This window comes from Saccostrea cucullata, unplaced genomic scaffold, assembly GCF_032062105.1.
Source record: "Saccostrea cucullata isolate Sc308-1 unplaced genomic scaffold, CSIRO_AGI_Scuc_v1 ctg841, whole genome shotgun sequence".
In the NCBI taxonomy this organism is placed as follows: Eukaryota; Metazoa; Mollusca; class Bivalvia; order Ostreida; family Ostreidae; genus Saccostrea; species Saccostrea cuccullata.
Window position 1 is genome coordinate 28,358 of NW_026929628.1, and position 72,089 is coordinate 100,446.

Consider the following 72,089-nt stretch of genomic DNA (forward strand, 5'->3'; position numbering starts at 1 on the left):
TTAATTAAAGATTTGGCATTTTTGTGTAAAATGGGACAAACTCCAAGGTAAAGGTCAAAAGGTCAAATTTGGTGGTACCCAAAGTAAGGTCTTGTCACAAGGAATGTACACATATTAAATATGAAAGACATAGCTACAATAAATGAAAAGTTATGGTAAAGGTTAAAGTTTTTGCGGAGAAACAGACCGCCAGATAGACAGACAGACATACAGACTGACGCGATAAAACTATATACCCCCGAATCTTCGATTACAGGGACATAAAAAGAAATGGTCTTCAATTAATTTTTCATATTATGATACAGTATAAAGAAGAGGTTACAAAAATGAAAATGTTTGTTCTGATTTTCATATTAAATTCTCTGAAAAATATACTCAGAACTAGGTAAAATCGTGGAGTAAAACAAGAATTAAGAAATGTAATGAATACTGTGTGCTAAATCAAAAAGTTATGTCCACTTGTATAGTTTTTGCATTAGAATGTGAATTTTATACCAGCCCATAGCTTCACAGATGATATTTTTAGGTGTTATACCCACCCCACCCCCTTACTTATTAAGGAGGAAGTTGATTATCAACAAAAGCAACAAAAAACTACCCTACCTTTATTTTTCTAGAAGGAGGAACTAAAAATAAGCTTAAATTAATCTACTATTCTACTAATTTTCAACTGTTACTCTGCCAAAATACTTTCAAGTATATCCCCACCAACATTTAAAGTATGCTTTCATCATGGCGAAGTGAATTATGATATGATAGAACTTGTGTTTAGGCCTAACTTCTTTCAATATTTTATCTAAGGCCTTTTTCAGTATTATTGAACGGTAATTAGTTTTATTTATATTTTTGCTTTTCATTTATTTTTTGTTTGTTTTGATATAACGTATTTTTTTTGGGGGGGGGGATAAATTTCCTCCACTTTCATTGTCAAATAGGATTTGCCAAACTTATACAAGCTAAAAGTTGAAATGAAGGAAAAATTAATTTTTATCTTAAAGAGTATTGGAACCTAATTGTTGCATGGTTTGATTTATAAAAACAAGTGGAATATCATTCTTTTAGCAAACACTATAAGGAGGAATATTAAAAAGAAATTTTATTTACTTGACAATTAAAGAATCTCTTTTCACTTTAAAGGGGGTCATTTTTCAATGGGGGTCAATTTTTGATAGGACTAACATATAAAATAATGACCCCTAGGACACTTTTTCTACAAAAAATGACTTTTTTCTACGGGTAGGGGGTCATTTTTTGTCGTTGAAAAATGACCCCGGTCATTATTCGATAGGGGTCATTATTCGTCTTTACACCGGCCGTAACGTCATCAATCGTCACCATTTTTCGTGTGTTGTGTTTACCACTTTCCCATTTCGAATGTTCAGGAAACTGCCAAAAATTCACCAAATGCCTTGAAATTTTTAAAACGACTACAAATTTAATTGTGGAATCAAATAAGAATAATTTTTAGCCTGATCTTTTCTACTGAAATCTTTTATGTCAGATCAATACTCATGTATTCTCTTATAAAACCTTCTTTTTTGACCGTGCGCTGTAGGACCTTACCCTGTGCTCAGTCAAGCATTATAAAATCTTTATTTTTGTTTATATTTTATCCAAAATATTATAATGCACTTAAATATGAAAAATAAACATTCACTGAAAATTTCAGCTCATTACGTCCATTATATTTCGAGAAAAACGCTTTATTCACGATTTTACCGGACAACCCTCGTATTTCTATGTAAAACTTTGATTCCCTATTGTAGCCCCCGGGGGTCATGATTTGAACAATTTAGAATCTACACTTCCCCAGGATGCTTCCACATAAGTTTCAGTATACAATATTTTAAGCATAAATATGTGTACTGTTCGGACAAAAAAACTTGCAGCATGTTGAAATTGTCATCACAGATAGGAATCATCTCACATTCACTGTATTTAGCTTTGTTTTACTATAGTACAGGGAGATATAATGAAGCACTGTATATAACTAACCAAACTAAACGAAGACTTTACGTGCCCCATGTTATGTATAATGGTATTTGAGACAGTTATAGATATATGGAATATGTGAGTGTTCTGTCTTTGTCTAGGAGACCAGAAGTCTCCATAATGATGTACAATCTAAACAAATTTATATAATGTTCGGTCTACCTAATAATGAACGTTATAAGGAAATCCCTGGTCTCAAAATTTATGATCTCTGGTCTCCCTATTAATGTACAATATAAGGTGATCCCTGGTCCCGATTTTAATGTTTTGTCAGGTGACTAGTGGTCCTCCTTTCGATATTTAATATACAGCTCATCAAACTTTTTAAGCTCACATGGGTTTTCACACACATTTAGGTCACATTGTTGTAATAAAAATTACCATTTTCAAACTGCAGTATGACATAACCCTTCGTTATATTACATACATAATGTCAATCATAAATGTCTTTTAAAATTATCATCTTAAGTTTCCAAAGTGGATGCTTTAAAGGAAAATTTATAAATAAATGGTAGGATGTTTCGACTAAAGGATTCAATCATAGATTTTTACAAATTGTAAAAAAACGAGCTTTCCTTGATCCCATGTAGTTGAAATTTTTTAAATTTTCTTCTTAAAGGTAAGTATTTTTAAAAATCCTTTGCCCATTTACCATACTCCTCTTGGTTTTGTCGAAATGTGGCGCCGAAAAGGGATAATATCGCAAAAGGAAACAACACTAAAGGGTAGGATAATGAATTATTGTTTATTTTTTTTAATAGTAAATTCCTTCTATGAAAAGGAAAATTCTTCTGCATTTACGGTTTGAAACGTTGAAATTTTGCAGTGGGATGAATCTTTCATGGTTCTATATTTTAGAAGTTGACTCTTAAAACCCCCACCTTATTAACATAGAAAGCAATCAAACAGATGAAAAATACTATTACCACTCCGAGTTAAAGAGTCAAAATGTACAGAAAATACAAGTTACAGTAGCTGTACTGTATCCATGTCTACATTTCTGCCAAGAGCTATTGCTTTCAAAAGAATGCATAAAATGACAGCTACAATTGGCAAGAAACTACAAAAATTCAAATGAGAATAATTGTTAGTTTTCAGCCATGAATATATCAAAGTTCTACCAGTTGATTTGTGTGAATTGTGTTTCAGTAAATGAAAGAAAACTCAAATTATGTTAACAAATACTTTTGAAATGTATTTTGTTCTCGATACACAAAATTATATCATAACAATGTGACCTTAATTTGTGCGAAAAACCATGTGAGCTTAAAAAGTTTGTTGAGCTGTAAGGTGTCGTCTGATCTTTCTAGTGATGTTCAATATAAGGTGATCTCTGGTCCACCTAATGATTATACGAGTTAACTTTAAGTGCCAATAATATCTATAACACTTTCTGGAGCGTCTGGATATCCCTCGACAACCATTTCCTGGACTATTTCTGCGAATTCCTCAACTGGTTTATATTCCTGTTTTATATCCTGTAGTTTTTTCTTTACAGTCAACAGTAATTCTTTTTTTACCGAATCTAGACTTGAATTTCTTGCATAGGTCTTTGTAGTTATTTTGGACTGGTTTGGCATAGGTTCAATAGATTTTAAGTGCTTTGTCTCTTAAGGACTCAATAAGTCTCTCCAAGCTATTTATATCTCTCTTAAAATCTATCCAACTGGGTTTTGATTGGGCACCATAAGCCAAGACACCATGAAGAGAAACACAACTTGCTACTCCCCCACTGGCTTCAGCTCCTCGAGTATTTGATTCCAGCTTTAAACTTTTCTGGCTAACATCTTTGATACCATAGATACCATGTGGTGCTAGTTTATCAACAATTTCTCCAGAGACTAATGATTCTGACTTTTTTTCCGAAAGTTTTTACCTAGTTCTCCCAATTTAGTCATTCTGTTCATCTCTTCTCCATAATTTCTCTGCATGGTTCTAAAGTGCGCATGAACTTGATCGAGTTTCATGTTAAACTCCTTTGCCATATTGTCCAATGCCTTTTTATGTTCTTCATTTTGTCTCCTTTATATAGAGTCCACAAGGTAGGTGGGATTTCAAAAGAGATTTGTTCTGCATACAACAACTTCTATATTGTGGATGCTGTGTTATGCAGGTTTCCTCAAATATCATTCATGGTAATATAACTTTTTTTAATCTCTTAGTTTAATGATAGCTGTTGTTCGTTGGGCAACAATGTCCTCCAGGGTTATGAGCTCATTTATGGAGGCAGTATATATGTTCATCATATTTGTAATTTGGTTCCACAAAGGTTGACAGAGAGTCTAACTCTTCTTCTGGCACAATAATGTCTAAAACATTTTCATCTAGAGTCTTGAAACAGTTCAAATTAATGTCATCTGTTAAATGTTTTGACAGATAAAGCTAAATCTGTGTCTTTATTTATTCCGTATAAATCAATAGCAGATGTCAAGTCCCAGTCGTTATGGGTTACATGTATCAAAAAAGCCGGATTTTTGAAAATGACAAAGCTATTGGCCAATCGTAGATAAAATTTTTAAACAATTTTGCTATAAAAGTACAATCAGTCAAGGTAGGCAAATCATTGTAGAAAATGTATACAAACCTTCATGAATTTTCCATAAGTTTAAAATTTTCTTTTAGTTAATTAAATTTCAATCAGAAACACATGCATATGGCATTCGTTTTTTAAAGGACAGCAACTTGCTAGTAACATTATTTACCAAAGCACTGAAAATATACTTGTACTTAGAACATTAACTTCAAAGGATCGGTCTTGATCGGGAGGCCCGGGTTCGATTCTCGTTCGTGGCGCCGCGTCAAACCTAAGACGTAAAAATCGGTAGTGATTGTTCCTTCGCCAAGTGCTCGGCACCAGAAATGAAAGTCACAGATCTTTCGGATATGACCTTAAAAACGTAGGTTCCGTGTCACGGTAGGCGCTGGCACGATAAGGCACTGCTCAAATGGCCCTGAGTGCCGAATACAGGTCTACATTTTTGAATAGACGCAAACTTGAAAACGCTCAAGACGTTGGAAGTGGGAATTTGTAGAGTGGAAGGATCGGTATTTCGTGATCTATAACTTGCATAGTCATTAATCTTTGTCAACTTTTTAAGAAAAAAAAACAGAATATGAAGAAGGAAGACTATATAGGATCGATCTACTTCATAACTGGTGAGTGACAAAAAATGGAGACAATCACTGAGTCTCTGTTACTGACAATCACTGTTACTGTATATTTGTAAAATAAATTAATATGTCTTTTTTAATGAAAGTTTTGTCTAACTTTGCTTTGAGTTGGGATCCAACCATATAACATATATTAATTATAGACTGAGACTCAAACCATTTATAGGCCTGATTGATCTACAAAATGGCGGTCTAAGTAAATAGGCTTAAATTCCACTCAAGATGTTTTAATTTGGAAGTGCCTCTGATGCAAAATTAAATGAAACTAAAATGCAAGAAAATACAAAAAAGTCTTAAGTTTTACACTCATGGGTATTTTCAGAAAATGTTTCTTCTTGAAGTAGAAAAAGACGCAGTTCACAAATGTTGATGAGCAGAAGACAAGAAACTCTGGCTGCAAAAAAATCTGAGCTCCTGAAAAAGAAAGAAAAAATGAAATGAAATTTATGTGATATTCAATCAAAGGATCCAAATGATGAAATTCTGGAAATTCCACATGGAAAGACAATAAGGATTTTTGAATTGACCATCTCTGCTCGAAATGCTTGAAAGCCCTTAAAGTTGTTGCCCTGGTGCTGAACAAACTTTTCTCCTAGACTGGAATTAAAACTGTTCAATTTCTGGCATTTAAACATGTACACTTTAAAACATGCTGAGGAAGGACCTTCCTCTCCTCATGACAAAGTAAGGTTAAATATTCTGCAAAGAGTTGCGTTTGAATTGAAATTTTTCATACTTTTACCAGTAATGAACTACATTATTCATTTACTATGGTTTAATATGTCAGAATTGTCTATTTTAAGTTTTTTAAAAAAGAAATTTGTTGCCATGGTTGGAAAACAAACAACAATTCTGTGAAATCTTTCAAAATTATAAAACCTCTACTGTTACTGTTTTAGCATGACTTTATGCATTTTCATGAACAAACATGGATAATAATATTGCATTTTTTGTTTACAAATAAGCAAGAATATTCATGAATGCTAATGGTTCATGAATTTTATTCATTCATGAGCATTCCTGAAAAAAATCATCAAATTATATGAACAGCTCATGAAGATCCAATGAACTTATTTTTGGACATTCTTGAAATGATGAATCTTCATGAATATGACTCTTCATGAATTATTCATGAAAAATATATTCATGAATATTCATCAATTTTCTTTCATGAATAAAAATTCATGATTTGAAAATGTCCAATAATAAGTTCATAGGATCTTCATGAACATTTCGTGAACATTTCATGAATAAAATTCATGAAAAATTCAAGGAAATTCATGAATTATTCATGATCGTCTCGCAGGGGTAAGCATTGGACGAACGGGTTACTTGCTGACTAAAGGGGTTAAAGGTTATCAATACTGACAGCAAAACATGGGCGAATCACTCAATCGAGTTAAAATTTCTTTGACGAGTAAAGGACAAGATAGGGTAAGTCCAGTATTTGGCTCCCGATTTTGGGTGTCTTTCAAAATGATCCAACAGTTTATCCATGAAAACCTGTTTTCACCCCAGCCACAGTATGAGTATTGGTTCTAAGATTTTGAATAAACACAGGTCACAATGAGGTCAAGAAATAGGTCAATTTTCGAATTCTCTCATTTTTATGCAAATTTTCATCAATTTTAGAGCACATTTTGTTTCGGAAAACATAGAGCAAAAGCTTGCCTATCTACCAAATATATATATTTTATACACTAATATCAGATGCAGTTTATGTGTAAAAATCTCATAGGCAAGCTTGTGCTCTATGTTTTTCGAAGAGAAAAGTATCTCAAATATAATGAAATTCCACCAGAATTGAGGAAATTCTGGAAAATGTCCTACTTCTGCACCTTCTAGTGGTCCCATGTATGCTTTGAATCTAAATTAATGCTTGTTCTAAAGTAAGCATCATTTTAACTTCATAACTACAAACTATCAAAATTTACCAGTGTTCTTATTTTTACATCAAATAAGGGGCCATATTCGGCCGTTACCCTATCTTGTCCTTTCCCCGAAGTGTATAGACATACCTTTTATAAGTTTCATAATATATTTTTAAAAACTGTTATATAAACACTGAATATATTTGAAGTATCTGTAAGTTGTACAGTTTTGAAACTTTTTTAATGAAAACAATAGGATTACTTTTGTTTTCTTCTCTTTTTTCTCTCTTATTAAATGCACAGCTCCCAGGGGTGCATTCTGTAATCAGTCTTTGATAATATAGTACAAACAATCATATACCACCATATACTTTTATTTTTGATAAAAAATAATGGGAAATTGAAACAAGAGGCCCATGGGCCACATCGCTCACCTGACAAGCATTAACCGTGCTATTTTAAACGGCAGATTTCCCCCTTGTAATATCTATTGTGACCCCATCGTACCCAACAGTTTATAATTTGGACAATCTAAAATCTACACTACCCCAGGATACTTCCATATAGGTTTTAGCTTTTCTTACCAAGTAGTTCTTGAGAACAAGATTTTAAAAGTTTTTTAACTATATATTCCTATGTAAAACTTGGATTGTCATGATTTAACAATTTAGAATCAACACTACCTCAGGATGCTTGCATATAAGTTTCAGATTTTCTGGCCCAATGGTTTTTGAGAAGAAAATTTTTATTGATTTTTCCTATATATTTCTATGGAAAACTTTGATTCCCTATTGTGGCCCCGCCCAACACCCCGGAGTCATAATTTGAACAATTTGTAATCTACACTAGTTTCATTTTTTCTACATCAGTGGTTCTTGAGAAGAAGATTTTTCCTATAAATTTCTATGTAAAACTTTGATTCTCTATTGTGGCCCCACCCAACCCTCAGGGGTCATGATTTAAACAATTAAGAATCTAGCTTTTCTGGCCCAGTGGTTCTTTGGAAGAAGATTTTAAAAATTTTCCCTATATCTATCTATATAAAACTTATTTATACACCCGACCCCGGGGTCATGATTTGTATTAATTAGAATATACAATACCCAAGCCTCTTCCACCTAAGTTTCAGCTTTTCTGGCCCTTTGGTTCTTGAGAAGAAGATTTTTCTTATATATTTCTATGGAAAACTTTGATTCCCTATTGTGGCCCCGCCCTATCCCCGGGGGTCATGATTTGAACAATTTAGAATTAACACTACCCCAGGATGCTTCCACATAAGTTTCAGCTTTTCTGGATCAGTGGTTCTTTAGGAGAAAATGTTTACATGACCCCACCCTATTTTAGTCATTTCTTGAAAATCTCCCCTTGTGAGAGGACCTGGCCCTTCATTTTTATAATTTAAATTTCCCTCAACCTAAGCTAGGATGCTTTGTACCAAGTTTGGTTAAAATTTGCCCAGTGGTTCTTGAGAAGAAAATGTAAAAGTTTACAGACGGACAGCTAGACGGACGGACGGACGGACGACGGACAAAATGTGATCAGAAAAGATCATTTCAGCATTCGGCTCAGGTGAGCTAAAAAGTAGAATTTATTTGAAAAAAAAAATTAATCAGCTTCGTAATCCTCTTCTAAAAATCAACCGATAATTTTTTTTAGAATATGCACAGAAGAAAGAGGTATGACAAATGTTGGCAATTAACAAAATTATTAAAATAATAATAATTATTTTTTAAAATTCCTATGAACAATATAGTTTTACACAAAGTTTTAAATTTGAATTTGTCCAATTTGTTGATTTATTATTTTGAGCCGTGAGAAGGAATAAAAATGAAAATACAGCTGTTTACAGGCATATTAATAAAGATTTGAATATTTGTTATTAATCAAAACTATCCATATAAATTGCTTAGCCGAGATATTAAAGAAAGTGAAATGATCAATTCAATTTGATAATTCTTTTGAAGGACCAAAAAATTATATAATATACAGACTTTTAGTGTACATTTGAATTTTAACAAACTTAATGACTTTTTCTGATCACATTTTGTCCGACGTCCGTCCGTCCGTCTAACTGTCCGTCTGTAAACTTTTACATTTTCTTCTCAAGAACCACTGGGCCAATTTTAACCAAACTTGGTACAATTAATAAAATATACACTGTAAGTAAAGATGGATTAGACAACAACTTTCTTTGGCACACGTTTTATTTGATATTAGTATTGCATGAAAAGTATGAGTTAATTCCCAGTATCTGTCCATATACCTATTATGCAAGACTCCTTTAATTTTTAATGATTGTCATACACCATTTACTTTTTCAAACATTTAATTGTTTGAAAAGTAATACAATGTACATTTCTTAAAACTTTATTATCTGCGAGACTGATTGATTACATATTGTTTAACGTCCCTCATGCTAACCGCTTTTCAGTACTTTGATTCCCTCAAGCTGGGACACATATTCTCTGAATTAGAATTTAAAACGGCAGTTTCTGAAGTGTAGAGATAATGTTATATCATAGGTCCTCAGAATTCTTTATTTTAATATGTAAATTGAGCTTCAATATCCTTCTTTCTTTTTTTTTTTGCTATCCTATTTAATGAATTATTAATTTAGCTGCACTTAGCAAATTTGAAATTTACGTGTACAATGACACTGTGTCTTCAGTTTAAAATGTCTGCTATGTAATTCACGTTTCTGTTACGACATCTATTAGGTTTCTCTTTTTATTTAATATACTGTCAACCATGATTCAAACGGAATTTTTTTTTATAAGTGACGCCATTTAAAGCAATCATTGATTTTCCCTTTTGTCCGGGAGAAGGTGTAAGTCATTGCCAGAAAAAGGCTCATCGATAAAAATATCACCAGGAAATAAAATATTTTTGAGAATCTTTGATTAACGGGGGTGGGGGTGGGGAGGGGGGGGGGTAGTTCTTATATTTTCCTTTGATTTCTTCTGTCAGTTTTATTTAATATCCAAACGGTCTATATACACAGATATTTTTCAAATAAATGTACGTGTTGCAGTAATATTTTCTTTCCATAGAAGATTGCACGTTTACATGTAAATGTATTGGCTTTTAGAATTTATGTTTTTTTTTTTTTTACATTCTAAAATCCTACTATATTAAGCCGTATTTTAAAATATTTTTTGAACACCTTGAAAGTACGTCCTCATTTCATTGTTTCGGGGAAATCAAATGAATTATCTTTTATATAATTCCATGAACCATACTTTAGCGATGCTAACAGGAAATGTCGCGGAGAGTAATAGATTAATATTTATGTAAAAAACAAAGTTCACATTGGTCCATTTTTGGCCCTGTGAATTTCTGAAAAATCAGAACTACTCAGTTTTATTGAAAATATATAATGAAAGAACTGTTTCAGAAGATTCTAATCCATGAAAAAGTTTTTTAATCACGGGGTGGGCTCATATTTTTATCAAAAGTTGAAGATGCTAAATTTCACCCATTTTCTTAAAAAATCAAGAACATTGCAGTTTCGTCACACCTGAGTTTCCAAACCTGGACTCTCAGAGGAAAATGTTTTATAGGAAATGAAAGCTCTTAGTCTCTACTTTATGCTGATGTTTGAAGTGGGACGATAGGACTTGGTCAGTTAATTGGTATATTGACAGGGCCATTTTATGGAGTTAGTAAACCTACCTCTTTGGCATTGAAATTGAATTACACGACACTTATCCCTGTCGCCCTTTTAAAATTAAAAGATGTTGCAATGTATGGACTCTCGGCGACATTTCTTGACGCATTGCATTAAAAAGAATGCTTTTGGAACACGAGCATTTATTTATAGAATAGTTTTCCGTAGACCCAGATTAACAAGAGTAATTTCCCGTTGGCCGCCATATAGGGGTTCCTTTATTTCATGTTTTATATTCCATTAAGATTTCCCCCAAAATATTTCTGCTAAACCCTCTTATTTTTGGTAAAATTACCATGTTGACCACCAAGATGGCGACCAACGGGAAATATCTCTTGTTTATTTGGGTTTACTGAAAACTATCTATATTTGAAGACCGTCTGGCTGCTGTATATTCTCCCTTTCCTCTGCACAGGCACATATTTCTCTTATATATATACTCATCTTTCAATGTTATATTTACCTAAACGATTGCCTATGGCCTTTGTGAGATTTACTGAAATACGAGTTAGATATCGGAATTCATCCCCCCCCCAACAGAAAACAAGCCAGCATAAGCTTTCTTGTTCTTGCAATGTACTTAATATCAACACTGCATATGAAAAATAGCACATGAATTTATCGAAAGAAATAATTGTATTGCTAAATCAAAAGCCTGAAAACGCAAATCAAACACAATTTAATATCATTTAAAATCAATTACTGAGCTTTTTTACAGTAATCAGTCATAAAGCGAGATTTCACATAAAATTGTATCTTGAAAAAACAAAAAAAAGATGTGCCTGTGAAACACAGATGTTCCTGTACATCAGCTTGATTATGGCAAGGGGGTTGAGATTTCTCAGAAGCAAGTCAAACCCCAAAGATCAACGTTTTTGGAAGCCAAGGGAAGGTCTTCTCACAAGGAACACACCTGCGAAATATGTATATCAAACTCTAAGGTCAAGGTCAAATATTATAAATTTGATACCTATCTAAAGGCCTTATCACAACAAATACACATGTGAAGTATGAAACCCTAACACCGACTGTTTAAAAGTTATAGCCAAGGTTCAAGTGTGTTTTTTTTGTAAAAGTGGGTCAAAATTCAAGGTCAAGTAGTCAAATTTGTCGGTACCCCCAAAAAGGTTTTGTTAAAAAGAATACATATGTGAAATATGAAAGTCATAGCTTTACCAACTCAAAAGTTATGAGCAATGTAAAAGTTTTTGAGAAATAAAAAACAAACAGACAGACAGACGCACAAGACAAAAACTGTATACTCCCGAATCGTCAATATCGGGTATAATAATAATGCAGTTAAGGTTATGAATGACGAATAAATAAACAAGAGTCCCACAGACCTTTTAGGTCACCTGAGTATCATGAACAAGTTTTAGCAATTAAATTTGGTTCGTGTTTTATTCCAAAAGCCATGAAATTCACAATTTTGAAAAAGACACCGTTGCTTAATTATACACTTAGCATGCTAACTTTAGTTACTTAATACCCCGAGGTAGATCAGAGTAGCAAAGAGAAAATGAATTTCCACATTATAACCAGTTGTGCACCCCACCCCACAAGAACAACCGACCCTTGGGCGACATCTTTCAAAATTGTGGAAATTTGATTTCATCATAAAATTTGATTAGTGCCATAGAGCAGATTTTAAAGCATTAATTTATTTTTGAACAAAGTATCCCCCGAAGTCCCTGACCCAGGGGCCCTAAATTAACCATTTTGAAAGAGGCATGTTTTTTCATTATAAATACGTAATAAGATCATTGGCATATGAACCAGGGGCAAATGAAAAGATTTTCAAAGAATACATGTACTTTCACCATATAATAAGAGCCCCGCCCTAACACCAGAACATCTGACCAAGGGGCCCTGAAATTCACAATAGGGAAGAAGCATTCTTCCTCATCATTACTATATACTTAGTTTATTGATTTAATACCCAATAGTGAAATTCAAAATTTGTGTCCCCCTTCACCAATGGATGTTTTGTGCAAAAGTTGGTTGAAATTAGTTGAGCAGTTGTAGAAAAGAAACTGAAAATGTTCAAATATTAACGCACGACGACAGGTGAAAACGGATAGCAATAGGTCACCTGAGTTTAGTCAGGTAACCTAAAAAGTGGAAAACTGTTAGATTACGATGTGCTATTTCAAATCTATACAAGCTGTTCTGTCAGTTCTTTTCATTCAAACATAAGAATGAAACATATGGAGATACCAAACATTATTCAAGCTCAAAATTTCATAAAACGCTACAAAATAGGATCGGATCAAACACGGATCTCCGAAACATCAGAGGTGGGATCAGGTACCACGAAGGAGTGAGCATCTTCTGCCAACCAGTCACGGCTGCTGTGTGCTCCTTGTCATGATCGAGAAATAACAGAAATATCCATCGTCAATTCAGTGTACAGAGAATGGACTAACAATAAGAATGAAAAACGTCATTCCATATTTTACTTAATGACAATATGTATTTGTTGACAAAGTCACAAGACTAGCTGATGATATTCTTGTTTCATCTACTTGTTTGTCAAAAATGTACATCATTTAGTAATTGTTATACGTAGAGCATGTTTTTGCGTATCGAATCAAACGAGATAAATAAACTACAGAAGCATGTAATAAGCTAAAATATTTTTGAAATGACTTATGTAAAATGTTTGAAAAAGTTTTCATTGTTCTGTGACCTCAAGATACTTGAACACTGTAATTATGTTACTTTCATACTCTCCTAGATAGAGGTTGTGTTTATCGTCAACACAGAGAGCAAAGGGAGGACGCATGTTATATTGTTTTGGCAGAAGTATTGACAGTAACCTTCCTTCCTTACTTAGCAGATGAATACTGGAGGAGAAATTATCACACACTAAAACGTATCCTAGTACGTCAGTGCAGATACGTTGAGGACGGAAGCTAGACTGAGAAGGCAGACCTGTGTAGTTAAATCGATGGTCTCCTGATTTATCCACCACCACTGCCATACATTTGTCAGAAGTCCAAATGTCCCCATTTTTGTTCTCCGTAATGTCATATGGCACTTGAAACAATTGTTGTCCGTTATTGTCCTGTTCAATGTCCAGCAGCTTTTTCCCCTTCTTGTCGTAGCGAATCACTTTACCTATACTTGTTTCTGTGTGTGGTATTGTGCAATATATCCCTACCAGTATGTCGCCATTGATGCGGGAGGAGTGTATACATTCCACATTCTCTGTTGATGTTATAAGCGTTGTGATAGTTCCATCCGACTTAAACTTCTTGACATTTTCTCCACAAGTAAACAAAAGGTTTCCATTTCCTGTTATGGTGTGACTGATACTATATTGAATGACAGAACGTTGTCGAAGGTGTCCCTTGAAATCCACTTGTAAAAGCTCTTCTTCTCCATCACTCACCCAGAGTTTGTCTGGTGAAGCTAGCGAAATTTTGCAGATATTCTCAATACCAGGTACAGAAATGTGAGAAGTCTGCAAGATGGACGGAAGTATTGTCACCAGCAAAATGGGGTCTTTAATAAATAAAAAATAGAAATAAAATACAATATAACAAAATGATAAACATTCTACCATTAAAAATTATATAACAGATATTGAATTTATTTTGTGAAAATTATGAAATTGTAATTTATTTTTATCATATTCGCCAAGAATACATTATATAAAACAATTATACAGCTTTATTCCGTTAACTAAAATCTTTTTTCAAGGAACTTTTGATACGAAAGAAGAAAAAAACGTCATGTAAACTGTATACTTCGTCATCAGCTTTAGAGAATGGTGATATGGATTCGAAAAGCCACTACAGAGTGATGATTCTTAAACTCAGACCACGAAGTTACGTGACTATGTAAATTCAGCAGTAATACACAGTTGGGTATAATTATATTAAATGAAGATATCTGTAAATTATCTTATTCTGAAGAAAAAACAGTCGATTTTATTTCTCGATTTCCGTATTCAGTTTTACACAGTATTATTATTTTTTTATGTTAAGGTAGGTCACTCGTGAATTTTGTTATATCAAGAATTTTTTAAGAATATATTCTGGTTTGGGACTCATATAGTATGATTCAAAATCGCAGAGAAAATGGGGGGTGGGATGTTTATCTAACTACATGTACAAATGAGTTGACTTATTTTCCATTAAATTTTAAGTCTTTAATTATCAATTTTAACCTTTATTATATGTAACCATGGTATTAAATAAAATCTTATTTTAGGTTAAACAGTTTAAATAATATTTATCATTGAAAATAAAAACAATGCAAATTAATTTGCGTAAAGTATTGTGTAACCTTTTTGCACCAAAATAGTAATATAATTGGGGTATTAAAAAATTTAAATAGGCAATATAGTCACTAATATCCCTGGCGTTTTAAATTTCGTGGTTTTCAATGCAACTTTTCACATATATTACTACTCAACAATTCTTCAACCACGAAATTAAACCCCAAGAACCAATATATTTTCCTCAACCCACGAAAATTTGACCCTTGAAAATATGTGATTTTCTTGTATCAAATTTTTAACGATTGATTTAAGTGCTAATCAGTCACAAGTATCGAGTAGTTTAAAATGATGAAAAAAAGTTGGAGTCAGTGATGTAATTTTTGAAATATTGTTTCCAATATGCAAATTTAAGGGCAAAAAAAAAATGAAAAAAAATTCTCTTGATTTCTTTAACATATCTTCATTTCTCAACAAAATTTGTTGAGAGAAAGTATAAAATCTGTTCTAAAAATATTAACTGAGACCTATATTTAATATAATAAGATTTATTTCCTTTTTGAAATAAATCCAATTATTATAGCGATGGTTAATACTATGTCTCAGATCCACGCCATGGATTTGTGCGCGTAATGCCCTGCCATACATGACGTTATTGTTGTTAAATTTTGACGTCACAATATTTGTTACAGTTGGATTGAGAGGTGGGTGTTGTTTGTCTCTTAGCTTAAAAATGCTAGGGCCTTTAATAGAAGATTTTGTGATGCTATGTGTGGAATAAAATACCCAAGTCATTTCATTAGGGTAACAAAGGGAATGAAATCTGACTTTCTTGTGTGGTTAGATTTCATACACAGGTTTAATGGCAGTTTAAATTTCATGACTGTTAATTGGTTGTCTAATGACCAACTTCATCTCTACACTGATAGTACAGGCAATCAGCATTTAGGTTGCGGCGTTTACCTTCATGGGCAATGGGCATATTTTGGTTGGCCAGATAGCTGGAAGAATCCAGACATTATGTTAGACATAACATTTTTAGAGTTAGTGCCAATTGTCCTTGCAATTTTCTTATTTAAGAATGAATTTCTCGACAAAAAAATAATGCTGCATACTGACAACAAAGCATTACTTTCCATTTTAAACAAAAAATCATCAAAATCTCCTCGAGTTATGGAATTGGTTCGGCCATTGGTTTTACATTCCATGGTAAACAATTTTTACTTTAAAGCTTGTCATATAGATGGTTATGATAATGCTATAGCGGATTCTATTTCTCGCAAACAGTGGACCAGGTTTCGAGTTCTTGCCCCAACCTCCAATCAAGATCCGACACCTATTCCACAAGATTTTGTAAAACTGATCTTGGAACTGAAATTAAACGCTTGACACTTAATTCGGTATCAGTAAATACAAGACAAACATATTCCACAAGTCTAAAAAGCTTTGAGCAATTCAGAATTTTGTATGAACTTTGTACTGTTTGGCCCCCACCTGTTCCACACATTTGTATGTTTATTGCTCATTTATCCCTGACAGGTTTAGCCCATTCTACTATTTCATCCTATATATCAGGAATAAGTTTCAAATGCAAAATATTGGGTTTCTGTGACAATACAAAAAAATTTCTAATTAGAAAATTATTGGAAGGAATCAAAAGATCAAACCATTCCAAAGATTGTAGACTTCCTATTACAAAACACATTCTTGAGAAACTTATAACAGTTTGTTCATCGAATTTCGAGTCCATCCTTTTTTCAACGGCATTTTCGGTAGCCTATCATGCTTTTCTTAGAATCGGTGAATTTACCTTTAGTAGTTCAAATCAAGCAAATCAAATTATTTCTATTGAACATGTAAAATTTAGAGAAAATGAAACATCTGGGGAAAATTTCGTAGAGCTTATAGTTCCTTTCTCAAAAACTGACCAACTTGGGAAAGGAACATCCGTTTGTTTGAATCAATCAAAGAATTCTATCTGTCCAGTTGACTGGTTGAAAGGGTACATCACCATGAGGCCGAAATTTGACGGTCAATTATTTAAACATATGGATGGTAGTCCTCTAACAAGGTTTCAATTCTGTTCAGTATTAAATAAGTGTCTTGAAATAGCCGGTCTTCCAAACTCCAAGTACAAATCTCACTCATTCCGTATTGGTGCTGCGTCAGATAGTTTTTCTTCCGGTCAGTCAGAAACAAAAATTAAAAAACAAGGTAGATGGAGTTCAGATGCCTTCAAACGGTATATTAGGATTTAGTATGTTCTTGATTGATTTTTTCATATTTTTATATAGGAGATGAAAAGGTTATTTGGATTGTTGGTTCTTCAATTATTAAATGGGCATTCTACTATGCAAGAAAATCCTTTGATGGTGTGGATTAAGGTTTAAAACGAAGAAAATACAGAATTTTTTGGCAGGGAAAGGGAGGTATGAAATGGTTTGACCTTATTCCAAAAATAAAACTTTCGTTACGTTATGAATCACCTCCAGAAATTTTAATTATTCATTGTGGAGGGAATGACATAGGTAAAATTCCATTGCTGCAACTACGGTCCAATATGTGTTCAACTCTCAAAAAACTTGAGGAGCTACTACCCAACACAACAATTGGTTGGTCAAATATTTTGCCAAGAATTTCATGGCGTTTTAGTTCAAACTCAAAATCTCAAAATCTTGCTACTGTTAGACTCAATAATTTTTTGAATCACTTAGTTACTGTCAATGGTGGATTCTTTATCAAATACCCAGAGATTACTTGGGATTCAAATGAAATATTTAGTAGTGATGGAGTTCACCTGTCGTACATCGGTAATTGTTTCTTGCTATATAACTTACAAAGGGCTTTGCAAGAATATGTTTTTCTATAAAAGGTTAAATACGTAGTTTAAGCTTCAAGATGTGGTCACACCTACATGTATATATTTTGCGTCTCTCATTCCACCTAACTTCGTTGGCGGTGGTTGTCATTTTCAACGGACAACCATTTGGCGGTTTTTCGAGACGCCTTCCATGATGCAATTATTTTTTCACAACTTCTGCTGAGTATCTGCTAACCCAGTACCAGCTTGAATGTTGTCAGTATTCAAATCTTCAGGACTTTATAAGGATAAGGATACAATGTTTATAAGGAGAAGGATATAAAGTTTATAAGGATAAGGATATAAGGTTTATAAGGATAAGGTTTATAAGGATAAGGATATAAGGTTTATAAGGATAAGGATATAAGGTTTATAAGGAGTTTTGTTATAACGATTAATAAAATATATATTGTATTATGTAGGTCGTGGCCATAATCGCCAAATCAAAATAAATGATTTTAAGAAGTTATATTTGTCTTCACCGTCTTTAATAATAAGATTTATTTCCTTTTTGAAATAAATCCAATTATTTTAGCGATGGTTAATACTATGTCTCAGATCCACGCCATGGATTTGTGCGCGTAATGCCCTGCCATACATGACGTTATTGTTGTTAAATTTTGACGTCACAATATTTGTTACAGTTGGATTGAGAGGTGGGTGTTGTTTGTCTCTTAGCTTAAAAATCCCACCCTCCCATTCCCCTTATTTATAACATCAAGTATATCTATATATGATTTATATGCATTTGTCAAGTTAATCTATTTTGCCAGTGCATTTTTCTGTCGTAGTTTTCTGAATATTTTCAGGCAACCTTGAACTGTGTCCTGTGAAATGTGAGAGACATTGGTTTGGACAGTTACACTTGTGATAGAAATTCCATTCGTCACGACCTGCATATAAAGAGATGTGAAGGAGAGTCACTGCGGTTTTTCGAGACGCCTTCCATGATACAATTATTTTTTCACAACTTCTGCTGAGTATCTGCTAACCCAGTACCAGCTTGAATGTTGTCAGTATTCAAATCTTCAGGACTTTATAAGGATAAGGATACAATGTTTATAAGGAGAAGGATATAAAGTTTATAAGGATAAGGATATAAGGTTTATAAGGATAAGGTTTATAAGGATAAGGATATAAGGTTTATAAGGATAAGGATATAAGGTTTATAAGGAGTTATGTTATAACGATTAATAAAATATATATTGTATTATGTAGGTCGTGGCCACAATCGCCAAATCAAAATAAATGATTTTAAGAAGTTATATTTGTCTTCATCGTCTTTAATAATAGAAAATTTCTAGAAAATATTCTCTGAGTAAAAGTATATGAGGCTCAAGCTAAATAGCCTTCTGCCAGAAGAAAAAGTTCCTCAGAAATCATGCAGATTTATGAAGTTTTGAGTTGTTTTTTTTAATGGAATGTCGAAAAAAAAAATTAAAATTATTGAATTAGATATGTTATAAAAATTAAATCATAATAAATAGTTTTAATTTATTAATGAAAGAGGTTCTGCACAAACTTTTCCAAAAATCTGACGAGTGACATACCTTAACACACCTCTTTTAACAGAAAAACAAACCTTTTTTCTCTTTTTCGTTGGACAACAGTTTTTTCATCACTTCTGCAAAGATAAATACATGTATAATATGTTATCATTTTCATTCACATTGTCAAGTACTTGTGCATATAATGAACAAGAGCGTTCCTAGGAACATATGTGTCGCCTGCTTTGTAGCTTCATTAAAGATTTAAATCAATCTAGGAATTAACTATAAACATGTTAGTACATGCTATTGCCTGCAAAGAAAAACTGGCATCTGTAGATAGTATAACAATTCGATAGCATATCTGTCAGTCAAAGGAAGTATGGGTTTCAAATGTATAATGAAATTGAAATTATTCGAAATAACTATTATTATTTATCAAAACGTATTTCCAACAATCCCTCAAAAGAGACTTCAGTCAGTCTTTACTGTAATTTTCAGTCTACACGATCTAATTGTGGAATATGGATCCCGATGTATTTTCAAAGTATTTAAATATAAATTTGTACGGTAACCGAATATGATACAGTTTCAATGTACCGTATCATGAGCTAAACATGTTTCTAAAAGTCCTCCAAAAGACATTTAAGTTTTTCTGCAAGGTAATTCCTACGATCAATTGTGGAATACTGATCTAATTGCGAAGTATATAAATAACATTTTGTGTGCTAACTGTATATCTTACATTTTAAAGTACAGAAACATAATCTAATAAATATATATATTAATGCTAATTATGAAAATTCTGCCTCTAAAATTCAAAAGTCAGAAGCTAAACTTTACTGCCCGGGTATATTATAGCAAAGTAGATAAAAGGTGTAGATCAAGTGGATTATAATGCTGGTATTTTTCATAATACCTTATAACAAACAGTTTACAAGCTAAATAGCATTGACTTATCTCTCAAATGTCTAAACTATGCTGTATATCAGCACTGTGAACTTTAAAAAAAAGGCTCAAAAGGTCAAGTTTAGTAAGCACATTGTCAGTCACCATGGTAAACTACAAAAGTCACAGTGACAAGCAATATTTGTACAAAATATCAAATGCATATCTCTCGCAGTTCTCACTTTATGATAGACGAAAAGACTGACAGCTAGACAGACAAACAGACGCCATGTAAAGTGATCCTTTAGTGTCGCTCAGCTCTGCACGTGACACAAAAATAATGCCTTTGATAACAGCGATATCGTTGAATATTTATCTTTTTTGCACCAAAAATCAATGGTCAATGTTGACTATATTAGTATATAGAAAGGAGAGGAGGCAACTGAAAAGAGCATGGTCTAAACCTCTTAACCAAAAAAAAAAAAAACAGGCGGAGTGGAATGTATCAGAAATGAAAATCTTGCAAACACCTACGAAAGCTGGAAAAATGAAGAAGTAATTGTTTTTTCCCAGGAAATTTAGGATCAAAAACAAAGACTTTGAATCCAGTGAGGAAACATAAATTAGAACTAATTTAGCACTGCAAGGATTCGAGACGGATATTCCTGAATTTAAAAGTCAGTTTGAAAATTGTGATAAAGTTATGACAGAAGAAATACAAAAATGCAGTAATGGCAAAATGGAGGAAAAACTACTGCAATTATGGCTTAAAGATGTGTTAAGAGAGGAGGAGAAATCACAAAAAAATCTTGGAATCTAAAAACTTGTAAGATCAATACAAAGAAAACTTCGGCAATAAAATAACCAAATAAAACAAAACTGGAAAGCAGGCAAACCAAGAAAAGCCTCAGTAGAAAACCGAGAGACAACTACAGATTTACCAACAACTCTAGATCTAGATCAAAAAGACACCTCCAGAACGTCAGACATAATATGCATATGCCGTAAAAAATGGTTATCTCAGCGAATTTTCGAACAAAGAATACCAAAAAAACCCACGAGGATCGATCTCAAGAAATAAAAACAATTATGGCCCGACCAGGGGAAGATTCAATGATAAGAGAACCGGTCTTTATGGCGAAAGAACCACAAAATGGCGGTCATCAAAAATCAGCCATCACAAGATCATGAATTTAGAGAAACACGGAACTCAACTCAAAAATTCAACAACAGAAAATATGTTTTTGGACCACGCCACCCTCAAAGAACACGAATAACAAGAAACTTTTGGTTTCAAGAATCATTAAAAAATAAATCTACAGGTCCCATAAGTATTAATCTCTCAAGTAGAGATATAAATGACACCGAAAAACAAATATTATTACGGAGATTAAAATTTACATCAACAACAAACAGGGACAATGTGCATTTAATTGCTGATACCGATGAATGTTGTCGCAAATTACGTTCAAGAGAATATTTTAAAAATATTCTCCCTACGATGATGAATCCCTTGTTAGAAACCAAAAAAAGGATTTAGACCACCGATAAACAGAGAACGAGATTTAGAAGAATATATATCAAGTCTTTAAATCTTCTGCTCAGTCTAACTAAGAAGAAACAAGGACAAAAAGTAATATAGCTAAATCCCAACCAAATGCAATAAGGAATTTACGGAATGATTAATCTTAAATCATAAAAAAAGCTAATAAAGCAGACGCCGTTTTTATTATAGACAAACTTCATTATAAGAAATGGTACTGGACGAACTTCAGAACAGACTTTTTCTTAGAAAATTAATCGCTAACAAAGATCGTTACACAATGCTCAAACTTGAGAAATTAACTAAAAAACATGCCGACTATTTCACATAAAATAAAATTGATTTGTTAACACTCGTTGAGGTGTAATCTAGTAATTTTTACGGATTACCAAAAGTCCACAAATCTATAGAAAATTCAAGAAGCTATGAAAAATTCACGGCTAGGAACACTTTAAGTTCAAAGACAGTACCGTTGTCAGAAACCTTTAAAGTTAAGCACTTAAAATGGTTTGTTGTCACGAACATACAGGTAAGGATATAAAAAAATCCGTCCATTGTCATTCAAAACATACAACGGTTTGTATATAATGCCTAGAATTTTACGTTTTTGACAAATTTTATCATTAAATTTCAAGTTTGAGAAACAGATACAAAATTCAGGATTCCATACATATTATTAAAAGATGAAGAAAACTTCATCTTACATGTGTTAGGCAACTGACAGCCTCTTGTAGGCAACTTGCTTTAAGAAATTGCAATTTATATAAGGAAAAAGTCCCTTGTCAGTAAATGTTAAGTTTTTCTAGTCTGTTGTCATCCACACAAACCATTGAGCTGTGAGGTTTTTTTTTTCATCCTAACACCTACTGCAACACGGGACCTCGGTTTATAGGTCTCGTCCGAAGTGTGAAAATTAGGGACATCAATCAACCAAACTTGTAAGAGATTTATTAGGACCCGACACTCCAAACCACACTTTAAGTAGATATGTTTTTTGCATAGAGCAGATTAATATCTGATTTGAATTATGCAAGTAGTTGTAGAATGTTTCGGCTATTAAGAAGCCTCAAAGGGTGAAAATTAGCGACATCAATCAACCAAACTTGTAAGAGATTTATTAGGACCCGTGTGAAAATTAGCGACATCAATCAACCAAACTTGTAAGAGATTTATTAGGACCCGACACTCCAAACCACACTTCTAGTAGATATGATTTTCTGCATAGAGCAGATTAATATCTGATTTGAATTATGCAAGTAGTTGTAGAGTGTTTCGGCTATTAAGAAGCCTCATCGGGGGTCACGGACATAAATCATGGTGTTTGTTTTAGGTGAGACCGGATTATCTCGTCACCTATATTCTTGTGTTTGCTGTAAGCAATGATTGGTTGAGAATTAAATAAAGTTTTGCATTCTGGATTTCTAAGAATAGTGTTCCAATATTTTAGAATTCGTTTTTTCAGTCCTTTTACGCAAGGGTTAAATTTAGTAACCAGTACTGTAGGGTTACGTAATGACTGTTCTTTAGTCTTTTTGATGATGAGTTTTGATCGGTTTGTGTTGACCGTTTCCTTGATAATAGGATCAATTTCCGAAGTAGAGTAGCCTCGCTTTGATAAGTGCGTCCTGAAGTCATTAAGTGTTGCATGTAATATTTCAGGGTCAGTGGTGTTTCTTGCATGTCTAATGCATTCTTCTTTAATGAATCCTTTAAACACAGCTGGGCTATGAGCGCTCTGTCTGTGTAGATATTGAAAGTTATTTGTTGGTTTGATAAACGATTTGATATCAAGTTTGTTAAGATTTTGAAATTTCGGTCCCTTGTAAACTGTAGTATCAAGGAAGTTTACGGCAGAGGGAGAAATTTCAAATGTAAATCTTAGATGCTAGTGACAGTGATTGCCGATATTGAAGAATTCTTCTATCTCTGATTGCGTTCCATTGAATATTATGAAACCGTCATCACGGTATCTGCCGTGGAAGACAATTTTGCTGGCATGACGAAATTGTGCCATTAAATGCTGTGTGATTTCGTACAATCTGATGTCACAGATCTCTGGACTGGGGACTGCCCCCATACTTGCTCCAATTATTTGTTTGTAATATTTTCCATCAAACTCAAAGTAATTGTTTTCCAAGACGCATTTCAGTAAAAAGTTTAAATCCTCAGGGTTAGGATATGGAATGTCAAGTTGCGTTTTGTTGGCCTGTGTGTAAGCCTCATTCACTGAAGAAAGAATTCGAAGTTCGTTGAATTCCATGTTTGTGTACATGCTCGTCACATCATAAGTAATTAATAATGCGTTTGTTGACAATGTGAGGCCTTCGATTTTGGTGATGAAGTCCGTAGTGTCTTTGATATAAGTTGATTGTTTTTGTACAATGGGTACAAGAAAGTAATCGCAATATTGTCCTATTTTCCTCGTTGGCGTATCGCATTGCGAGATAATTGGTCTACCAGGTGGGAATTTCCTAATGCTGCACTGACCGTTTATTAGAGCATTGTAAATGTTTGCTGGTATTTTGTGGGTTTTCGGTAAGAGGTACAAATGCCCACATTTGAGTGAAGGTTTTTTGTCATTAAGAAATTTGTAAGTTTCTTTGTCCAGTGACCCATTTGAATGCATTGCGGCAAGTTTATTTTGAATGTTTTCATGCAGTTTGAGCATGTTGGGTTCAGATACTTGCCTATAGTGTTTAGATTGCAGTTGGCTTTGTGCTTCTAAAACATACTGGTCTTTGCTCATGATGACAATTGTGTGGCTTTTATCTGCTTTTTTAATAACAATGTCGTTGTTATTTTTAAGAGATAAAATAGCTTCTTTTTCAGCATTTGAGATGTTTGATCTCTTTTTTGCAATTTCCAAAGAGGAAAGTTCCAATTTGTTTTATCTATATATTCCTCGAGTTCGCTGCATGTAAATGGTGGTTTGTAGCCAGATTTTGTGTTAAAGGGGTGAATGGCATTGTCGTCTCCGGTATCAAAGTGGAAATTGCATCTGAGTTTCCTGGCAAATTCTTCAAAATCTTTGAGCAGCAGGCTTTTAGCATTGTCCCTTTTAGGCGTTGGAATAAATTTTAAGCCTTTGGTTAGAACTGAGAGTTCATGTTCGGATAAGTTGTATCTTGATAGATTTAGAACAAACTTTCCCCCTGTGGCCGTAGTTTCCTTGCAGTGAGCTTTAACTCCCCGTAAATAATTACGAGTGCGTTTAGCATTTTTGCATTGTTTACTCCGTCTATTTATTCGTCGAGCCATTCAAATAGAGGAGCAGTAGGTGGTAAATATATTGTATATAGCGAGGCGCTATAGAACCACAATGAGTATTTCGATGAGATAATGAATCCGTCTAATTATCAATAAGTGTTGATAGATCAGAGGATAAGAAGAGTATGTGGCTAAAAGAAACCAATAGTCAGATTCCGATGATTCGTTATGGTCACCTGCAAGGGGCGGTGTTTGTTTAAGAGCTGATCCAATGGGTGGCTAATGCACACCATTTTTATAGTAATTAAATCCTGTGGATCTTAAGCCGTCTGATATACATAGTGTCATAAAATGAGGCTAAAATAAAAATAAAGATCCGTCTTAATATCATATGATGATAATAAGAGGATTAATATTTCACATGACTGTCCAAATCCTGAATGAATTCTTCCTGGTTTAAGCTGATCTGGTCCTTCAATATATCCTAGTATTCACAATCTGATATGCTCGTGGTTTTCTTGCATTGGTACAAAGTAATTGAATGAAGGGAATACTTGAGCAAGCCGAAGTATTTGATTATAAGAGAAGCGTAAAAGACGATGTTCAATCCTTTACAAACATGTGCTGATTTGGTAAAGGAAGTGCTGGTAATAAAATGTCTTAGAAGACAATAGAAGCAAAGAGTGTGGCCGGATTGTTGGATGACCAAATAAACCACACAAGTCGATCGCTGTCCAAGGGAGGGCGATGCACGGGATGATGCCGGTGGGACATTGTCCCTAGTCAAAGTGTGAAAATTAGCGACATCAATCAACCAAACTTGTAAGAGATTTATTAGGACCCAATAATAGGTCCTAATAAATCTCTTACAAGTTTGGTTGATTGATGTCGCTAATTTTAACACTCTACAACTACTTGCATAATTCAAATCAGATATTAATCTGCTCTATGCAAAAACATATCTACTTAAAGTGTGGTTTGGAGTGTCGGGTCCTAATAAATCTCTTACAAGTTTGGTTGATTGATGTCGCTAATTTTCACACTGGGTCCTAATAAATCTCTTACAAGTTTGGTTGATTGATGTCGCTAATTTTCACACTTTGACTAGGGACAATGTCCCACCGGTATCATCCTGTGCATCGCCCTCCCTTGGACAGCGATCGACTTGTGTGGTTTATTTGGTCATCCAACAATCCGACCACACTCTTTGCTTCTATTGTCTCCTAAGACATTTTATTACCAGCACTTCCTTTACCAAATCAGCACATGTTTGTAAAGGATTGAACTGCTACTTCAAAGATCGTCTTTTACGCTTCTCTTATAATCAAATACTTCGGCTTGCTCAAGTATACACATACAATAGTGCCCTTCATTCAATTACTTTGTACCAATGCAAGAAAACCACGAGAATATCTGATTGTGAATACTAGGATATATTGAAGGACCAGATCAGCTTAAACCAGGAAGAATTCATTCAGGATTTGGACAGTCATGTGAAATATTAATCCTCTTATTATCATCATATGATATTAAGACGGATCTTTATTTTAGCCTCATTTTATAACACTATGTATATCAGACGGCTTAAGATCCACAGGATTTAATTACTATAAAATTGGTGTGCATTAGCCACCCATTGGACCAGCTCTTAAACAAACACCGCCCCTTGCACGTGACCATAACGAATCATCGGAATCTGACTATCGGTTTCTTATAGCCACATACTCTTCTTATCCTCTAATCTATCAACACTTACTGATAATTAGACGGATTCATTATCTCATCGAAATACTCATTGTTGATCTATAGCGCCTCGCTATATACAATATATTTACCACCTACTGCTCCTCTATTTGAATGGCTCGACGAATAAATAGACGGAGTAAACAATGCAAAAATGCTAAACGCACTCGTAATTATTTACGGGGAGTTAAAGCTCACTGAAAGGAAACTACGGCCACAGGGGGAAAGTTTGTTCTATATCTATCAAGATACAACTTATCCGAACATGAACTCTCAGTTCTAAGCAAAGGCTTAAAATTTATTCCAACGCCTAAAAGCGACAATGCTAAAAGCCTGCTGCTCAAAGATTTTGAAGAATTTGCCAGGAAACTCAGATGCAATTTCCACTTTGATACCGGAGACGACAATGCCATTCACCCCTTTAACACAAAATCTGGCTACAAACCGCCATTTACATGCAGCGAACTCGAGGAATATATAGATAAAACAAAATTGGAACTTTCCTCTTTGGAAATTGCAAAAAAGAGATCAAACATCTCAAATGCTGAAAGAGAAGCTATTTCATCTCTTAAAAATAACAACGACATTGTTATTAAAAAAGCAGATAAAAGCCACACAATTGTCATCATGAACAAAGACCAGTATGTCTTAGAAGCACAAAGCCAACTGCAATCTAAACACTATAGGCAAGTATCTGAACCCAACATGCTCAAACTGCATGAAAACATCCAAAATAAACTTGCCGAAATGCATTCAAATGGGTCACTGGACAAAGAAACTTACAAATTTCTTAATGACAAAAAACCTTCACTCAAATGTGGGCATTTGTACCTTTTACCGAAAACCCACAAAATACCAGCAAACATTTACAATGCTCTAATAAACGGTCAGTGCAGCATTAGGGAATTACCACCTGGTCGACCAATTATCTCGCAATGCGATACGCCAACGAGGAAAATAGGACAATATTGCGATTACTTTCTTGTACCCATTGTACAAAAACAATCAACTTATATCAAAGACACTACGGACTTTATCACCAAAATCGAAGGCCTCACATTGTCAACAAACGCATTATTAATTACTTATGATGTGACGAGCATGTACACAAACATGGTATTCAACGAACTTCTTCCTTCAGTGAATGAGGCTTACACACAGGCCAACAAAACGCAACTTGACACTCCATATCCTAACCCTGAGGATTTAAACTTTTTACTGAAATGCGTCTTGGAAAACAATTACTTTGAGTTTGATGGAAAATATTACAAACAAATAATTGGAGCAAGTATGGGGGCAGTCCCCAGTCCAGAGATCTGTGACATCAGAATGTACGAAATCACACAGCATTTAATGGCACAATTTCGTCATGCCAGCAAAATTGTCTTCCACGGCAGATACCGTGATGACGGTTTCATAATATTCAATGGAACGCAATCAGAGATAGAAGAATTCTTCAATATCGGCAATCACTGTCACAAGCATCTAAGATTTACATTTGAAATTTCTCCATCTGCCGTAAACTTCCTTGATACTACAGTTTACAAGGGACCGAAATTTCAAAATCTTAACAAACTTGATATCAAATCGTTTATCAAACCAACAAATAACTTTCAATATCTACACACACAGAGCGCTCATAGCCCAGCTGTGTTTAAAGGATTCATTAAAGAAGAATGCATTAGACATGCAAGAAACACCACTGACCCTGAAATATTACATGCAACACTTAATGACTTCAAGACGCACTTATCAAAGCGAGGCTACTCTACTTCGGAAATTGATCCTATTATCAAGGAAACGGTCAACACAAACCGATCAAAACTCATCATCAAAAAGACTAAAGAACAGTCATTACGTAACCCTACAGTACTGGTTACTAAATTTAACCCTTGCGTTAAAGGACTGAAAAAACGAATTCTAAAATATTGGAACACCATTCTTAGAAATCCAGAATGCAAAACTTTATTTAATTCTCAACCAATCATTGCTTACAGCAAACACAAGAATATAGGTGACGAGATAATCCGGTCTCACCTAAAACAAACACCATGATTTATGTCCGTGATCCCCGATGAGGCTTCTTAATAGCCGAAACACTCTACAACTACTTGCATAATTCAAATCAGATATTAATCTGCTCTATGCAAAAAATCATATCTACTAGAAGTGTGGTTTGGAGTGTCGGGTCCTAATAAATCTCTTACAAGTTTGGTTGATTGATGTCGCTAATTTTCACACTTTGGGTCCTAATAAATCTCTTACAAGTTTGGTTGATTGATGTCGCTAATTTTCACACGATCGGAATCCACGTCCCACCGGGGGATTCGAACCCGCGACGTGAAAACCAACTCCTTACTTCGCGACTCTAGAGCAGACGCTCTACCCACTGCACCACGCGTGCGACGATTTGAAGAAGAAAGTGATTCCTTAAATAATTCCGGTTTATGCTGTTTGTGTACTCGTATCAACCGGTTTTCATCAATAAGCTTTGAATGGGTTAACCTTAATTATGTGTCTAACCACTGCACCACTTGGGCGACTAATAATTTGTCAAGAAACTTAAAGAAAGAGCTCCAAGGAACATAGCATACAAAAACAAGATGTGTTTGTGAAACACTGATGCCCTCGTATGGCAACATAGCGAAGGTTAAGCTTTCTCAAATGCAGATCAAATATGTTGGTACTTAAAGTAAGGCCTTTTTACAAGAAAAACAAATGGTCAAAGTTGTTTGTACGCAATTAAAGGACTTGCCACCCAAAATACATACATGAAGTATTAATGTCCTGGTTCCTACTGTTCAAAAGATATGGCCAAAGTAAAAACTGGGAATTTTTGTGTAAAAGTGGGTCAAACTCCAAGGTCAAGGTCAAAAGGTCATATCTGGTGGTACCAAAAGAAAGGTCTTTTCACAAGAAATACACATATGAAATATGAAAGTCATAGCTCTACTAAATCAAATGTTATGAGCAAAGTTAACATTTTTGTGGACAGAGAGACAGACGGACACGACAAAAACTTTATACTCCCAAAACTTCGTTTACGGGAGTATAAAAAACTAGATGCTGTCATGACCGGTAAAACCCTTTATAAGATGTTTGTCTCTAAATGCACACCCCTTCTTATTGGGCAAAATCTAATTTTAAAATTTACACAGTATATGTATTCGTCAAACCTAGCATAAAATGCTCAGGTGACCATGTGAGGAAATAATAGAAATTACTTTAATTTTACTTAATGTTAAACAGGTTTTAATAAAAGGGGGATATAAATTTTTGGCACATGATTGGATCTTTAAACTTTTTTTCCCAATAACAAAATTATATTATTTTAGGACAAACTTGTCAAAGCTTTCAAAAATAGGCCTATATGGCATACGTTTAAACATCGTTTAATGTAATAATTTAAAATTTGTTCTTTTACTCTACATGCATGTGAACATTTTTTTGAAAATTTCTAAATCATATAAGGCTTGTGTCACCCTAGGTTTACCAATATAATTTTATATTGAACATAATGCACATTGTTCAGTGTGGTGTATAAATCATTACACGTATGATCTTCGCTAAAGCCAAGGGTTTCTGACACGTTACTCTCCTCCCAAAAATTCTGCAACCTTACTGCACATCCACATGCCTCAACCAACCAACTCCAAAAAGAAGATTAGGCTTCTGTGTATACAAGTTGTAAAAGTTAAGGGAACCAGGGGAATTTAACGTTAAAAAAAACCATTTGGTCCCAAGGGCGAAAATGAAAATTCAGAAACATTACTATTGCACATCTACAGAGCATCTCCCAAAAGATGAGTAAGTTAGGTTGTAAAATGTAGGAGGAGTTCAGGGAACCAGGGGCTTATGCAAAACGTCATTTTCGACCCCCATTTGACCCCAAGGGCGAACAAGAAAATTCAGAAACATTACTGCACATCCACATGGCAGCACCAATTTTCTCCCAAAAGATTAAGCTACTGTGTAAAATGTAGGAGGTGTTCAGGGAAGAAGAGCTTGACGCGGACAGACGGATATGAGTAATCACAATAGGCCCGAACTTCCCTTAGAACGTGAGGGTATAAAAGTAAATCTTTCTTTCCTCAAAATGATCAACATGTATACTGTATACAGGGAAATTTTCGCCCCCGTTTTATTTTCGCCCCTTTCGCCCTATCCTTCTTTGGGCGAATTTAAAACGGGGCGAATTCAAAGAACACAGTATAATTTCTTAAACAAAACTGTGACTGGGCGAATATAAAACGGGACAAAATTGTTTTCAAGTGTGAAAGGGCGAAAATAACACGGAGCGAAAATAACCCTGTATACATAACAAAATTTGTAAAATTGACATACCTTGCATTTCTTCTCTATGTTTCTGCAAATCATCTGTAAATTAATTAAGTTCTTACTTATTTACTTAAATTAGTGGTATATTTGCGGTATTTTATATTAACTATCTCAAATCTTATCTATAGGCATGGTTAATAGAAGGAGAAAGATTTCTTTTCTTAAAAGGTCACAACACAAGAAGCTTATCCACGCTGTTGTGATCACATGCGGATGAAGTTCAGAACCATTGTTGACACTATTGGAAACTTCGCATGAATAAAACGTTTGATAACATTTTGTTCATGCTCTGATACAAGATACTCTTAATCCTTAAGCAAATAAGAATACAAAAATCCAATAGCTTAAAAAGATTATGTCTGTTGCTACGGAGAAAGTCAAATAGGGGCTGTAGTAGCTATATGGTCATCTCAAATATTTTCAAAGCAGTGCTTAAGTTAAACTTAAGGTGATTCGAATGTGTCATGAAAGTAATTGGAATTTTAAAAGATGGATACCTTCGGATAAAGGACAAGTTTGTGATTTAAGAATCAACAAAAATTTTTTTACGTTAATGCGCTCGTTTCCATGGCAACAACCTCTGAATATGCCCTTATTCAAAAATGTAAAATCTGTGAAAAACTCCCACTGACAGTAAAAAAAAAAAAAGTATCAATGCCAGTTAAAACCAGAAGTCTCTGTTGAGACTGAAGCTCTACTGATTTGAACTTATAGCAAAGGAAGAGAAAGTACTTAAGCAGCTGGGATTTGAAACTTTATAAACAGCATTAAATAAAATAATGATCGTTGATAAAGTCTCTTTATGTTCTTAGTGTAGTCTACTTGTGTGCCAAGTTATACTGAAATCAGACCAAAACTGTAGGATGAGTAGCATTTTGAAACAATTTTACAGACATTTCTATTTTTAGTAACCACGGCAACACCGTTCATCAAAATTAAAATTCAATACACAGAATTATGTATCTTAGAGTATTCTACTTGTGTGCCAAGTTATATTGAAATCAGACCAAAACTGTAGGAGGAGTAGCATTTTGAAACAATTTTACAGATATTTCTATTTTTAGTAACACGACAACACCATTAATTGAAATCAAAAACCGATACACAGAATTATGTATCTTAGTGTATTCTACTTGTTTGCCAAGTTATATTGAAATCAGACTAAAACTGTAGGAGGAGTAGCATTTTGAAAGAATTTCACAGAAATTTCTATTTTTAGTAACCACAGCAACACCGTTCATCGAAATCAAAAACCGATACACAGAATTATGTAACTTAGTGTATTCTACTTGTGTGCCAAGTTATACTGAAATCAGATCAAAATTGTAGGAGGAGTAGCATTTTGAAAGAATTTCACAGAAATTTCTATTTTTAGTAACCACGGCAACACCGTTCATCGAAATCATAAACCGATACACAGAATTATGTATCTTAGTGTATTCTACTTTTTTGCCAACTTATACTGAAATCAGATCAAAACTGTAGGAGGAGTAGCATTTTGAAAGAATTTCACAGAAATTTCTATTTTTAGTAACCACAGCAACACCGTTCATTGAAATCAAAAACCGATACACAGAATTATGTATCTTAGTGTAGTCTACTTGTGTGCCAAGTTATACTGAAATCAGACCAAAACTGTAGGAGGAGTAGCATTTTGAAAGAATTTCACAGAAATTTCTATTTTTAGTAACCACGGCAACACCGTTCATCGAAATCAAAAACCGATACACAGAATTATGTATCTTAGTGTAGTCTACTTGTGTGCCAAGTTATATTGAAATTAGACCAAAACTGTAGGAGGAGTAGCATTTTGAAAAATTGTTTACAGACAGACGGACAGACAGACAGACAGACGGACGCCGGACGCATTACTATCGCATAAGCTCTTCTGGTCTCTGACCAGTAGAGCTAAAAAGGATCAAGAAACTTACAAAATAATAATCAGAATTTATTTATTTTCATGTATGAAATAGGATAACAGATCAACTTCATCTTGTTATTTCTTACTCATAGATATTACATTCCAACAACATTCCATGACAATCTGAATTTCCTCTGTCTTCTTAAAAATTCTCTATTTTTTCTTAACCTTGACAACAAAAATGGTTATAAATTCACACTAAGAGTAATTTGATATTTATTTTCTAAACTTTATTTTAAGGATGTATTCTAACTATTCTTCTCATACCCAAAAAAAAACGTGCATTAAACTTTCCACATGCTTATATTTTTTCTGAAAGTGTCATATCCAAGGAATATTGTAAAGATAAGAAAAGTGTATGTTAGTATTCATCTAAGAGATTCAACCCTTCGAACATAGGCCAAAATAGAGCATGGGAAATTTCATAAAAAATGCTATTACATCAAAAATACCACATAAATTTATAAATACAATCAATTTAAACTTAATTTTGTTTAGATTTACTTGAAAGTATTGCAAAGTTGATTTTTTTAAAAGCAAAATAATGAGCAAACAAATACCAATTAAATAACTTGTATCAAAAAATGTTGTTCACCAGTGTCAAAATTAAGCAATTTTTTTCCCTTTAAATTGCTCGAAAAAACAAAGAAAACATATTTCTACATACAATTAAACTTTTAAAGAAAATTGTTGTACAGTTTCTTTAGGTATTATGGCTCCTTTTCATAGCATGAAAAGTAGGGGTTAGTGTACATATAAGAAAGTTTTAATATTTTTTATATCCCAACTCCTATTTCTTTTCAGCATTTAATCAAAATGAATCAAGGCATTTAGGCGTCAAAGTATGTGATTTTATTCACCAAATATTCAAAATCAGTGTGATAATTTCAGGTAATGATTGTACTTTTGTTATGAAAAGCTTTTTATGAACAAAAAAGTAATCATTTAACAAATAAAAACTTCATAATGGTTTGTTGGATGTCCTCTCTTTCTCTTGCCCTGCGGGTTCCGGATTTGGTACTAGTTTGTGGCGTTGGATTGGTCAAATCCAGTGCCACTTTCTCAATCTGATTTGCATGGTTTTTTCCATCTGATTTTAGTGGTTCTAAAACCCTTCTCTCTTCTAAAGTTCTTCATTTTTTATTCTTGTGACAACAAGACTTTCCTGAAAAAAAGGAAAACATGATTATAATGACTGGTAATATCATTGTTCAAAAATGTAAAATAATTATTTTGCCTATCTGACTTTGTTTTTATGAACCCAAGCCTGTACATTAGGCCGTCATAGAATGAAGCGACCTAGTTTCTTATCGAATGTAAACAGCTAAAAATTATAGAATCATGCTATCTTATTATTTTCGTATGGTATGTCTATAAATTTGGGATAGATATTCTGAATTTACAATATCAGAGGAAATTTATCATATACTACGAGCTAAAGTTGCAATAAAAAAGATAATACGAATGCTGTCCTTTACACGCATCTGAAGACCCCTTAGGCCTAACGTACCGTACATGTATGTAACATGTTTCTGCTATGTATACTATGTATATATATTGAAACTTTTGTATCTATAATGCATAAACATTGCTATTTCCAATAAGTTTGAAAGCATTGGAAACCTACATTTTCGCTTTTTCACTGCTACTGGAACGTCGACCACACACTTCGAACGGAGCTCTAGGCTGGCATGTTTAGGGACCGCTTTCGAGAATGTATCTGTAGGCCTTAATGTGATGTCGGCATTTTTTAAAATGTTAAAAATTTCTGTCGGTTGGCTGTTTTAACGGAGTGCCAGTCGGCATTCCTGTCGTTTTGACTTCCCCTCTCGATCATGTCGATTTCACTTGTGGACTTTCTCAGGCCTTTGTCGTAAATATCGTAACTTTGCACACGTCTTGGTCATTAGTACAACAAAGATATATATTTTTTATTTAAAAATAAATATAGTTAAACATGTAAATCATAAAAACTTTAACAAGAGGTCCAAGGGCCACAGCGCTCACCTGAGCACATTCAGCTAGGAGAAAGCACATATCAGATCAGAACTTAAAGTTTACTGAGGTTAGGGGGTGGGGGCTTGAATTTTAACACCCCAGAGGATCTTGATTTGAACGAACTAGAATCTACACTTCCTGAAGATGATTCCATATAAATATTACTAAGCATGGCTTTGAAGTACTTGAAAAGAAGTTAAAAGTTTCCCTATATATTCCTATGTAAAACTTTGGTCGGCCATTTTGGTCCCATTCTACCCCCTGGGGTCATGATTTGAATAAACTTAAATCTACACTACCTAAAGATAATTTCACATGATTTTCAAAGATTTTTCCTATATACTCCTACACTAATAATAAAGGAAAACTGTTAAACAGGATGAGAGTTTATACAACAAGTTTTGGCTCCAAAACATAAAACAATAATATGCAAAAATGATCTCCTAAAACAAAAGAGTTCCTCGTAGTTATTTAGTAAGTCGTACATAAAACACTGGCGCAACCTCTTCTCTCATTTTTGTCTCTTTTTTGTTTAAGTTACACAAATCAATTATAAACACACTCTCTGTGGCAGATGTAGACTAGCTGAGAAAATAACATGTACAAATAAAAGTCAAACTTTAAGAAATGCTTAAATATCAACTTGTTCTTACTAATTTAGAAAACTGTTTACAGGGATACAACATAGTCCTTTAAGTAAGACGGAGGGTTTCTTGCTCTCTGAGGGCGATTTGAGGAACCTTGGACCTCATCCTCTGTATCTGAATCCCTCACTTCCTCGCGTGCCTCTTCGGTTGTCTGTGGGGGTGTACATAGCACTTCTGGGATCGGAGGTGGATCATAGGTGGAGACTTCATGTTGTGGGACGGTTCCTGCAGGTTTTGGGGGGAGAAGTTTCTCAGTGGTGTCAAGTTCGGAGATAGGGATATCTTCCAGGTCTTCGTCGTCAGGGATGTGTTGTCGTTGGGGCTTAGAGGTTACTTCTGTCGGAACACGGTAACACTCACTTGCTTTGATCTTGTAGGAGTTAGATCGTAATTGTTGACCGGAACATTTTTTCACATAGCACCACTCATCATTCACCGAGACTACAATATATCTGGGACGGGCTTTGGTCTTGTCTCTGTCCGAATACAAATACACTAGATCACCGACAGATGGGATGAAAAGAGGGCGTGGCCCTTTTGAGTTTGATTTGGACCATGCACTGCTGATGTGGTTCGAGTCCCGTTGAACTTGTTTCTGGGCGATAATTTCCCGGTCGACCATGGGAAGTTGTTCATGTGTGAACTGATTGCGCTGGGTATACATTTCTCGTGCTGACAGGCCCTCACTACGGATACGGGAATTGAGTCTTGCTACGGCAGTGGAAAGGCTGAGCTGTGAAACTGGGCCTCCTCCAGGCTCTTGCCGAAGTATTTCATCCTCAATTTCTGCAACAGCTTTTTCCGCTACTGGGTTCTTATAAGGGTTTTTAACTCGGCCGATCTCAAGGTTGATGCGATAGTGGTCTAAGAGGTCATCCTCACGCAAGGCCACAAAACACGGAGCAGGGTCAACACGGATAATGGCTCTTGGCCCATCGAGTGGGTGGAGATCCATGCACAGAAGGAGCAGTGCCTCCCTCAAGGTATGGGCCTTTTCATCGGCAATTAGACATGCGGCTGTATAGGCGGTTACTGTTTCTCTTAAGACCAGGATTAGTTGGTGGTTTTGCTTTATGACGTCAGCAGCAAAGTTAGTCCCAATGACATCAGGGGGAGGTTCTGATGACTGTTCAATGTAGCTATTTGGAAATTTTTTGAGTGAAGCGCAGGTATGGCAAGAGTCACATACACGGTCTACTGATTGAGACAAGTCCAATGCATAGAAGTTGCGCTTTATGACCAACAACATTTGGTGTTTTGTAGGATGATCCAAACGAATGTGAAGGGCAGTTACAAGGCCATCAAGGACACTGCGTGGGACTATGATGAGCTCATTTGGTGGCTGTAGAGGATCAGGCCTGCGTGCCACAAGTAATCCATCTCTTGCAATGGTAGCTATGTTCAAATATCGCTTGACGTCTCGGATATTTGTGAGTTTTTTGGAGGGTCTGGTACCCTGTTTTAAGTGTGCATGGGTTCGTCTTAGGTCCGGGCACTCTGCTTGAATATTGATCCATGCTGACCTTGTTGTAAAAGGTAGGGGCAAGGTTTCCATTTTATCGGTACCTTGGTCTTTGGCTTTAGCCACACGCACAACCGAGTCCTCCATTTGTATAATGAAATTGCATATTTGGCATGATGGATTTTCGCATTCTGCTGCATTTCTGCTGGCGAAGTCAGATGGAATATTTGCGGAACCTGCGAGGTGTTGAAGGTCGACCTGGTAACGGCTAGCTGTAGAGAGGAAGGATGTCACTCGAGGGCTTGAAGAGAACTCGCCGCGGCAAAGCTTTTGTATAGCCTGTACACATGGTTTGCTGTCTGTAAGGACGCATGTTTTGTGGGCTGACTGGATGATGTAAGGGCTGAAATGTTTTATGGCCGCAGATATGCATAGAGCCTCGATTTCGCAAGGAAGCCATGTCACTTGGTGCTTCCGTAACTTTGCACTGAAGAATCCAGCTAGGTGAATTTTATCTTTGCGCATCAAGTATAGTGTTGCTCCAATTCCGCGCTTGCTTACAGAGCCACCTGTGATGATCCATAAATGGTCATCTCTGGTTGGAAGGTAGATTTCTTTGGAATCTTTAAGTTTTGTCTGGGCTGTGCGGAAGTGTTCTATCGACTCCTCAGACCACTTAACTTTGTCTTTTGACTGAAGACCACTGATAGCATTCTCCAGTTGGGAGATGGCATGTGCACAACCAGGTAAGACACGGGATAACATCTTGTAGGCCCCAATAAATGAGCGGAGACCATGGACAGAATCTGGCAGTTTGCATGTAGCCAAAACAGAGACCTTATGAGGGCTTGCTGAGAGGCGGCCTTGTGTCCAGATCCATCCTAATATTGTAGTGGAACGTGGGCAGATTATTGTCTTGGTTGGTGATAACTTCAGACCGCAGGCATCCAGAGCTGTCATTATGTTGACCCAGTGTCGTAGAAGTTCTTCAGGGGTGTTTCCGCCACAGTACAGGTCATCAGCTAATTTTGACACATATCCTGCTTGCAGGTGATCGCCTAGGATTCTGCACATAAGCTCTTCTAGAGCAGTCTCTGATCCTGGCATCCCCATAGCACATCTGGTATAAACACGCACGCCTTTATATGGGGTGACAATGCCACAGTAGCGCATCGACTCTTTAGCTAGTGGGATCTGAGCTAGTTAGGTCTGTTACTATTAGATATTTCCACTGACTTATGGTGCGCAAAGTGGAGTCAATATCTGGCATTAAGGATGGTTGAGGTTTCGAGTAGCGTCCAACGTCCTCGAAGGCGGTCACTAGCCTGTGTCCTCCATTAGGTTTAGAAACGAGGAAAGAGGGGTTGAGGTATTCTACAGTAATGTTTAACTCCTCTGGTTTTCTCAAGACTCCAAGGGCCTCTAGTTCATTACACTTGTCTTGCAGAATTTGTAACTTCTCCTTAGAATACTGGGGGAGGCGGCCCTTCCTCTGTGGGGGTTGCGTTGGACCCATGTTGATTTTCATGTCAAACTTTCCTGCTTTCCCATTGTATCCACTGAATTTGGGATCGAACACAGAATCATGTTCCTGGAGGGCTTTGCAAAATAATTGTTGAGCCTCAAGGGTGAGGATATTGTCAGGATTGACTTTGACAGTACCTGAGTGTAGGACTGTGTCGCGTAGTGAAGTCTGAGTGGCTGGCAAGGAACTGGGCACTGTGTCATAGGTGCTGCTTAATACCGGTATAGTAGGAAGGACTTGACAGAAATGTTCATTTTTCTTCAGTTGCTTGGGTTCATCTGTATTATTCACGATGCGAATTTTCCCTGCAACCACCTCAACAATTTCTGGTCTAGGCCACATGTTTTGTGCACATCGAGATTCAACGCGGGGTTCAACAGCTACTGTACCCTCGGCTGGGATGTGTTCTGGTACGTCGAGCTCAAGGTGTGATCCAGGCCATACTGTGGTAGATGGGGACTTCATAACATATGCATGAGTTCGCCGAATGTGGTGCTGTTTGTTTCCTTCCCGAGTACGGTAATGGATGACATGGAGGTCGCCAATCATAATTTCGTGACGTGCTGGACGGATACTGATATCATTAGCAGACAGAAATGGGATTCCTGCTAGGAAGTCTACATCAAGATCTTTCACTACTAAGGCCTCAACATGTAGCGTTATGTTTTCTCGGGTCACATCGAAGTGTGTCTCACCTACTATTTCTAACGAAGTGGTGCAATCAGCCTGTAATGCATGTTGAGTGGACTTTGTGATTTCGATTCCTAGAAGCTCAGCGACGCACGCTCTAATCATGCTAAATTCTGCTCCACTGTCTAGTGTTATGTGGATGACATGTTGATTGTAGTAAGCTTTCATTTGTGGAGACTGTTTTGTGCTGACTCGTCTTGAAGAAGGGACTCCCTCCAGGTCGAAGAGTTGATCGTCATGGAGTTGGTTACTGGCACTAGTCTCCTCATCAGCATCGTCCGGGAAATTATTGCTGGCGCATAGGTGTCTGACTAGACTCATAAATGTCTTGTCATCTTGAGGTAAGAATTTGCAGGTGCTTAGAAAATGATCAAAGCGAGGTCTCCCTGCTTGTTTGCATAATGGGCATACCTTGTTGGTTTTCGTGCGAATACTTGGAGTCCATTGCATTGTGGACGGTGGTGGATTGTAGCTTTTAAAGGCTGTGCGAAGGACTTTGGCATCGTTGTTCATACGAATTTCATCAAGTAAGCTGTCTAAAGCCTGAGATATTTCAGGTTTAAGGCTAGCTAATGTCTTTGATCTTAACTCTGGGCCTTACCGTTGTTTAACCAGGGCTGGTAGATCCTTGTGCAGTAGACGAAGCCAGGTCAATGTAATGAGGTTCTCGAGGGATGGTGATAACTCCTCATCAGCCTCAGGGGGCTCACCAAGGTGAGTTATGCCTCCTCCACGTTGAAGTAGATTGTCTTCAATGAAGCTGGTTAACTTCTGGAACAGGTCTTCAGGTCGTTCCCCTGGTTCCAGGCGAATGTTATCAAAGTCTAAAAAATGTGCGCCTGTAGATTGGAATCCAAAATGTGTTCGAATAGCTTGCCATATCGACTTTACAGATGTGGAATTTTTGACAATTGTGTTCCTTGAGATGATTGGGCAATAATTAGCAATTTGTCCAAGCATGAGTTCCAAGTGGGCTACCTTTTGTGCAGCTGTCCGCCGTACTTCTTCGGGAACGTTTTGTCCGTCGTTGGCAAGGCCACGTCTAGGATTTGCTGGGGTTTTCTTAGCCCATGTTGCCCCGTCCACTAAGAAAATTGCAAAGTTGGGATCGAGAGAGAGTGTATACTGTAGGTTTTGCTTCCACGCCTCAAATGTTGTAATAGTTTCGTTTTTGGTAAAGGACCATTGTTTTGGATTGCGATTGCCGGCCATAATGTGTTTGACCGTAAGTGTAAACTCATAAACTATAAACAGCTATCGTGGAAACTGTCCCTGTTATGCGTTGTTTGCCGGGAATTCATTTACCTTGAATGTTTGGTTCGAGTGTAATCCTTGTCGCTGCCACCACGCCAATAATAAAGGAAAACTGTTAAACAGGATGAGAGTTTATACAAGTTTTGGCTCCAAAACATAAAACAATAATATGCAAAAATGATCTCCTAAAACAAAAGAGTTCCTCGTAGTTATTAAGTAAGTCGTACATAAAACACTGGCGCTATGTAAAACTTTGAACAGCTATGTTGGCCCCGGCCTACCCCCGGGGGTCATGATTTTAACAAACTTGAATCTACACTACCTGACAATGATTCCACATGAGTTTCATCTTTCTTGGCACAGTGGTTCTTGAGAAGAAGATTTTTAAAGATGTTTCCTATATACTCCCGTGTAAAACTTTGATCTGCCATTTTGGCCCCACCCTACCTCCGGGGGTCATTATTTGAACAAACTTGAATTTACACTACCTGACGATGATTCCACATGAGTTTCATCTTTCCTGGCCCAGTGGTTCTTGAAAAAAAGATTTTTTTAAAAATGCCATTAATTTTTCTCTTATTCATAATTATCTCCCCTTGGTAAAGGACGTGGCTCTTCATTTGAACAAACTTGAATCCCCTTTACCCAAGGATACTTTGTAGCAAGTTTAGTAGAAATCATCTTCGGCTCAGGTGAGCTAAAAAAAAATTGTTTGTAAATTGTTATCAGTTTGAATTTTACGACATGTTTAAGTACGAAAACCCATTTGGGGGAAAATGATTAGAAGAATTCATCCTTAAATAAGAGATATATAGCTAAGTATCAGAGGGCAGAAAATGGTATGGTCATGAGTCAAATAAAATATATACTAATCCGAATTTCCTCTGATCTATTTTTAATATTTTCCCTGAATTACATATATTGGCAATTATGGATATTAAAATCAATCAAAAGTAATCAATTATCAAGTTATTTAATCCAAACTGAATATAATACTAATCGTTTGAAGGAAAATTAATGTAAAATTTCAAGATTTTAAAATTTACATTCCGAATTTCCTATGTTTTTTTTTATATCTTAAACTTTTGAATTGATTCTTGGTGCGTTAAACAAATAACCCAATATCATGATATTAAATTTTCATGATTTGTTTTAAAGATGTAATTTGTATACCTAATTTAGAAAATAACACTGACATATTTACATAGTTCAGGTGAAAAAAAGTGCATATGAAACATTTGAATTTACTCTGACTTTTTAAAAATAACAAACCAATAATGTACAAGGTTTGCCTGAAATGAATTAAAAAAAATCCATCCACTGATCTTTCCCTATCATTTAAAATATATTGGAATATGGAACATAATGCTATACAGTGTACATTTAATTTCCTGTAAATTAATTAAGAATCTAATCAACGATTTACAATCCAGATTTCCCCTGCCTAAACACACACACACACAAAAGGAATTTTTTACATTTAAAAAAAAATCTAGAAAAAGGCGTGACAAAAATAACAATTCACTTGTATCAGTGCTAAACTTTAGAAAAGGATATAATGTACATGCATGCTGAAGGTCTGTTCACACAGAAGTGCTTAAAATCACAAATGTTTCTTCCCTTTTTTCCCCAACTTCAATCTTTTGACTTTCTGTGGCTTTCCATTGGTAAAATTCTGATGAACATGTAGGCCTTTCATAGTAGCTCAAGTATAAACACTTCAGTATTGTTGACATGTGGCCGAATTAATTACAGATGTGATTCTTAGTCGGAAAAAAAAAACAACAAAACTTTACTTCAGTTACGGCATTATTGACAAGTGGACACCGAATATACATGTAATCATGTAACATTTATTATAAAGTTACCTATTACTGACTGATTATTGGTATTGTAATCATAATAGTTCCACTGAAATAAAAATAGCATGATACCTACAAAATATTTACATTCCACATGTTTTTAACCTATAAAATGCGTAGAATTTGGGGCATTAAATACACCATTACATGGGCAGTGAGGTCAAAAGATAGAAAGTTTTTTTTTTTATTTTCATATGTATGTCACAAACCTTGAATGCCATGCAACGTCATAAAAGAAAATCAAAATTCACTCTCACATAGAAGAGTTTAACATATATGTGGTACATTTGGCATATTGGCTCTTCCATTGATTTTTAACTGACCCCAAGGATAATACAAAGGATTTTGAATCACACTTGCAGATGATGCAGGGAGTTTAAAATGTAAATACATGTATAATTCAGTGTCTGAAATAACCGTGCTCCCGACCGCCCCAGATGAACAAATTTTGTCAAGGGCGAACAGATTTGTACGTATTGACATCCGGCTTGACGTTTATAAATTTTCCTAAATTAAAATTCAGATATTTGATAAAACTCTCAAATCAAGTAATATTACTGGTTGCAAAGTGTAACAAGCAAACAGGTAGAATTCATATAGGCCTGTGATCAAATATGTAGTGAGCTGGCCCCATTTACATTACTGCTAAAACAAAACTTATGTCAGACAATTATTTTTTCGGACTTGTACATTTTTAGCAGGGTTCGGGCTAGTACATTTTGGCAGGGTGGACAACTTTCACTAGCAATCAGCCCTGCATGTCTAGCTAATTTTACAGTGAGTTTCGTGCAGTCTATATGCATAATATAAGGTTATGTTCGCCTGCTTTTTTTCGCCCTTTCACACTTGCATGCAAACAATTTTGCCCCATTCTAAATTCGCCCAGTAACAGATTGTTTAAGAAAATATACTGTATTTTTTGAATTCGTCCAACCGAAGTCAGGGCGAAAGGGGCGACAATAAAACGGGGCGAAAATTTCCCGGTTTACAGTAATACTGTATACAGGGAAATTTTCGCCCCCGTTTAATTTTCGCCCCTTTCGCCCTCTTCGGAAGTGGGCGAATTTAAAAAGGGGCGAATTAAAAGTAAACAGTATAATATCTTAAACAAATATCTTTCTGGGCGAATTTCAAACGGGGCAAACCTGTTTCCGAATGTGAAAGGGCGAAAATAACACAGGGCAAAAATAACCCTGTATACAGTATGTATATTTTATCAGTCTGACATGTACCATAATTATTTTAGCAAGTTTACGTTTAAAAATTTGAAAACTTTTATCAATTTAGAATTAAGATTTTTTCAAACCCAGCCAGATGGTTTCAGCACCACAGTTGTCTTTTAGTGCATCTGGATCAAAAGGATTATACTGCCAAGTGTTGACTCAGGTTGAACATTTTGACTGCTTATTGATTATTGGAAACTCCAGTCTGTTTCTTTGGCGATTATTAAAAACCTATCGAGATAACAAATCACTCATCTATCAGTATTCAACTTACATTTGAATTTTACAGACATTTCTTTATATTTTATAGACCTTCCTTATACATTACTTCCGAAAAAAAAACTTATAAATGGATGTGTTCTGTAAACAAGAATCAGGGTCCTCAATAATGTTTCATTAAATAAGAATAATATAATAAATGGTCAACTGTCTTTTCTTTTTTAACAAAAAGCCTTTTTATAATGTTATTTTACACTGCACATCACCTTATTATCATTATATCAAGTTTGTAGGTAAGACATAAACTCATATTTTTAAAATTATAAACATGGTACATGTACCTACTTTTTTCAGTCAATGACAAATGTGCATGATTTTTTGATATTTTCTCATTTGTGTGAATAAATTCAATATTGTTTAAAAACACAAGTACAAAATATCGTTCTCACGAGAATAAGAACTCACTGCATTTAAGGTGTCACTGACTCATTCCATGCACTGCTCATTGCAGTTATGTGAGATTTTTTTCCTTCATTTTCCAGATGAGACAAAGCGTACATTGATAAGATTATACATCTGCATTTAATCGATGAGCTAACCTTTCACAATGATGTAAATAAATTGCGTCTACTAAGAAGACATTACGTACTAAACATAGTGAACGTAACGTTTTGTTATACTTACTTGAAAATCATAGTGTACATTTTGATCTCTTGTCGTGCAGGTAGTACTTAGAAATGAAATCGCCTAGACAGTTGTTGTAAGGTACCAAACAGCATAGATCAGTATACTTCTTGCATACAAAAACAACCGAATAAAGTGTTCCTTCTTTGAAAATAAAAGAGATCGTCTCCCTGTCATCATGGTGTCGGAAAACGGCCAGGGAATTGTCGTAAATTCCTAATGTCGGAATAAGACTCTAAAAGCCAATGTTAAATAAATTTTATCAGAATTCTATTTAAAGTTACATTATTTGTCTATCAAATTGTTGCTTGTGATCCATTAAATTACTTTTATAACAAAATGAGACGTAATTATATGTATCACGACATCAGCAGTGATCAGCCTATTTTCAGCAGTTCGAGTTGCGCGGTAGATTTGATTTCGTAACATTCGAATCACCTTAACATGATATCGTTATTGTGTAGTCTTTTTAGATATGAGCTCTTGTTTATGCATGATTTAGGTAGCGACTACTTTTGCTCAATTCAAATAAAGCCTCTAAGGATATGACCATAACTATTTCACAGAATCAAATCGCTGGAGAAAGAGCTTATTCTAAAGCAATATGAGTCACAATTAAACAAAGTTATCCAGATGAAAAATCAAGTTTAAACAATATATTCAGAAGCACGTATGAAAAAATGTAATCATGAACCATGTCACTTGTATAGAAGATGTGAACTCAAATGATATTATTTACTTGCTAAATGCATTGTCTTCTTCATTTCTTTATATCAATTCAAATATGAACTTGGATATTTATTCTACTTACCTTTTGATTTCTTTTTGAATTTTTTCAAACTGCCTAAAACAGAATACAATTCATTTATTTACCAAATTAATAAATGAGTGAAGTATTTTAGATAATGCATTGCAAAACCTTTTCAGTCAGATGATATATAACGGTAAAAGATATAGTGATTAACAGTAAAAACAAACATTCTTAGAGTATAGAATTAGCTATACTATAGTCCCCCTAAATATAAGTTAAGGAGAAAGTCCGAAAAATGTCCATTACTGTATAGGGGGAAAATAACTCGCGGTGTTAATATTCGCTATATTCACGGCGTTGATGAATCCGTGAATTCAAGAAACAGTGAATAAGTTTTCAATATGTATAGATAAGGGAGGAAACTTTTCTTACATACCAATTCCGCGAATTCAAGAAACCGCGAAAGCGTCAGAGAAGAGAAAAACGTGAAAATTACAACCCGTGAAATTAATCCCCTATACAGTATGTGAGAGAATTCGAAAGAACTGTTCAAAGCCCGACCCGAAAGTATTGTTTAACCTCATGGACAGTGCCAGGTAAAATTAGAATTAAATGATAGCTCACTTGATTTCTGCGTACATCCCTTGTAAAGCTTCATGAATGAAGATGTCCTTATCGGATGTTGAAAGTAATACATATTTCTCCAAAATAAAGGCCAACGCGTGGTAAATTCTCTAAAGTAGGCACAAGCAGAAACATGCAGGCATGCAGATTTTGAAGTTGGTGTTCAAGTTGTAATCATACAAAAAATATACTGCGGCAAGTTATAGGACAGAGAACATTCAAAAATGATTGATTGTATATTGTTTAACGTCCCTCTCGAGATTTTTTCACTCATATGGAGACGCCACCACTTGCCGGTGGAGAGCAGCAAATTTTACTATACTCGGCACTCAGGGCCATTGAGCAGGGAGGGATCCTTTCGTGCCAACACCTACTGCGACACAGGACCTCGGTTTATACGGTCTCATCCGAAGGACCGGTCTCCACGTCCCACAGTTGGATTCAAACTCGCGAAGTAAGGATCAACTCCTTACTTCGCGACTCTAGAGCAGACGCTCTAACCACTGCGCCACGCAGGCGATTCCCATGATATGAATTCAATGCTTAAATATACATAAATATATAATCATTCAAACCACTTTCAAGTTCCTCAGGAACATAGCTTTAAATTACTACTTTACGAGAATATTTTTAATTTTTCTTGTATTTTAGTCATTTATTGAAGAGGTGACCCTCAATTCCATTTAAATGAACATGAACCCCTGTCACCAATATTTTTAGGTGGCATGTTTTGTTGAAATTTATCAACACATTCTTAAGCATAAGTCAAAACCGATAACGACAACAGAATGAACATGAAAATTGCAATAACAAACTTTTTACTGAAAAGCTTCAATTAATTTTCAGCTCAAGTGAGCCAACTAAAAAAATTCTCACGATTTGTTGCCAGGAGAGTTCTTTCCAAGCGCTCGACTTTCTCTGCATAAATAAAAAAAATGTTGTTAATGTCATATACATGGTTTAAAGACCAACAACACAAACCGTTTTTCTTTTAAAACACAAGCAATAATTGCGGTATTATTTATCATGATTAATGTTGATCTTTTCACAAAAACAAGAGATCTGGCAGATATACCTTATAATGGGCTCCTAATGGCTCGCCTGAGGAAATGATGACATCATAATTTACCATGGAAACGAATATGCCCTTTTTAAAGAAAGGGGTGGTTCGTTTCGCTTGTTTCATATGATGCAATCGGCTCCTTAGAGGATACATGTACTAAAAGGACAAGATAGGGTAGCGGCCGAATCTGGTCCCTTATTTGAGATACTTTTCTCTTGTGAAAACAAAGCACAAACTTGCCTACCTGAGATTTTTACACATTAACTGCATTTGATATTTTTTGTATAAGATATATAAATTTGCTAGATAGGCAAGCTTTTGCTCCATGTTTTCCGAAACAAAATACGCTGTAAAATCGATGCAAATTTGCATTAAAATGAAAAAATTCGAAATTTGACCTATTTATTTCACCTCACTGTGACCTCTGTATATATTCTAAATCTTAGAACCAATACTCATTTTGTGGCAGGGGTGACAATAGCTTTTTATTGATTAACTCCTGGATCATTTTGATAGACACCCAAATTGGGGTCCAAATACTGGTCTTACTCTATCTTGTCCTTTGGTTTTTACACAAAAATTATATTAAAACTGAAATACCTTGCATTTCATCTTTATGTTTCTTGAAATCATCTGAAAATTAAATTCACATGCTTTAAAATTTTTTACTTGCATAACAATGTAAAACGCCAAATGAAACTATCTTGGTCTTATAAATCATTGAACATAAAAAAAAAACCCAGAAGAATGTTTATGAATTTATAACTATAAACGGTCTTTTTTTTTTTTTTTTAAAAATGGGACTTATGGAAGAAAATGTTTGAACCCAGTCGACATGGTTTTTTTTGGTTACAATTTCGATTTTCCAAAATTGATGAAAATTAATGAAGAATTAAATGTCAAAATAAAAAATAAGAAATTGATTTATCACCAAGTATATGTGTCTGAGAGAGACAATATACATGAGTCTTACATGTACTACAGCAAGATCAAATACATAATTTGTATAAAATTGTGTAATGTTGTAAATTTATTATATCTTCTTGATTTTCAGATGGCATATTTTGAGTACAGTGTTTTTCTGTCCGTCTTGTATATACACAGTAGATTATTTTTTTAAAAAATCGCTGAAATTCGAGTTTTTAAAAATCACATTTCAAAGAACATTTAAACCAAAAAAAAAAAAAAAATAAAATAAAAAGGATTGACGCATTTCATATTTGATTCCATGGGTGCGTCGGTTCAAATTCCTGCAGGTGAAAAAATAATATAAGTTAAGCAATGAAAATAAGGAGTTATTACTTTCATCCCTCAACAATTCTATTCAAGGTTACTAATCTGATTCAAAAGTTCAAAAAGTTGTCTTACTCAAAAGACTTACCTTGTGATTTCTGAAATTTGCCTATAAAACAAAATGAAATATTATTAATTCGATTTCTAATCTTCTTGACATAACTTCTCCGAAGATCTCCTTATAACAAAATATATATAATCTTTGACTTTAACATTAAAACAAGAAGTATCTGATGAGACAGTAGCTCTACTGGTCTGTATTAATAAAAAAAAAGAAAAGTGTCACTTGGAATTGAATTTTGCAACAGGCAACAAAAAATGAAAAGAATTACATGTATGTTCCTTAGTGTTGTCTACTCATGTGTCGATTTATGCTGAAATCAAACCAAAACTGTAGGAGGAGAAGGGTATTGAAAGTATTTCTATGAATTTTTTTTTTACTAAACACGATAACATTTTTTTTTACTAAACACGATAAAATCAATCACAGAAATCAAATACTGATATGCTAAATTATGTGCCATAGTGTAGTTCTTCCTTTTTTGCGAAGTTAAAAAAGTGTAGGAAGAGTAGTGTTTTAAGATATTTCACAGAAACCTCTTTTTAGTTACCATGGCAACACCGTTCATCGAACTCAAAAAGCGTTGCACTGAATTATATATCTTAGTCTAGTTTACTTGTGTGCCATGTTATATTGAAATCAGCCCAAAGGTGTAGGAGGGATAGCATTTTGAAAAATTGTTAACAGAAAGACAGACAGATAGCTAAACAGACGGACGGACAGATAGATGGACAGACGACGGATACCTTACCATCGCAAAAGCTATCATGGCCCCAGGATCATGAAACAAACTTAGACTTTAAATAGTGTTAGTCAAATTTTCTATTGCCTATAAAATATTCATTAATTGAAGAATTTATTTAGAAATTTGCAGATAACAAAACTTTTGAGAAGCAATATTGAAAAATATTTTAATTTTGTTCTCGTCGATCTTTACAACATTTTTAAAATAATAAAATAATGATTCATAAAATGAAAATTCATAGACATTTTTGTAAGCATTTTCAATTAATCAATGCTTCATTTTCAGAACATGAGGATCGAAGTACCTTAAGATACATGTATTTCTTGATCCCGGGACCAAGTCTCTGACCAGTAAAATTAAAAATGAATAACTTAATTAATGTCTTTTATATTATTGATTAATTAAGAAAGAGATGATTAAAATATGATCTGTTGTTGGCACATTCGAATCAAGGGTTCATGATTACAATAAACAGTTTCTGTAAACCAAATATTTTTCGCGACAACCTTCATTCGCAATTTTTCAGGATTTAATCTGCGACTTAGTTTTCCGCGATCGTTACAAACAACGTCAGCGTGTTTGTCGGTTTCCATTGAGCATTATATATCTCCTCAAGGCTCAAACCAATTTTTTTCTTCGAAGAATAATATTAAGCAATAATTTGGAATATGAAACTGTGTAACAGTTTTAAATAACATGAAGCCCAGGGCAACATCGCTCACGTGAGTACTGTGGCTAGGGAAAAAGCATAAATCAGTTAACCCGCGTTTAGTATTAAAATATTAAATGCATGAGTGGTCCCGACTTATCCTAAAAGGCAGAAGGTGTATGGGGGAGTGGGTACAATTTGAACAAATTGAATCTACACTATCTGAAGATGATTCCAAATAAAATGACAAATCATGGCTTTCTTGAGAAGATATTTGAAGTTCTTTCCTATATACATGTATATACTCCTATGCTAAACTTTCATCATCCATTATGGCCCCACCCCTCCTCCTGGGGTCTTATTTTAAACAAACTTGAATCTACACGACCTGAGGATGGTTCCATATAAATATGATCAACCATGGCTTTGGTGTTTTTGAAAAGAAATTTTTAAATCCCTATATATTCCTATGTAAACCTTTGATCGTCCATTGTGGCCCAAACCCTCTCCCTGTGTGTCATAATTTTGTACAAACTTGAATTCGAATCTACACGACATGCAGATGCTTCCTTACAATAATGAATTCAAAAATGACTTCACTGTTCTTGAGAACAAAACTTTTAAAATATTTTTTTCCATAAACTCCTATGTAAAATTTTGATCATCTATTATGGCCCAACCCTACCCTCGGGGTCATAATTTGAACAAAGTTGAATGCACACCACCTGAGGATGTTTTCATATAAATATCACCAATCATTGCTTTGCTGTTCTTGAGAAGAAGGTTTTCAAAGATTTTTCTGTATATTCCTTTGTAAAACTTTAATCAGCCATTGTGGCCCCACCCTACCTCTGGGGTCATATTTTAAATAAACTTGAATCTTCACTACCTGAGGGTGCTTCTATATTAATATTGCAAATCATGGCTTTGCAGATTTTGTGAAGATTGTTAACGATTTTTTCTATATATATTTAATTGTAAAAATTTGATCAGCTATTGTTGCCCGCCCCTACCATCGTTAGTCATGATTGGAACAAACTTGAATCTACACCATCTTAGGATGCTTCCATATAAATATAACTACATTGTAATTGTGGCTTTTCTGAGAAGATTTTTAGCTATATATTCCTATGTAAAATTTTGATAAGAAATCGTGGCCCCGCCTTTCCCCCGTGGGTCATAATTTGAAGAAACTTGAATATGTACTACCTCAGGATAATTCCTCATGAATTTCATCTTTCCTGGCCCTAGTGGTTCTCGAGAGATAATTTTTAAAAGATGCCATTAATTTTTCGCTAATTCATAATTAACTCCCCTTGGAAAAGGGCATGGACCTTCATTTAAACAAGTTGATTCCCCTTCACCCAAGGATACTTTGTGGCACTATTTGTTGAAATTGGCCAAGTGGTTCTTGAGAAGAAGATGAAGAGGTGACAAGTTTACAACAACGACGACAACAACAAGGACGACGACAACGACGACACACAACAGACAAAGTTTGATATAAAAAAAAAAGCTCACTTGAGCCTTTGGCTCAGGTGAGATAAAAACGTCTAGGATTTGTATCGTTTTCTACTTCATTTTTTTTAAAGGAAATATTACTACACACATTAATTAGTAAATTGTTTGTAAATTACTAATTTTATGCCCACTCCATGATCTGATTTTTGCAGCTTCTAGATTAGTTTGAAATAAATCATGATAATTTTGAATTTTTTTTAACAAATATCATTTATATTTTTTGTTAAGATATTTATATCAAATTTGGATACATGACATTTGTTCAATAGAAAAAGATTCCACAAAAGTCCACGAACTTTCCAACTCTCATATTAGACATTTCCAGATTTCGCAATCTCGAGACCGTACTCGTACATTGACTCTGACAGTTGTTTCAAAATTTTTAAGGGGCGTGTCAAAATTTGATTTACTTACAAACAACAAAAACACTGTTTCCTAGAAAAAGCAACGTATTATGTAGCATCTGAAGTCATATATGGCGTATTTTTCATAATTTCAGACTAACTAAAATTAAAATGATCTTTCTCTTTGTTTTGTTACTTTATATAAAGATAGGACTTACCTGTAAATAACACAATAATTTTATTTAAATCAATCGCATTACATAGAAATCCGAGATTTAAAACAATATTTCCAAAACAGTTTAATGTCAATTTAACCTACATGTATAGAAATATGGGGATGATATTTGGGTTCAAAATCGGTGATTTTATTTTGAATTTAGATAGCAAATATTTTCTTAATCTTTGTTTAATCTCGGGTTTTCCTTTTTTAGTTCAGATACGCCATACTTAGTACATGTATATAGCGTTATAACCTTTTTAAAAACTTTTTATACGGCCCCTTATAGATCGAAGTACAGAGTAAGAGTCCGAGCTCGTGGCGCTTATTGCTGGAAATGTCTTTTACATGGAAATGTACGATTTTCAAAGTTGTTAGAACATGTAACCAATCCCTTTCTTATAATTATACATTTGATAATGATACAAAAAAGTTTAAAACGAAAACAAAACTGAATAAGTAAAAGGGCGACAAACACTTGACTTTGATCAGAAAACGTTCTCTGGGAATTTTAGCTTATATGGGATAAAAAAAAGACAAATAATATTTCTTACGCTTTGTTGTATTTGTTGAACTTTCAAGGTTTTCAATTTTCTCTGCAGTAATAAATAATAATTCGATTAAATATTAAAATTAGCACTTATTATTCAAATTACAACATTACAACATATCAGTAGCAATTGTATTCTTAACATAAATATAAACAAAAAATATTTGGATAAATACTTATAAGTTTATGTATAATAAGTATTTCATATTCAATTATCATTCCTTATCTTCATATTTATGTGTGTATAAACAAGTAATTAGACATACCTTGTTTTGTATGCATGTTTTCTGTCAAAAAAAGAAATAGATTCAAGTAAATAGATAAGCATCGATAAGCCAAAAAGATCTATTAATTTTCACTTTAGTTCTTCATGCTCTGACAATTACCTTGTATTTTCCTGAATTCCGCGGCATACCATTTTGATCTGGTGGGATTAAGATCACATGAAAATAAGTCGTTTACGCCCCTTTCATACATGTCCCCACCAATCATCTGTTTTTCAATGTGTATGATGGCGTCTTTGAGTTCTTCCCAGTGTTTTTTAAACTCTGTGTCATTCATAGCACCAATTATAGAATGACCAGATACTAAATTTCTCTCGATACGAATCCTTTCTATGCAGGCTGATAATCTCATATCGCCAGTTAGGGGAGTATTTCCCCATCCAGCTTTATGCTTTGGTATGTTACAAATATTCCTTAAAATAATATATAATACTGAGATGTCCAGGTCTTTGGCAGACAAAGCGGTGCAACCGGACGCTGGATAGATCTGTTCTTTCTGCTGAGTATTCATTATTCTCTCCAGTTTCCCTCTATTGTTGTCCAACTCTAACCTAAGGTCAGAAGGTTTGATGTGGCGACTTAGAATGTCCCTGAATAAGTCGCTGCATATTGTCATAATCAGCTGACAAACACGGAAGTAATTTTCTGTTGCCTTCTTCTGGCAGAAGTAAGGAGCTGAGGACGGTCCAGAGGTGTTCAACATTGTTCTCAGACTTTGTCTTCAATTTTGATTTAAAAAAAATATAAACATGTATCTAAGCTGTGTTTAAAAGTTTTTTGTCTGAATTTATGATTTATATTAAATTTAAATACAAAGTAATATTTAAGGAATCACTGTTTAGTTTTGAGAGTATGCCAGGGCATCAACAATAGTAGGAAACATTCGCCCGTTATGCTAAAATTATCCCATGTTTTCTCACTATTGTTGATGTCCCTGGCATACTCTCAAAACTAGACAGTGATTCCTTATATTTCCATTTTTACTTGAAATAACAATCTTAAAATAAAATCGAAATACCGTCTAATTTAGTGGATTTGAAATGCACGAGGCATTCCATGTTATTTTCCCGCCCCATGACGTCAAATTTTACTATAAAAAATAGTCCCATACAAACACGAAACAATTCTAATGATTATTTAGTTATACTGCAGTCAAATATCAATATTTATAAAATAAACAACAAAAGAAGTTTATATTACGATCATAGCAATCTTGCTAACTTTAATTATATATGTGACCTAGATTTAGGTTGTCGGAGACACGAACAAGTGTATAGGCCCCAGGCCACTTCTCCGCCGCCATATTGAATGCAATGTTGCAGTTAATGAAACGGGAGTTGGTCAGCATGGTCAGGAAACAGAATTGTGTATGTTAAAATAACAGAGAACGTTGAATTGCGTAAGAAGTTGGATGGTAATGACTGAGGGACGATGTCTGTATCGGATGATCTATGTGGCAATGCGGATTTCTCCACGTGGTTTAGATGGACTGCTTACCATGTTTACGGAAGTGAAGTTCTCGGTTTCGCAAGGTCTCAGCGATAATGGACAACGTTGCCTAGTGAATTGCTTTTGATCCGAAGATAATTCATTATTTATTTTGTTTGAAAAAAGATATATCATATCTAATTACTTAGTAAACAATTAAACAAAACATCTTTTTTTCTTCAGTGTAATTATACGCCACTAATATACATGCAAGTTTGACGTTTGACCTTTCAGTAGTAGCTCAATAGAGAAATTTACATGTCACAAGAATCACGGTGAAATTATCAAGATTCGCTTTTGTAGTGTTTATCATAGGGACAACAATTGAAATGGAAATATAAAGTAATATAATAAAGTGTACTCTCTACCTTAAAAGTTAGGGATCATGATCATCAAATTCTGTGATAACTTTATTTAACATCCCAACTTCATTGATCAAATGACTGACTATTTTAGTTTTCAATTTTAAATTACCAGTTGACAGGGAGTGGGGGATGTGAATCAAGTTATTTCATTTGTTTCATTTCGAATCTCAATTGCAAGATGCCTTACACAGCTACATTGTAATTTTGCCAATTACGTATAACGTTTGGTTGCACATAACATATGTTACACGTATGTAAACTTACGTAACACATACATGTGTCCCAAACGAAGTCGGACTATAACAAACTCGGACTACCGTATATATCTGTTTAGTAATTACAGATCCCTGCACGATGAATATGAAATTACATTTTGTAATTTGTATTTTGCTGGATATATTAAGCTGAAGACTATAGATATGTATGTTATTCCAATTAAAACAATTTTAAAAGACTTTTCTTTTTTTAGTTTTTATCCATTTTACAGTTTAAAGTATATGTCGTAGAATACGCCTTCTGAGAAAATGTATGTACCTGTCATGTTATTTTCCTATTTTCTTATTACAATGTTAATATATTAGTAGATAAATTACTTTAAGAGAATATTTGGACGCAAAAAAAGTAACTTAATTTAACAACAACCCCCCACCCCCAACCAACCAACAATCAATCTTACGTCTCTGTTAATATTAAATCATTCATTTTATCATTGTGGTTTTCTTTACATTTACTTACCGCTATAAGTAAATTTGTCAACCACATTTAACACGGACGTTAATGAACGCATGGTTTATTATTATATATGTTTTAAACAGCACAAATTTCATGTGCGTTAAAGGCATAGTTTACGTGTATGTAAACCACAAATAACATGAAAATTAATAAATTATAGTTAACGTGTATTGTAAAGCTCACATTACATGTACGTGTATGATTTTAAAACAGAGATACCTGATGATTCAATTTTTACTCAAGTCCTAGAGGGGCTTGAGATATCTTAAACGATGCTAGGTCATCGATTTAGTCAGTTTTAAAACACGAAAATATATTATTTTGGTGGATGAAAATATTTCTAGAAACAAAAATGACGCTTATCTTGAAAACGTTTATATATTCATAGATATAAAGTGTTAAATGTTGGATTCTATTCTATGACGAATGAACAATGAGTGAAGCTTTGCAGCCGCAACAATTTCTATACAGAGATTTCGCGCTTTCATTTGCGTAGAAATCTCAGGTAACGACTGGTGACTCTGAAAGGTGACCCAGGTAACCCCATCGTAAACAAGTGCATGGTCATAAAATGTATGGCTACCCCCCCCCCCCCCACCTGATATTGCTTCTCACTTGCCTGCAAATGATGTGTACTTTGAGTCACAGTAAAATAATTGCACAAGATAAATTAATTTTAAATTCTCCCTGATACATTTGTTTTTTAAATTCTAAAAAATAGTATTAGCTTCAGTTTGGTAATGGAACCTATATAACTTCTTTTGGATAAATCTTACGAAATATATATTGGGCATGCCAAATGAATTCGTAGTCACATGGATTATTTGGAGCCCCCCCCCCCCCCCTTGAAAAAAAAACTTTTCTACAGGCTTGTAACAAGCTATTTGGATTGATGTATACTAAATGTTGTCATAGGCGTCGGAAGCATACTGAAAGTGGGGGGGGGGGCTAATTGAAAGGAGGGGGAACAAACCAACAAAAAATCGTAAACCCCAATTTTCAATGCCTAAATTTTTTCTATCTTTGCAAAAAAGCCCCCCCCCCCCCCCGGTTCCGACGCCTATAGTTGTGATGTACGTCATTAGGCAAAAAAGTACAAAAACTCATACAGTTTGAAAATCAAATTTTTACATAAAAAAATATTTCGTTAAATTAAGATATGGCAACTATCCTCTATGAAATATTCCTAAAAGTGTAACGTAAATTCATCTTAAAAAGTAGTACGATTAATTATATTTATTCTAGTTAAATTCAATATATGAATTTTGTTTCATGTACATGTATTTTATTCAACAGAAGATTTAACTCAATAGCCCTCATCTTATACCATTTTAGGATATTACATGTAATGACACTTCTACAGCTTGAGTATCTCTGTCGTTTTGTCAGTATATACTTGTTTTCTCTCAGCAAAAGTTTTTGAAGATGCTGCTTCACCGGAAGCGAAAGTGATTACATAATTATGCTAAATATCAACAAGAGGCCCATGGGCCACATCGCTCACCTGAGAGGCTTTGACCATTCTTTTCTTTACCATATTTCCCCCTTGTAATACATATTGCGACCCATCCCTACCCCACTGATCATAATTTAGACATTTTAAAATTTACATTACCCCAGGATCCTTCTATGTGCACATAAGTTTCAGCTTTTCTGGTCCAGTGGTTCTTGAGAAGATTTTCAAGGATTTTCCTATATATTTCTATGTAAAACTTTGATTCCCCGTTGTGGCACCAACCTACCCCCGGGGATCGTGATTGGAAAAATTTATCATCTATACTACCCCAGGATGCTTCCATATAAGTTTCAGCTTTCCTGGCACAGTGGTTCTTGAGAAGAAGATTTTTAAAGAATTTTCCTATATCTTTCTATGTAAAACTTAAGTCGGCCATTATGGCCCCGCCCTACCCCCAGGGGTCATGATTTGAACAAACTTGAATCTACACTACCTGAGGATGCTTCCATATAAGTTTCAGCTTTTCTGGCACAGTGGTTCTTGAGAAGAAGATTTTTAAAGAATTTTCCTATATCTTTCTACGTAAAATATTAACCGGTCATTGTGGCCCCGCCCTATCCCCGGGGGTCATGATTTGAACAAACTTGAATCTACACTACCTGAGGATGCTTCCATATAAGTTTCAGCTTTCCTGGCACAGTGGTTCTTGAGAAGAACATTTTTTTAGCCTTCGGCTCAGGTGAGCTAAAAACGTATTCCTATTACCATATTCTAAAGTAAGAAATATTATTAAAAATTTGACCAAATGTTATATGTCATAAGGTAATTCGTTTAGGCATTTTTTTTTTGGCCAGTTAAGTCTCTCTCTCTCTCTCTCTCTCTCTCTCTCTCACCTGCATCGTGATAAAATAAAAAAAAAATACCTTCTTGTTATCGTTTTCCCTTATGATGGTATTTGGGAAAACCGAACTTTCGGTTTGTACAGTGTGTATAATGCGGCACGGTGTAATTCATGGACTGGAATTTGGTGTGGAGTTCGGATTTGAGTTTGGAGCCAATTTTTGGAGTCAAGCCAAATAGCGTTTGTTAAAGCCAAATTGCGTTTGTTAATAGAAATAGAGTTCAGAAGAAACTAGTTTATTTTCACCTAAAGCATAAACATTAAAGGAACACACATCTGTTTTCTGTTTGTCTCTAGATAACACCTTATCTTGAACTGTGAGATGTATAAAAATATTAATATGTAGTCAAGACAATCATGACATAACCTTTGATCATTTTTTAAAATTATAATATTTCTTACTTTTATATATGGTAATATTTGAAGCATGAGGAATACTTTTTGATATTTAGCATTTGTAAATCACTTCCGCTTCCGGTGAAGCAACATCTTCAAAAAATTTTGCTGAGAGAAAAAATTGAATAATCAGGTATCATCTTTTAAAAACAAAACGTTATTTATGTCGATCCTGTTTTAAGTATAGTTTGATATTGGATGCTGGATAATTGCGCTGGATATTGAATATTGAACAGTCATGGCAATATCAAATATGATGACACGCATCCACAAATTTTCGTCAAAAGTAGACTGTCTTACAGGAGACGACGTCGATAATGTTGTGAACTCAAACGACAATTGCAATACAATGATGCAAAGATATATATGTGACAGTAAGATAAATAACAGTACCTTCAAAATTGAAGCTGAAAATATCGATATTTGGAAACACGAACTTGTTAAAAAACAATCGATTGGTTAAAGTCAAGTATGATGACAAAAACTGTGAAATCCAGCTTTTATAATACAGGGAGTGTCAATATACAAGGAGCGACATCTCAAGTTTCTACGATACTTATTTCTCAAAATTAGATCTATCTCTCTCTCTCTCTCTCTCTCTCTCTCTTACATGCATCGTGAAAATAAAAAAAAGATTACCTTCTTGTTGGTTTTTTTACGATTGATTTTTATTTGGAAAACCCGAACTTTCGGTTTGTAAAATGTATGGAAAAACCCCTACATAAACAAATACATGGGCGCAGATATTTTGGACACCCAAAGTTGTGCGGAGGAGAAAATGCTAGCTGGCGCGTGATTGGTCAATAAGAGAAAAGACTGGTTATGTATTTGACAAGTGAAATAAAGTTGATAAAAATCTCATATCAAGACTTGGGTTTCTTTGAGGTATATAGGAGTTACAGGTAAAAATTTGAAGGGAGGGATGCACTTTGGTTAGAGATTTTCATTTGGTGTCAAACGCACCTAGTTGTAAACAAATGGAAATTGAAAGTAAAAGTGCAACGGCACGGTATATTTTTTCTGGCATTTTTTGTTTTCCAATATCTCGAACTTTCACGACAAAAAGGTCATTTGCCCGAAATTCAATATATGTATCAGTGAGAGGGGCTAAAGTTTGTATGGAAGTCTATGGGAAAACATTTGGTGGTGTTTGCCCTATAGAAAAGGTATGATTTCATGGTTAAAAATTGATTACAGCCAAAAAATCAATCGGTTCCTATTTTTTTTGGCATTGAGATTATATTTTAGTTAGTTTTGACTATTTGTTTAAAAATTAGAGGGTTTGGGTAAATTGAGGCTCACAATGGGGACAGCACATAGTGAAAAAATGCCAAAATTTGTGCCCTAGCTCTCATATTTTCGATAAATGTACACGTAAATAACTTTAAATAAATATTTATACCGAAATTTACTGTGAATATTGTAAATAATGCAATATCAATATTTATGGGCATCATCAATACACAAAACATATGAATATCCCCCTCGCAGTTTGAGAAATTTATTTAAATCCATGTATTTTATGAGTGTAGACATTGGAACAGATTGATTAATCTTCTTTCAAATTTGTGTTAATCAGAGTTGATTGAATAATTTATAACAAGATTTGACTGCTATTTACTAATTAGGTTACTTTGTTTTTACATAAGGGGCATAATCCAGCAGCAAAGCCAGTTTCAGTCATGTAATCAGTGCTGGCTTGAAATAAAAGTTATACTTTTGGTGAAACTTAGAGATTACTAGTAGGAAATTTAATTTAAATTACAGTACAATATATTTTTGCAGAAAATACATTGAAAATGCAATAAATATGCAAAATTATAACTGAAAAAATTATGAAAAAGGTATCTGAATATCCCTCCACCTTGCCATATCCAATCTTGATATTCTGCTGAAAAGGGGGGGGGGGTAATTTTGTGCTCTAATCATGCTGTAAAATGAGGGAAATTTGTTAAAATCTGGTTTATTTGAATAACAAGAGTCATGCTTATCTGCAGTTATTTTTTTTTTTCAATTTCTTTTTTATTTTTTAAAATAATTATCTGAGTAAATTCTACTTTAACATGATTATTTTAAAGGTATTACATCACAAATGCTTAAAAAAAATTCAAAAGATGGTGTTAAAAATAAAAAATTATGATATAAGCTACTAGATGCATTTATCAGTATGTTTTAATACAATAAAATGTATTTCAGCGATGCATTCTCAAGAAGGAAGACATTAATGAACCCTACCCTCTTACAATGAACAACACATGGATACTCTCGGGATGATCCCTTTGCTTTCATTAAGAGTTCCAAGGTATTGTTTTCTTAGAAAATCTAGTTAATCTCTTAATATTTAAGTTATTTAGAACTTTTTATAGATTATTAGAAAATAAATTTCCTCAGAACTGCAGTTTTTTAAGCACTTTGCTTACAATTGAGCACTTTATTCAGTCAGACAATATGATTTATCTGCCCTTGGCATTTATTCAATTTATTAATTAGGTCAATAATAAGAAATGATATGCAAATAAATATATTTGCCTTTTATGAGAATATACATATTTAACATCAAATACATGAAATGTTCATGAAAATTGGCTAAAATGTAGGTCACCCCCCTTCAAAATTACAAATTTTTCAGTGGGGATGTATTTGATTCTCTGATGCCAGCAACCCACTGCTGATAGAATTTTTTTTCAATCTTATGTACATTTGAACTAGATATAATTCTCTATTCTTTCCATTGATTATTTTATCTATATTAGTTTTCACTCTTTCCATAACCCAGCTTTTCTTACAAAAACCTGCTGATTTTCTTCATTTTTCATTGATAACGGGTACCTGCTACCCTGAATGATTAACATGATCTTCCTTGAGAAATTATTAGAGATAATAAGAAAGACAAGCAAAACATATGCTAGATTAATCATTTTATTTCAAAAGTTTGAAAGAAAAATAGAAAAATGCTTCAATTTATAGACATCTTTTCTGTTTCACAGATGTGGGTCTGATTGACTGGGGTGTGAAATGTAACAGCCAATGGTGTACTTAAGGTAAGACTGTCAGTCCTAATATTCAAGAGGTCAGATAAGCAATGGATATGTGTTCTAAATTTACTAAATTGACCACTTTTAACAAATGTTTCTTTTACTCTATAGGAAAAACCCCTACATAAACAAATACATGGGCGCAGACATTTTGGACACCCAAAGTTGTGCGGAGGAGAAAATGCTAGCTGGCGCGTGATTGGTCAATAAGAGAAAAGACTGGTTATGTATTTGACAAGTGAAATAAAGTTGATAAAAATCTCATATCAAGACTTGGGTTTCTTTGAGGTATATAGGAGTTACAGGTAAAAATTTGAAGGGAGGGATGCACTTTGGTTAGAGATTTTCATTTGGTGTCAAACGCACCTAGTTGTAAACAAATGGAAATTGAAAGTAAAAGTGCAACGGCACGGTATATTTTTTCTGGCATTTTTTGTTTTCCAATATCTCGAACTTTCACGACAAAAAGGTCATTTGCCCGAAATTCAATATATGTATCAGTGAGAGGGGCTAAAGTTTGTATGGAAGTCTATGGGAAAACATTTGGTGGTGTTTGCCCGTATGTGCAATGCACTAAAAATCATAGGTAAAAGTGTCTAACCTGGCTCGGGTTAAAAATCTAAGTGGAGTGGAATCGAGACAAGGAGTTGAATCTCTTTTGAGTCAATAGAAAATTTTTTATTTTTTTAAATACAATTTCTCCTTTACAACATCGATCATTACAAACTGGTGCTGCTTTAAAAACTAGTGTCATTTGAGTGTGACTACGTAAGGGGATTGCTGAATTCTTCTTACAACAAAGAATAAGTACCAGGGTAATATTATCCCCCCTCGCTAGGTATGAAATTTACTAACCAGGTATCAACCCTAAAAACTAATTTTTAAACTAAGTAACTAATATTACCCATCTCGTATCGGGAAAATGATAACTATCGGCGACGAAGACCTGTTCTTGTTTCAAAGAAATCTCTTCGAACGCTGTAAATTTTCTATCTAGATACGAGGGGCGTTCAATAAATAATGTCATTGGGGCTCGGAAAGAAACAAAAAATTATTTTCTAAGACTTAGTCTTATTGATTTAACTAAAATATTTTCTTTCAATTTAAACGCATACCCGTAACATTTTCATTCAAGTTCTAATTGTTTTTCGAACACATTTTTGAGTATGACCCTTCGTATACTGGAATATGGCAGATCCTATGATTTTCTGTACTTGTATTTTTCTTTCTGATAGATGTTTTCCTAAGTTTAGGAAATGAAACTAGTCAAAAGTTGAAAAATCTGGCAAATTTTGTTGGTGTGACAAAACATTTACTTTCTGTTTATCCCCAAGACTCCTCTACTCTTCATGTCCTGTTGGTTTTGCCGCCGTCATGAAGACATTTAATGCAGTGTATTCCTCATTCTGTTTCCTTCCTCTCTGAAACCTTTCAATTTTTTTTTGCCAAAAAATTGTTTTCTAGACTCCTCCAGATATTTGAACTTTCTCCCCGAATATGAATTTGAAGAACAAGACCGCTAATATTTCAGAAAATAGCATATAAAATTGTTTTATGCTCCTGCAATTCTTTGCTTTTCTTAGGCCTTTGAAGTTTTGTTAAGTGCATCTTATTGTTAATTTGTTTTGAGGGATTAAAGCAAAATGTATTCAAGTTTCATTATCTGTTAGAATTTCACACAAACGTGGATAAGTACAATTTTTGATTTTTTAAAAGAATTGTTTGGATATTCCTACACGCTGTCGTTTTCACTCATTTTTAGGTCACCAGAGTAAACACAGGTGACCTATTGCTATCCGTTTTCGTCCGTCGTCGTCCGTCGTTCGTCGTGTGTTAACATTTGAACACTTTCAGCTTCTTCTCTGCAACCACTGAATCAATTTCAACCAAATTTGGCACAAAGCATCTATGGGTAAAGGGGAACAAAAATTGTGAATTTCATGATCCCTGCCCCCCTGGGGCCTGAGGGGTGGGGCCAAAACCACTAAAATTAATGCAATCTTTAAAAATCTTCTTTTTTACTCCTGGACATGGAGCAGTCAAACTGTTTGCATGATTGTAATCAGCATTGAGTCCTTTACCAAAATTGTGAAATTCATGGCCCTGAGGTCAGGGGTTCTAGTGCTAGGGCGGGGCTAAATAAGTATATAGTGAAAATGCATTATTTCTTTGGAAATCTTCTTCTCTACTCCTGGGTATTAAATAAACCAATTAAGTACATAGTTATGATGAGCAAGAATGCCTCTACCAAAATTGTGAATTTTATGGCCCCAGGGTCAGGGGTTCTGGTGTTAGGGCGGGGTTCTATTGATTATATATAGTGAAAATACATGATTTCTTTGAAAATCTTCTTCTCTACCCCTGGGTATTAAATATACTAACTAAGTGCATAGTTATAATGAGCATGAGTGCCTCTACCAAAATTGTGAATTTTATGGCCCCAGGGTCAAGGGTTCTGGTGTTAGGGCGGGGCTCTTTTGATTATATATAGTGAAGATACATGATTTCTTTGAAAATCTTCTTCTCTGCCCCTGGGTATTAAATATACTAACTAAGTGCATAGTTATGATGAGCATGAGTGCCTCAACCAAAATTGTGAATTTTATGGCCCCAGGGTCAAGGGTTCTGGTGTTAGGGCGGGGCTCTATAGATTATATATAGTAAAAATACACGAATTCTTTGAAAATCTTCTTCTCTGCTCCTAGGTATTAAATAAGCTAACTAAGTGCATAGTTATGATGAGCAAGAGTGCTTTTACCAAAATTGTGAATTTTATGGTCCCAGGGTCAGGGTTTATGGTGTTAGGGCAGGGCTCTATTGATTATATATTGAAAATACATGAATTCTTTGAAAATCTTCTTCTCTGCTCCTAGGAATTAAATAAACTAAGTACATAGTTATGATGAGCAAGAATACCCCTTTTAAAATTATGAATTTTATGACCCCAGGGTCAGGGATTCTGGTGTTAGGGGGCGGGGCTCAATTGATTATATAATGAAAATACATTAAATCTTTGAAATTTTTTTTCTTTGTCTCTGGGTATAAAGCAGATGAACTACCTTTATAGTTATGATGAGCAAGGGCCCTAATCTTGCAGAATTGTGAATTTCAAAGCCCCAGGGTCAGGGATGGGGGGGGGGCTCTACTTATATACTGAAAATGAATTTATTGTTTGAAATCTGCTCTTTTGTATTTATAAAACATTTATTTATTTTTTTATATTAAGGGTGCCTTTTTGAAATTTTTGCAATGTGTGGACCTAGGGTCAGGGGTTTATGTCACAGTGTTAGGGGCACTACTGGTTAGTTGGAATGCATTTTTGTTCCCCTACCCTGCATATAGGTATTCAGTAACCAAGCTAAGCAACTGCTAAGTGTATTGTTATGATGATCAATGGTGCCTCTTTCAAAATTGTGAATGTCATATAGCATCTGGCTTAAAACATGAATCAAATTCAATAACTGGAAAATTGTTGCATAATGCTCAGGTGACTTATAAGGCCTCTTGTTCGAAATATAGGGTGACTTTTGAATATTAAACTTTTTTACTATAAAATGTTTATTTAAAACAGTATGAACTATCCCCAAAATGATTTTTATCAAATTTGCTATGTATCGTAAAGTCAATGAAACATAATCAGTTATAATTTGTTGAAATTTCGCAAATTAACATCGGTTGTTGTAAGTCATTGTTGCCAAGGACGGTACCCATTTTTGATGCCCATTATATAATTTTTGTTTATTGAAATCTACATGTCCACCTGTCTTTAAAACAGGCATTGGTTGCTGTAATTTTCACATATTTTAGTTAATATATTTTGGAATATTAACAAGTTTTACAGCTGCTTTCATGAAGCGTTTAATTTTACTCTAGTTTACTGATTCTTGACCATTCTTTTTTAATGCAGTGTCTCGAATAGCCCTTGTTTTCATGCTTCCCACGATGAAATAATGCGATGAAAAGTGGTCACTCAAACTGTTATCAATTCATTTAAGATTCAATAATAAGAGAAAGTCAAGCTTTATGTCATATGACTACTATGTTGTATGCTATTGAGCTAAAGATATTATTTATTGAACGTCCCTCGTAACAATGCAAGTGAAACAATTTTAAAACAATTCGATTTAATTGCTGAAAACTTAATCGCATTTTTAGAGAGGCCCATATTTGGGGTTATCGGGTCATCAGTACATGTATTTCCCCGTTCTTTCAACTTTTGGTATTTTAGTCGATTCCTTGGGACTTCCTTTTCCGTTAGAGAACGAAGAAGAGCAGACATACATGTATCCTGCATCTCACGTTGTAAATTTGTTTATTTTTTATACCGTGTTAAAAAAAATTACACCATTTATGAATTGTTTTTATAAATAAAAATGAATGTGTGTTAGGTGTCATTTTTCTGCTGCTTGATTTTTTTTCTATTTTCAGCCCTTGTACATCTCTTAGTTCAATACCTAACTTCGTCATGGCACACTGCATGGCTGTAACCTCCGATGGCTGTTGCTGTATCCAACTGTTATCGTACCATCACCCATGAAGTTACAATTCCTAAGATGCGTTCCACAATCTGTCGCTGGACTTTAATAGTGATTTATATGTGTGGTGAGTACCTGACCCCAGGGCTCACTATTGCCTTACATGTACATGTAAATGATTTTCGTACGATTCCCAATTTGTATATAATGTATGGAATAAGAACTATGCAATCATTAGCTGAACTTAAATAGGGTTATATATTTAGTGAGTATCTGTTCCCAGGGCTCGCTACAACTGTAAATAATTTTTTTTTTCAATATGTGTGAAATTTCAATTTGCTTATTTGTGTCAGACTGGATGAAACATTTTCAATGTATTATTTGCCAGTAGGTTGATTAACAGCTTCATTTGTATATAAATTTGCCTATTTCATATTCATTTCTACATTTGCCTATTTCTTGTGGATTTTCATTTACATGTATTTTCCTTTTGGGTTGCCAAAGTCGCCCAATGTATTTGGGTCGGTAACCTTGATTGCGATTGTAACCAGTAACTAACTGTAATTGTTTGTACATATTGTGACTGAAAATTGTAGTTCTGCCATGGCCATTATTCGCCATTAAACATAACGAAATTTATATCTGTGTGGTTTTTCTCAAACAATATCGTTTACAAAGCTAAAATAAATCAGTGTTGTTTGTGTACGAGGGTTGTCCCAGAATTTGGTAGACTGAGCTCATATCTTTTAAAGAAATTTATGTATCTTTCAGTAAATTTTCAGGATGGATAAAGCGTGTTCTTGGCAGATAAATTACAAAATTTTATCATGTTTACTTGAAAACTTTTTGAGTTGTAACATTTAAAGTGATATCGTTCTCTAACACCCGGAGCAATCTGCAACGTCAAAAAATACAAATGTCAACGTTTCAAATTTTGGGAGAAAATATTTCAATTACCAGAACCAAATTCTTAAATTAAACAAAACGGTTATAGTTATAAAATAATTTGAAATATCTTAATTACTATGATATGTTAACATATGGTACATATTAAAATATGTAAACAAAGTATATGCATGTACAGGTATGAAATAATAATAATTTTGAAAATGATATATTTCTACGGGCTTTTCGTCTGATTTCTCTAATGGAATTGCACAATGGAACTCTTGCCTATGGAATGCCGTAACTGCCTTATGTGGACAACTTTCATTATATGCTGGTACTTTGTCATTATATGATGGTATTTTGACATTATATGATGCTACTTTGTCATTATATGATGGTACTTCGTCATCATATGATGGTATTTCGTCATTATATGATGGTATTATTTCATTATATGCTGGTACTCTGTCATTATAGGATGGTATTTTGTCATTATATGATGGTATTTTGTCATTATATGCTGGTACTTTGTCATTATATGCTGGTACTTTGTCATTATATGATGTTTTTTTGTCATTATATGATGGTACTTTTTCATTATATGATGGTATTTTGTCATTATACTACTTTTCATTATATTCTACTACTTTTCACCAACTACTTTTCATTATATGCTACTACTTTTTCGTCATTACTTGTAGTCTCGATCATCCAGACGCTTGTCTCTATAACACAAATTAAAGGGGGGATTCTAAGTTCTGAGATATATTTTCCTTTCTTTTTCATAAACTTTTCTGATAAATTATCCATACAAATACTTTTTCCCAGGTTTATGAACCTCCTACTTTAAAAACCATGCTCCAACCGGTATCCTATTGAGTTATTTAACTATATGTACATGTTTAAATAATGTTTTTTCTTCTTCAAACCCCGCGGTAACGGGTTCGTTCGCTCGATCTACCTGTTCCCAGGAGTCCGTTCGCACAGAGTCCGTTCACCCGAAATATTTTTCGCCCAATATCTACATTCAATTACGGCGAACAGACCCTCTGCGAACAAATATTAGGGCGAGCGGACTCTGGGCGAATGAGAAATCGGGCGAACAGGAAATAGGGCGAACAATTTTTAGGGCGAAAGAACATGCAACCTAAACACCCCCCACCCCCTTTGAAAATTCTTTCAACCCTTCAACAACAAAAAATACCCCACTATCCTGTCCACAAAAACCTGTGTAAATTCCAAAATATATGCAGATATAAAGGGGCTTCATAATTTCAATTACATCTAGAATGCAAGACTGCAAAAATGAGTTGTACTGTACATTTTAAAAAAATATATATTTATAGTTTCAAAAACATTTATTAAATGTTGTATTCTATACTTGCAGGTATTTGCATGGCATTCCATTATACCACACTGATGGCTTCTCCAAGATTATAGATATGATACATGTAAACTGGTAAAAAAAAATCTAAGAGAGAAATTTAATATTTGTTGCAGAGCCTGAGGTGCTGTAAACCATCGGCAACTTTATTTCAGATTTACCAGGGATAAACTATTTCGCGACCTCTAATTGTCGCGATAATTAAAGCCTTTATGCATCTGTTTTTCATAGACAAATACACTTTTAGGACCAGTTCGTGGGGAGAAATATTCGCGATGATAAGGCTCTCGCGAAGTTCGCGAAAGTTTCTCGCACGCGAATAATAGTTGGTTTATAGTATTTATTGTTTTATAAAAAGGATATTGTTATTACATGTATACATGTAGCAAAACCTTAACCATTCAGCTTATTTTTGCTTATCTTGCATTTCTTTAATGTAAATATAATCTTCGTTAATTTATAGAATACATGTTTTAAATAAATTGACAAAGGGAGAATGAACTCATTGTTACTGATCCTACATTAGGCCTATCTGACATTTTTGAGTTTCTCTGTAGGGACAGTTACTTGTCATCACAAGGATCAGAATTCAACATGTTCAAGTACCAGAGTAGTCTAACTCCTAAATCATCCCGATTTGTCAAAAGTACATGTAAGTATTTTATCATTTTTTTATGCGCCCGAATTTATTCGGGACGCATATTGTTTTTGTCCTGTCTGTTTGTCTGTTTGTCTGTCTGTTGTCAAGTTTAACCTTCACCATGACTTTTGAACCGTGAGAGATAGAGACTTCATATTTGGTATGCATACTTCACTAATTAAGCACTTTCAACTGACACCAAGGTCAATGACCTTGTGACCTTGACTATGGCCTATATGCTAAAAATAGCTTTTTTCGAATTTTCGCCCTAACTTTTGAACCGTGAGAGATAGAGACTTCATATTTGGTATGCATATTACACTAATTAAGTACTTTCAACTAACAATAAGGACATTGATTGTGTGAATTTGACCGAGACGCATTTGCTAAAAATTGCTTTTAAGAACTTTGTTGCTGCCGGGCGCATAGTGTTTCACAAACACATCTTGTTGGCACACTTTTTTAGCTCACCTGAGCCAAAGGCTCAAGTAAGCTAGCTTCTCTGATCAGAGGTTTCTGTTGGTGTAGTTCTCGTAGGCGTGTCGTAAACTTTTCACATTTTCATCTTCTTCTCAAGAACCACTAGACCATTTTCCTTGTGTATCTTTGGGTAAAGGGGATTCAAGTTTGTTAAAATGAAGGGCCACGACCTCTTTCAAGTGGACATAATTATGAATTAATGAAAAATTAATGGCATTTAAAAAAAATCTTCTCAAGAACCACTAGGCCAGGAAAGATGAAACTCATGTGGAATCATCCTCAGGTTGTATAGATTCAAGTTTGTTCAAATCATGACCCCTGGGACTAGGGTGGGGCCAAAATGGCCAACCCAAGTTTTACATTGGGATATATAGGGATACCTTTTAAAATCTTCCTTTCAAGTACCTCAGAGCCATGATTAGTGATATTTATATGGAATCATCCTCAGGTACTGTAGATTCTAGTTTGTTCAAACATGAACCCCTGGGTGGGGTGGGGGTAACATTCAAGCCCCCCCCCCACCTCACTTTCAGTTCTGATCTGATATGTGCTTTTTCCTAGCCGATGTTCTCAGGTGAGCGCTGTGGCCTCTGGGCCTCTTGTTTTATCCTATGTTTAGTTGTTTATGCTTTAATATATGCCTATATGCCAGCTTAAAGCAAGGACTGAAGTTTCTGAAATGCAAGGCAAACTCAAAGGTCAATGTCAAAAGGTCAAAATTGTTAGCATTTGAAGGAAGGTTTAGTCATATGGAATTCGAATAAACCTGTGAAATGTGAGACATCTAGTATTAACGGTTAAAAAATTATGGCTTAGATTATAGATTTTAAAAGTGGGTCAAACTCTTAGGTCAATACCAAATGATAAATCAAAGTACTGAAAGTACTGTTAGACGGAGGCTTCATGTATGAGAGAACACAAAAGAAATATATTTGTCATACATTGCTGTTAAGAATATTATGAGGAATAATGTGTAGTTTTTTTTCAATTCAACATTTTTTAAAAGGATACTCCAATATTCATGAGGTTGTTGGGATATTAAAATTTCGTCTTCACTTTGATTAAAGTTCACTGTTATTTAGATCAGATACTTTCAATATTAAACCTTTCAACGTAAGAAACAGTAATTGACTAGGCCTGGTTGGCATAAAACCTAGACGGGCTAACTTTTTATCTCAGTCTCACTTAAGGAATATATAGTGAGACTGAGATCAAAAGTGAGCCTGTCTATAAATTTTATGCCCCAGGCCCAGTTTGATGAATGTAGGTCTAGTATGTTCTAGTCATGAGCCCACTGGCGGAATTAAAAGGGGCCCCAGGCCCCCTAGGCCTCCCTTTTGAGTCCAAAAATACACAATATTTGATAAATGAATGTTTTAATTGTGGCTCTGGGCCCCTTCCCTGACCTCAAACTGGTCCCCCTTTTTCAGAATTTCTGGATTCAGCACTAGGCCTCAGCCAGTCAGGAGTTTCCATATTTCAAGATATCTTATTTATAGGTCACAGAGACCTACTGTTAACATAATAACATGTGTATGACATGTAACAGCTACCAAAATCAAAATTTCTCGGCCTTATTGTAATAATGTTATGATATGAGCCAACATGGAAAAAGAAGCAGCCAGATAATTGGACATGAACAAAATAATACTACATGTAGTATAATATTGTACAGTTTGTCTTAAACCTTTGTGATACAAAATGGGGTGACCTAGCTTGAAAGCAACACAGATTGATTTTTTTTAAGTAAAACAACTTCATTAACATGCAAAAATGTTCGTGCAAGAACACAATTTTTTGAGTGGAATAAAATATTATACTTTCTTACTTTATGTAAACAGAACAATAAAATTCATAAGACTTGTTATTTCACAAGTTTAAATTGTCTTTAGAGAACTATAGTATCGCTTACAAAAACAAAGAAATATCTTGACAAATTTGACAATCAATATTTCTGGAAGTATTAAATGTAGTATTTTATCATATGACAGATTTAACCCAAAAATGTCTTTCTTTACTCGTATACCAGTGGAAATGGTTGTCCTTTTCAGTTTATCTGTTTAAAACAATCATTAACAATGAGAAATGATTACAAATTACATTGTACGTAGAGAAAAATTTATAAATATATAACTATGATTTCTGCTTTTCAGTAACTCTGTTAAAACAATCACTTTACCAATGATATAGGTTAAAAAAAATTGACATGAATACCAATGATAAGAAATACATGTAATCTTGTATATAAAACAAATAATTAAAGTTTGAGATGTGAAAGAGGTAAAACACAAGTATCAAATGCAAATAAGGATAAACGATATGACAATAAGACAACTTATTTCAGAAGATATAATTTTTAATTATTAATCAGGATACAATGTAATAAATCATGTAAATCCTTTGAACCAAGATTTGGGTTGTAACCAAGGGTCAAACGTAACAAATGCATATTGATCTCAATATCAGAGTTGCCGTTTGTTTCTCTCTTATCTAATGTGAGGGTACGCCAAACACTCAAACCGCTTGTAGAAAGTGTAAATTTATTTTCATGTGTTTCCTAAAATTATACATATCAAATAAACAATTCAAAACTAGACTGTAAATATTCCTACAGATAAAAATACTATGCATTTGTTTATTCATCGATCCTTGTCAGATTACAAAACTCACAATTAAGAAACCTATTGACGCAAGCGTCAAAAATCGGCTGCAAACCAATTTATCGGTCCTTTCAAGAAGAAATTAGAAAAGGAATGAAAAATACAAACAGCAATCAAGCACAAAAAATTCCATTAAAACTGAAATGCTTGATCTATTATTAAAATATCTTATATTTATCCCTGCGACATAAAACATTTGCATGCGACATTGCAGGATTTTCTTCAATACATAATACAGGTACATTGCATAGTCATCTGCGTCTCCACACTTAGTTTGATACAGGCGAATTCTGGTGGAAGTTTTTACAATTAAATATAAAACAAAAGTTTAAACTTATCTGTAATTAGAGATAGTTTTTACTTTAATAAAAGAAACAATTGATAAGTGGGGCTCCTCGATCACTCTCCGTGGATGTTACCCCCCCCCCCCCAATTCCCTCTAGATCCGCCACTACATTTTTTGGTGTGAGAATCGGCGGGAAAAGTCTGTTGGAACAAATCTCATAATATTCTGTCTGATAAAAAATTCATAGTAAATCACATCTTCTTTACATATTCCGTAGGAAATGTATTTATATACACGTCATTTTAAATATATTCGACAAATCCT

The 72,089-nt window shown here is 34.5% G+C and overlaps 2 protein-coding genes and 1 long non-coding RNA gene across 4 annotated transcripts; 1 reads left to right on the plus strand and 2 right to left on the minus strand.

Moving 5' to 3' along the window:
* Positions 1–13,140: 13,140 nt before the first annotated feature.
* Positions 13,141–52,337, minus strand: LOC134281520 (uncharacterized). Its single transcript, XM_062763976.1, has 8 exons — positions 52,300–52,337; positions 48,297–48,317; positions 47,516–47,548; positions 46,729–46,770; positions 45,289–45,321; positions 30,999–31,031; positions 19,369–19,410; positions 13,141–14,208 (listed from the first exon to the last, which is right to left on the minus strand). Exons 3-8 carry the CDS (start codon positions 47,520–47,522, stop codon positions 13,376–13,378), a joined length of 990 nt encoding a protein of 329 aa, XP_062619960.1. The 5' UTR covers positions 47,523–47,548; positions 48,297–48,317; positions 52,300–52,337; the 3' UTR covers positions 13,141–13,375.
* A 180-nt stretch (positions 52,338–52,517) lies between these two features.
* On the minus strand, positions 52,518–53,301 carry LOC134281521 (uncharacterized). The gene is made up of 2 exons (XM_062763977.1): positions 52,682–53,301; positions 52,518–52,582 (listed from the first exon to the last, which is right to left on the minus strand). The coding sequence occupies exons 1-2, from the start codon at positions 53,280–53,282 to the stop codon at positions 52,530–52,532; spliced, it is 654 nt and encodes a 217-aa protein (XP_062619961.1). The 5' UTR covers positions 53,283–53,301; the 3' UTR covers positions 52,518–52,529.
* A 5,388-nt stretch (positions 53,302–58,689) lies between these two features.
* On the plus strand, positions 58,690–61,502 carry LOC134281506 (uncharacterized). 2 transcript variants are annotated; one of them, XR_009995100.1, is made up of 4 exons: positions 58,690–58,819; positions 60,114–60,219; positions 60,905–60,958; positions 61,064–61,502. It is a non-coding gene; the product is annotated as an uncharacterized LOC134281506 (long non-coding RNA). The 2 variants fall into 2 exon arrangements; XR_009995101.1 differs by having other exon boundaries at positions 58,690–58,802.
* The last annotated feature ends 10,587 nt before the right edge of the window (positions 61,503–72,089 follow it).

Excerpts from the sequence above, each read along its gene's own strand:
- LOC134281520 (XM_062763976.1), bottom strand. Across the intron at positions 19,411-30,998 it reads ACATAGAGAAGAAATGCAAG|AAGTGATGAAAAAACTGTTG; the intron begins GTATGTCAATTT and ends TTATCTTTGCAG. Across the intron at positions 14,209-19,368 it reads CAACGAAAAAGAGAAAAAAG|ACCCCATTTTGCTGGTGACA; the intron begins GTTTGTTTTTCT and ends TATTTATTAAAG.
- LOC134281521 (XM_062763977.1), bottom strand. The coding sequence starts at position 53,282 with ATGTTGAACACCTCTGGACCGTCCTCAGCTCCTTACTTCTGCCAGAAG. Across the intron at positions 52,583-52,681 it reads GGAATTCAGGAAAATACAAG|AAAACATGCATACAAAACAA; the intron begins GTAATTGTCAGA and ends TTTTTTTGACAG.